The 72,089-nt window shown below is 43.2% G+C and overlaps 1 pseudogene; it reads left to right on the plus strand.

Moving 5' to 3' along the window:
- Positions 1-25,298: 25,298 nt before the first annotated feature.
- LOC124687219 lies at positions 25,299-30,616 on the plus strand (annotated as a pseudogene).
- Positions 30,617-72,089: the final 41,473 nt, after the last annotated feature.

The raw sequence follows: 72,089 nt of genomic DNA on the forward strand, positions 1-72,089 counted from the left end.
AACTAGGGTTTAGTCTCCCTATCCTTAATAAGGTGGTTACTTGCTTAATAGTTTCTGTTCTCCTTTAATTACTAAAGACTTGAGAATTGGTTTTATCTTCCACCAATTGACTTTTATTACTATCCTCAATTTATCATTAAAGTAACTAAAGTGGTTATGGTTCTTTTTATAGTTAAGTTTGGTTATAATGATGAATGGTTTCTCACCATATAAATTATAGGTTTTAACTGTAAGCTTTTCTTATGTGCTTATATCCTCTACTTCAAGTTCTTAGGGTTTATGATCACTACACAATTTATAATGATCAAGGTTTGGCTTCCTAAGTTATCTCTCAAGAATTAGGTTTCTCACTCCCAAGATTAAGTATTGTCTTGATCAATTAAATATAGTTTCTTTCTTATACTATCATGAATGGACATGGCTATTGTTAATTCTAGAGTTTATGGGATACTCACAAGATCTCACTAGGTATGAAAAGGTTAAGTATCTACCTGGATAACTAAATTGAATTAGTCTCTACTTTACTTTATCAATTCATGGATATGATCTTATTTCATTTGATATTAGGTTATCTCACCACTCTAAATGGAAATGGTTTACAACCTAATACTTTGGTTCAATGGTTGTCCTTTATTCATTAATAGGTAAAGCTAGAATTGATATGAATGGTCTCTCTCATTTGGGAAGGACTTCAATGCTGACCTAAGGTTATTCTCCAAAATAATGATGTGGTCACCAATATCTATGGTTAACATAAATGGGTTCTCTCTCTAGGGAATGTCTTGAATAATATCCTAGGGTTCCTCTTAAAGATGATGATTTGAATACTTGGATGTATATCCAGGGTTTATCTCAAGGTTTGTCATTGCTTCTCTAATAATTAATATAGAACTCTCATCTCTCTAGGTTTGATGTATGATAATTTGGAATAGAGAAGGATATATATTTCTAGAGTTGATCTCCTTGTTATGTTTCCAAGAATGGAGTAAAATGAATACCATGAGGTTCATGGTAGGATCAAGGATTAGTTTAAGACATGGAAAAGATAAGTCAAGAATGGTTTCTCCATTTTATTGTTACTTGATTTACAATTGAATTGGTGTTCATATGTTATGACAAGGATTACCATATTATAATCTTTTATAAGATCAAGCAATGGTTCATTGATTAAAGTGTTGTTGTGTTAGTTTTAATTCCATTTGATCTAACCCCTTAGATCAAATCATTTCTACCCAAAACAAAGTTTTAACAAAGGTCACATTGAGGTTTGTAGCGCTTGACTTGATGAGCTACTTCAATTCCACCAAGGTCAAGTGAAACTTCGCTATCGTGGATCTGCTTTTACTTTAAAGCGCGAAAATTCCCCGGATTTTCTATGCATGAATGCAATGCACACATCTGTTTCCTCTATTTTTGTAACCCCAAATCCTGGGATATTACACCCTCCTCGTGGTCCAATGACACGAGTTCGAGCCCAAGCCCTACACCGAGAGGTGAATTCGCTCCTTTCCACGTATGCATTTGATACCCCCTTGGATGGCATGCTACTTCATGCAAATACCCTATGTTCAATCAGGTACATCGATCAAGACGCAAGCCATGGAGACCACGCCAATGGAAAGGGAGCTGGAAATGAAGAAGATGGAGACCCTGCGCTCCAGCCGGAACTTCCGCCCCCCCAGGACCGGAACTTCCGGCCAGATGCCTCCCAGATGCCATCCAGCGCCCAGGAAAGAGGATCCAGCCGAAACTTCCACCCCGAGCGACCGGAACTTCCGGCCACCGGAACTTCCGCCCAAGTTCCGCCCTAGTTCCGAAAATGCGCCAAAACAACCCTGGATGTTACTGTGAGGAAATTGGCCGTTTCCGGAACTAGATCGGAAGTTAGCTGTAACTTCCGCCCCGACCGGAACTTCCGGCCTCCAGGACCGGAACTTCCGCCCAGATACCTCCAAGATGCTGTTCAGCCCCCAGTGAAGGGAATCCCGCCGGAACTTCCGCCCAGGACGACCGGAACTTCTGCCTGCTCGACTTTCAGCACAAACAACACTTTTCAGCATGTAACTTACCCCTTCGCCCCACCAACTATAAATAGCCTTGTTGGCTCAGATCTGAGATTAGACTTGATGTGAAATTAAACCTGAGCTTTGCTCTTGCCCCTTGAGGGAAACCCTACCATAGATCCTAGATCTTGTACCACGCAACCTCCTTGTCGAACCTTGGTGATCTCTTTAGTGACTTCTACTGATTGTTGGTCTTTTGCTTGCACTTCTACCGTTTGGTCTTTTGCTTGCACTTCTATCAACCTTCCGGTCTTTTCACCCTTCTAGATCTCTCGGGTTCGATTCGTCGATCTCTTTGCGGGACTTCTACCGGAAGGTCTTTTCCTGCAACCTCTATCGAGTTGGTGGTTCGGGCCAACGAGGACAAAACCGATTTGTGTGTGTGTGTGTGTGAGTTTCTATCCCACGATTCCCCTCCGCGTTTTTCGTCTTCATCGCGTTCTTCCACCTTTCCCCACGAATTCCACCCAAATCCATGAAGATCGGGCACACCCTTGGGCTTAGCCCTTATCATTTACTTTGTGATTGTTATCACCAGAATTTGACCGAGTCAGAGGTGGGCCGCGATCAAGATGGACTCGAAGAATATATATATAGAAGAAATACGTGAATCGGCCTTACATGTAAAGTTTGGGCTAGTTTGCCCTTGTATCTGTAACATATTAGATTACGTGTCGGTTAAGAGTTAGAGTTTTACCCGTGCACGGTTAGGTGCACACCCACGTTAGAAAGTCCCTTGGACTATAAATATGTATCTAGGGTTTATGGAATAAACAACAACCAACGTTCAACACAAACAAATCTCAGCGCATCGCCAACTCCTTCGTCTCGAGGGTTTCTCCGGTAAGCACCATGCTGCCTAGATCGCATCTTGCGATCTAGGCAGCACAGCCCGCCCACGTTGTTCATGCGTTGCTCGTGCTCGAAGCCTTTTGATGGCGAGCAACGTAGTTATCTTAGATGTGTTAGGGTTAGCATTGTTCTTCGAATTACATGCTTTCGTTATGCAACCCTTGCACATCTAGCCGCCCTTACACCTATCTCAGGTGTAGGGGCGGCACCCCGCTTGATCATAGTTTAGTAGATCTGATCCGTTACGGTTGCTCCTTGTTCATCAAGGATTAGTTTAATATCCGCATTAGTTAGGCCCTACAAAGGGTTGGAGGATCCAGCGGCGTGTAGGGTGACGTTTGCTAGCCCTAGAAAGGATGTTCCGGGGATCAACCTCGTGTTGGTTTTTAGGCCCTGTCTAGGACCGGCTTACGGTCACCGTGCGCGAGCGCGAGGCCCAATCGTGAGTAGGATGATCCGATTATGCGGTGAAAACCCTAAATCATCGTAGATCTCATTAGCTTTATCTTGATCAAGCAGGACCACCATATATTCGGACACCTTGTACGAATCATGGGTGGATCGGCTCTTTGAGCCGATTCACGAGATAACCTGAGAGCCGATCGAGGCTCGTATTTAATGTTTACGTGTATGCCATGCAGGAAACTAAGCGAGGCATCATCCACACCTTCCTGGCCAGGTATAGGTCAGGTGGCACGCCCTTGCGATAGCATCGGACGTGTGACCAGGAGGCTTTGCGGGCCGTCGCTCTGAGAGACTGGGGCCAGCCGCAGCCCTAGTTGTTCCCGGCTCTACTGTGTTGCCCGTCTCTGCCCGCCAGGGGGTTTCTGACGTCAACACATTCTGGCACGCCCGGTGGGACAACCTTCGACATCCACCACATCGCCATCTGCATCCGAGATGGCGGAAGGCACTCCGGTCAAGTACGAGGATCTGCCTGATGAGCTCAAGAAGAAACATGACGAGATCAAGGCAACCCTCGAAGCCGAACTCATCGGCTCATTCCACCGAACCCGCTCCCATGGCGTCAGGTGGAAGGGGTTCACACCTGAAGGCGCACTCGATGGAGTGGACCTGTCCGCCCCGTCAGAAGAACGCACCAGGTCGCTGCGGCAGGAAATCAACTACATGGTGGCTCATTCGCTGCACCGCCACTCTGAGAGCCTCGGTGAACACTTTGGAGCGTGTCGCTCGCGCGTGGTCCAGGAAATCATGAGCCACCGGTATTCTCCGTCGGGACCAGCTCCGGGGACTTTCAAAGGAGAGATGTCACTCCGGCCCCATCCGTTCGCATGGGCAGCACCGGAACTGCCGAACTCATCGGCATACGTCGTCTACAAGATTGGTGGTGATCCTGGTGACTACCAATTCCTACCTGAGGCACCCAAGGAGATCCCGCACGGATACGCGTGCGCATACGTACCGGACCGCAACACCTGGGCACTCTCGAACCGAGGCTGCAACGAGCAGGGGCCTCCGGAACGGCGGGAGGAACGTCGGGAGCCGATCCCGAGAAGCAAACGTGGCTAGCTAAGTACGCCACTCCGACAAACCTCCGCAGCCCAGCTCCTGCAGGTTGGCTTAGAACCGGAAAAGCAAGCATGGCTGGTTAAGTATGCCACCCCGGCGAATCTTCGGGGTTCGACACCTTCAGCCATCACCGCGGATCAGATTTGTGCAATCTCGAAAGATCAGTTCGGCATGATGCCGAAAAGGAAGACGTTCGGCTACACCAAGCCGTACCCCAACGACTACGAACTGATCCCGCTACCACCCAAATATCGGCTCCCGGACTTCACAAAGTTTAGTGGATCAGATGGTTCTAGCTCCATCGAGCATGTGAGCCGATATTTGGCACAGCTGGGCACGATCTCAGCATCAGACGAGTTGCGTGTGAGGTTCTTCGCACAGTCCCTCACAGGATCGGCTTTCGGGTGGTACACATCGCTGCCACCGAACTCCATCCGGACTTGGAAGCAGCTTGGAAGAGCGGTTCCATGAGCGGTATCACTCGGAGGCTTCCGATGTTGGTATTGCCGATCTAGCACAAGTACGACAGAAGCGCGGGGAGACAAGTGTCGAGATACGTCCAGCGCTTCGGGACCATTAGGAACCGATGCTTTTCGGCTCATGTAAGTGAAAAAGAAGCGATCGAGTTGGCGGTGGTGGGTCTCTCATCATCGATTAAGGACGTGGCCTCCCAAGCGGACTACCCTTCATTGGCGCACATGGTGCGTAAGCTGTCGACATATGAGCGGCGCCACCCAGATGTTTACCAGGACAAATTCAAGCGTGCGGTGACCCTGGTTGAGGCAGACGAGGATGAAGGTGCTGCGGGAGATCGGGAGGTAGCAGTGGCTGAATGGACTCGAGCGACAGGCCCCGTTTCCTGCAAATGGGTGAAACCACAAGGCCCTCCAAAAGGGTTCGACTTCGACGTGACCAAGACTGAGCAGATTTTTGATCTCTTACTCACGGAGAAGCATATAAAGGTACCCGAAGGCCACAAGATCCCCACGGTGCAAGAGCTGAACGGAAAGCCATACTGCAAGTGGCATAACACGTTCACCCACACCACCAACGACTGCAGGGTGTGGCGGCAGCAGATCCAAATGGCGATAGAAAACGGACGGTTGATTTTCAACCAATACGCCATGAAGGTCGACACACACCCCTTCCCCGCCGTAAACATGGTGGAGTATACTTACCATGGAGGGTGCCAGCCGGATTTCTCGTGCAATATCAACATGGTAGGACCGGGACACCACTCTGGTAAGGACGGAGATGAGGGCAGCTGCTCTCATAGCAAAGATACAGAGGAAGCCGCTCCACGCGATCGGCTCCGCCAAGACGGCAAGCGCTACGTCACAGAGGGAGAGGTGAAAAACATAAGGTATCAACGACCTCTCTCCGATCACCTCCTCAACAAGTATGTGAGTCGGTATGACCAACGCCGGCGATACAACGACGATGATGAAGAAGATCGTCCGGCTAGGGACGACGGGAGACGTCGTCGGCATGATCGTGATGAGGAGGAGCACGAGCGCCGTGCCAAGGAAAAGTTGGGGGAGCGAGTCGACGAGGATAGGCACTGGGACTGTCCCTTCTTCAGACACTGCTGGGATTCAGGAATGAGCCGATTGCCCACAATCGGCAATTGCTCAGAATGCAACCAGAAGAAAAAGGAGGCAGCCAACGTGTCCGTATTCAAGCGCCTAGGGCCTCTCCCGCCACAAAGCAAACGAGCCGAGTCCCCTCGGTTGAAAGATCTCGAAGATTCGGAAGACGAGGGAGAAGAAGAAGACAGGTACCACCGGCCAAGGTGGTGCCCTGATGGACTCAGCCGTTCCCAGAAGCGCAGGGTTCAGCGATTGCGCGGCCTGGAGGAAGCCGAAAGGTTATACTTGCATACATTGAGGAAGGCAAGGCCTGATCTGGCTGCGAAGGTTCGGCGAACCCTGGATGAAGAGGGTCGTCCACGGAAAATGGAGTGGCGCCCCAAGCAAAGGAAAGCCGATGATGAAACATCGGCTGGCACAAACATGGTGCTCGTTCTTCCGACGAAGCTTAGTGCTCCACGATTACACGATGCACTCAAGGTGGACGACAGCAAGCGCACCAACATGATAAAGTCAGAGATTGGGCTGGTTTTATCTACCGGCCTGAACGAGTAGCAAGAGCACGTCAATGAGCAAACGTGGCGAGGCTGATCCTTGTGATCGGCCCCAAAAAAAATTTGAAGGGACATCACAAAACCTTCACCGAGCACGCAACGTGGAGGCCGATTCCAGCAATCGGCCAAAATTATCCTCACCATCCATTCTGCCTGGGTTCAACATGTTATCCAACAGAGCCGATACCATCAATTCTCTTGACAGAATCGGCTCGGGGGGGCACCCAGGTGGATAAAACACGAGGATATGCAGTAGAAGTGTCTCATCCTTTGGTGATGAGTATTAAAGTATGGGGGCCGATGCATAAATCGGCCGTAAAAATTCAAAAAATTCGAAAAATTTTGAGCACAGCCGATGCAGCAGACATCGACTTAAGGATATAAAAGCCGATGCATGGCCATCGACTCAAGAGGTATAACTGTCAGAGGGTCAATGGAGCACGAAGAGAGACTATGATGGAAGAACTCCTCAATGGAGTGGTTTAGGGGCTCGGATCCTCTCTTCAAGAAACAAGTGCCAAGAGCAGCCTGGACGTGCAGATCAGGTCAAGGATGGATTGCATTAGATCCGCCAAAGGAAAGGAGCCGATCTGACCGGCAAGGTGCAGGAAGGACTGAAGAAGCTCGGGGGGCAGCTCACCCTGAAGGTTCTCTGCTCTGGAGAGCCGATTTTGCTGGGAATCGGCTGGCTCTGCATGATAGTTCTCTCAGACATGGTCTAGCCCAAGTCCATCTGTCTGAATGGCATGCCCTCGTCTCTGTTCGCCTTGACTGGGACTCGGGGGGCAGCTGGCCTGATGGATGCTCCGCTTTTGAAAGTCGATTGGGTGGCCATCGGCTAGTCCTGCGCCGCGATTTTCGTCAAGGGTGGTGATCTGGCGGAACTCAAGTTCATTATTCGAAAGGATGAAGGATAATTCATGAAGACTTGATGTGTTGACATCGGCTTATTGAGTTTTGACCAAGATTCCAGTCACCCTGTGGTCGAAGAGATAAAGGGCGGATTACGAGAGACCGATGCGTTGCCATCGGCTCATTGAGAATCGGTTCAAAAGAAATCGGCAATGCCAAATTGGGGAAATTTCTTCATTAATAAACAGGATTTCTTACAAAGGAAGAACCGATTACTCAAAGAAGGAAGAACAAAAGAAGGGTCTATTGACCAATCTACTACTTGCTAGGCCTATACTAGTAGATCCTAATCTACGGGCCATCACCGCCCTCGTCGTCATCCTCGGAACTCTCATCGGCACTGCCGCCGATGGGCTCCTCGTCGCTACTCCCGTAGCCCTCTACGGGAGCTTCATCCCCGTCTTCATCATCGCTGCTGTCGTCGTCCCACCACATGCGGAGGCGTTTCGCCGGCGGGTAGCCCTCGAGGGAGTCGTCGTCGTCGTCTTCCTCTTCCTCTTCTTCAGAGGTGGGGCAGCCGTCCCAGGGGAACCGGTCGTCCTCGCTTTCTGACTCCAGTTCCCCGTCGGCGAGGAACTGAAGATCTTCATCCCCGCTGGTCAAGGACTTGTCGTCCTCGGACCAAATGGAGGAGGCGTGGCTCTCCTCGTCCCATTCTTCTGGGGCACGGATTTCCGGCGGCGTCTCGCGGGAGGAGGAGGACCCGTAGGAAAGTTCGGAGGAGGAGGAAGAAGACATGGTGGCACAGAGGGTTTTTTGGTGCTAAGGCGAGGAGGACGAAGGAGGCGCAAGCTGTTGAGAATGGTTAAATAAAAGGGATATGAGGAAGATTCAATGCCACAGCAGTTTCCGAGGAGATGTTTCCCAACAGGAAAGTTTTGCGGCCACGTGGAGAAGTGGAGGGGGCAAGGCATCATGATGAGGATTCTGCGGCGGTTTTTTGCTCTGCCACGACATGACCCGACGAAAGAAGAGCATAATGATTTTGGAAATGTCATTTCCAAAACCAGGGGGGCATGTGTTATCACCAGAATTTGACCGAGTCGGAGGTGGGCCGCGATCAAGATGGACTCGAAGAATATATATATAGAAGAAATACGTGAATCGGCCTTACATGTAAAGTTTGGGCTAGTTTGCCCTTGTATCTGTAACATATTAGATTACGTGTCGGTTAAGAGTTAGAGTTTTACCCGTGCACGGTTAGGTGCACACCCACGTTAGAAAGTCCCTTGGACTATAAATATGTATCTAGGGTTTATGGAATAAACAACAACCAACGTTCAACACAAACAAATCTCGGCGCATCGCCAACTCCTTCGTCTCGAGGGTTTCTCCGGTAAGCACCATGCTGCCTAGATCGCATCTTGCGATCTAGGCAGCACGAGCCTGCCCACGTTGTTCATGCGTTGCTCGTGCTGAAGCCTTTTTGATGGCGAGCAACGTAGTTATCTTAGATGTGTTAGGGTTAGCATTGTTCTTCGAATTACATGCTTTCGTTATGCAACCCTTGCACATCTAGCCGCCCTTACACCTATCTCGGGTGTAGGGGCGGCACCCCGCTTGATCATAGTTTAGTAGATCTGATCCGTTACGGTTGCTCCTTGTTCATCAAGGATTAGTTTAATATCCGCATTAGTTAGGCCCTACAAAGGGTTGGAGGATCCAGCGGCGTGTAGGGTGACGTTTTCTAGCCCTAGAAAGGATGTTCCGGGGATCAACCTCGTGTTGGTTTTTAGGCCCTGTCTAGGACCGGCTTACGGTCACCGTGCGCGAGCGCGAGGCCCAATCGTGAGTAGGATGATCCGATTATGCGGTGAAAACCCTAAATCGTCGTAGATCTCATTAGCTTTATCTTGATCAAGCAGGACCACCATATATTCGGACACCTTGTACGAATCATGGGTGGATCGGCTCTTTGAGCCGATTCACGGGATAACCCGAGAGCCGATCGAGGCTCGTATTTAATGTTTACGTGTATGCCATGCGAGAAACTAAGCGAGGCATCATCCACACCTTCCCGACCAGGTATAGGTCAGGTGGCACGCCCTTGCGATAGCATCGGACGTGTGACCAGGAGGCTTTGCGGGCCGTCGCTCTGAGGGACTGGGGCCAGCCGCAGCCCTAGTTGTTCCCGGCTCTACTGTGTTGCCCGTCTCTGCCCGCCAGGGGGTTTCTGACGTCAACAGTGATCAAATATATGATTTGTGAACAAAGGATTGATTTTGAACAATGATAAACCAACTACATGCAAAGAAGTTATGATGGGCCCTGACTCCGTTAAAATGGCTATGCGCCATTGATGGCGTGTATTTCACACGTTCGTTGGGGAACCCCAAGAGGAAGGTATGATGCGCACAGCAGCAAGTTTTCCCTCAGAAAGAAACCAAGGTTTATCGAACCAGGAGGAGCCAAGAAGCACGTTGAAGGTTGATGGCGGCGGGATGTAGTGCGGCGCAACACCGGGGATTCCGGCGCCAACGTGGAACCCGCACAACACAACCAAAGTACTTTGCCCCAACGAAACAGGTGAGGTTGTCAATCTCACCGGCTTGCTCGTAACAAAGGATTAACCGTATTGTGTGGAAGATGATTGTTTGCGAGAGAAAATAGTAAAAACAAGTATTGCAGCAGATTTGTATTTCGAGTATAAAATAATGGACCGGGGTCCACAGTTCACTAGAGGTGTCTCTCCCATAAGATAAAAGCATGTTGGGTGAACAAATTACAGTCGGGCAATTGACAAATAGAGAGGGCATAACAATGCACATACATGTCATGATAAGTACGAGTGAGATTTAATTGGGCATTACGACAAAGTACATAGACCGCCATCCAACTGCATCTATGCCTAAAAAGTCCACCTTCGGATTATCATCCGAACCCCTTCCGGTATTAAGTTGCAAAGCAACGGACAATTGCATTAAGTATGGTGCGTAATGTAATCAATAACTACATCCTCGGACATAGCATCAATGTTTTATCCCTAGTGGCAACGAGCAGAACACAACCTTAGAACTTTCCGTCATCTGTCCCGGTGTCAATGCGGGCATGAACCCACTATCGAGCATAAATACTCCCTCTTGGAGTTACTAGCATCAACTTGGCCGAGCCTCTACTAATAACGGAGAGCATGCAAGATCATAAACAACACATATGCAATAACTTGATAATTAACATAACATGGTATTCTCTATCCATCGGATCCCGACAAACACAACATAGAGTATTACGGATAGATGATCTTGATCATGTTAGGAAGCTCACAAGATCCAACAATGAAGCACAATGAGGAGAAGACAACCATCTAGCTACTGCTATGGACCCATAGTCCGGGGGTGAACTACTCACTCATCACTCCGGAGGCGACCATGGCGGTGTAGAGTCCTCCGGGAGATGAATCCCCTCTCCGGCAGGGCGCCGGAGGAGATCTCCAGAATCCCCCGAGATGGGATTGGCGGCGGCGGCGTCTCTGGAAGGTTTTCCGTATCGTGGTTTTTTCGCATCAGAGGTTTCGCGACGGAGGCTTTAAGTAGGCGGAAGGGCAGAGTCGAAGGGCTGACGAGGGGCCCACACCATAGGGCGGCGCGGGCCCCTCCTTGGCCGCGCCGCCTTGTGGTCTGGCCACCTCGTGGCCCCACTTCGTATGCTCTTCGGTCTTCTGGAAGGTTCGTGGCAAAATAGGCCCCTGGGTCTTTATTTCCTCCAATTCCGAGAATATTTCGTTACTAGGATTTCTGAAACCAAAAACAGCAGAAAACAGCAACTGGCACTTCGGCATCTTGTTAATAGGTTAGTTCCAGAAAATGCACGAATATGACATAAAGTGTGCATAAAACATGTAGGTATCATCAATAATATGGCATGGATCATAAGAAATTGTCGATACGTTGGAGACGTATCCCCAAGCTTAGTTCTGCTCGTCCCGAGCAGGTAAAACGATAACAAAGATAATTTCTGAAGTGACATGCCATCATAAACTTGATCATACTATTTGTAAACATATGTAGTGAATGCAGTGATCATAACAATGGTAATGACATGAGTAAACAAGTGAATCATAAAGCAAAGACTTTTCATGAATAGTACTTCAAGACAAGCATCAATAAGTCTTGCATAAGAGTTAACTCATAAAGCAATAAATCAAAGTAAAGGTATTGAAGCAACACAAAGGAAGATTAAGTTTCAGCGGTTGCTTTCAACTTGTAACATGTATATCAAATAGATAATTGTCAACATAGAGTAATATAACAAGTACAATATGCAAGTATGTAGGAATCAATGCAAAGTTCACACAAGTGTTTGCTTCTTGAGGTGAAGAGAGATAGGTGAACTGACTCAACATAAAAGTAAAAGAATGGTCCTTCAAAGAGGAAAGCATCGATTGCTATATTTGTGCTAGAGCTTTTATTTTGAAAACATGAAACAATTTTGTCAACGGTAGTAATAAAGCATATGAGTTATGAAAATTATATCTTACAAGTTGCAAGTCTCATGCATAGTATACTAATAGTGCCCGCACCTTGTCCTAATTAGCTTGGACTACCGGATCTTTGCAATGCACATGTTTTAACCAAGTGTCACAATGGGGTACCTCCATGCCGCACGTACAAAGGTCTAAGGAGAAAGCTCGCATTTTGGATTTCTCGCTTTTGATTATTCTCAACTTAGACATCCATACCGGGACAACATGGACAACAGATAATGGACTCCTCTTTAATGCATAAGCATGTGGCAACAATTATTATTCTCATATGAGATTGAGGATATGTGTCCAAAACTGAAACTTCCACCATGATTCATGGCTTTGGTTAGCGGCCCAATGTTCTTCTCTAACAATATGCATGCTCCAACCATTAAGGTGGTAGATCTCTCTTACTTCAGACAAGACGGACATGCATAGCAACTCACATGATATTCAACAAAGAATAGTTGATGGCGTCCCCGAAGCATGGTTATCGCACAACAAGCAACTTAATAAGAGATAAAGTGCATAAGTACATATTCAATACCACAATAGTTTTTAAGCTATTTGTCCCATGAGCTATATATTGCAAAGGTGAATGATGGAATTTTAAAGGTAGCACTCAAGCAATTTACTTTGGAATGGCGGATAAATACCATGTAGTAGGTAGGTATGGTGGACACAAATGGCATAGTGGTTGGCTCAAGTATTTTGGATGCATGAGAAGTATTCCCTCTCGATACAAGGTTTAGGCTAGCAAGGTTATTTGAAACAAACACAAGGATGAACGGTGCAACAAAACTCACATAAAAGACATATTGTAAACATTATAAGACTCTACACCGTCTTCCTTGTTGTTCAAAACTCAATACTAGATGTTATCTAGACTCTAGAGAAACCAAATATGCAAACCAAATTAGCAAGCTCTAAGTGTTTCTTCATTAATGGGTGCAAAGTATATGATGCAAGAGCTTAAACATGAGCACAACAATTTCCAAGTATCAAATTATCCAAGACATTGTAGAATTACTACATGTAGCATTTTCCAATTCCAACCATATAACAATTTAACGAAGAAGAAACTTCGCCATGAATACTATGAGTAGAGCCTAAGGACATACTTGTCCATATGCTACAGCGGAGCGTGTCTCTCTCCCACAAAGTGAATGCTAGGATCCATTTTATTCAAACAAAACAAAAAAAAAACCGACGCTCCAAGCAAAGTGCATAAGATGTGACGGAATAAAAATATAGTTTCAGGGGAGGAACCTGATAATGTTGTCGATGAAGAAGGGGATGCCTTGGGCATCCCCAAGCTTAGACGCTTGAGTCTTCTTATAATATGCAGGGGTGAACCACCGGGGCATCCCCAAGCTTAGAGTTTTCACTCTCCTTGATCATATTGCATCATACTCCTCTCTTGATCCTTGAAAACTTCCTCCACACCAAACTCGAAACAACTCATTAGAGGGTTAGTGCACAATAAAAATTAACATGTTCAGAGGTGACACAATCATTCTTAACACTTCTGGACATTGCATAAAGCTACTGGACATTAATGGATCAAAGAAATTCATCCAACATAGCAAAAGAGGCAATGTGAAATAAAAGACAGAATCTGTCAAAACAGAACAGTCCGTAAAGATGGATTTTATTAGGCCACCAGACTTGCTCAAATGAAAATGCTCAAATTGAATGAAAGTTGCGTACATATCTGAGGATCATGCACGTAAATCGGCTTAATTTTCTGATCTACCTACAGGGAGGTAGACCCAGATTAGTGACAGCAAAAAAATCTGGAACTGCGCAGTAATCCAAATCTAGTACTTACTTTACTATCAAAGACTTTATTTGGCACAACAAAACTCAAAACTAAGATAAGGAGAGGTTGCTACAGTAGTAAACAACTTCCAAGGCTCAAATATAAAACAAAAATACTGTAGTAAAAACATGGGTTGTCTCCCATAAGCGCTTTTCTTTAACGCCTTTCAGCTAGGCGCAGAAAGTGTATATCAAGTAACATCGAGAGATGAAGCATCAACATCATAATTTGTTCTAATAATAGAATCATAAGGTAACTTCATTCTCTTTATAGGGAAGTGTTTCATACCTTTCTTGAGAGGAAATTGATATTTAATATTACCTTCCTTCATATCAATAGTAGCACCAACGGTTCGAAGAAAAGGTCTTCCCAATATAATGGGGCAAGATGCATTGCATTCAATATCCAAGACAACAAAATCAACGGGGACAAGGTTATTGTTAACCATAATATGAACATTATAAACTTTCCCCAAAGGTTTCTTTTTAGCATTATCGGCGAGATTAACATCCAAATAACAATTTTTCAATGGTGGCAAGTCAAGCATATCATAGACTTTTTTAGGCATAACAGAAATACTTGCACCAAGATCACATAAAGCATTACAATCAAAATCTTTGACTCTCATTTTAATGATGGGCTCCCAATCATCCTCTAGCTTTCTAGGAATAGAAGTTTCAAGTTTTAGTTTCTCTTCTCTAGCTTTTATGAGAGCATTTGTAATATGTTTTGTGAAAGCCAAATTTACAGCGCTAGCATTGGGATTCTTAGCAAGTTTTTGCAAGAACTTTATAACTTCAGAGATGTGGCAATCATCAAAATCTAAATCATTACAATCTAAAGCAATGGGATTATCATCCCCAAGGTTGGAAAAAATTTCAGCGAGTTTTATCACAAGCGGTTTCGAGCGTTTTAGCGATTTCGAGTAATTTTGCGCGCTTTGCACTAGGAGTAGAAACATTGCCAACACCAATTATTTTACCATTAATAGTAGGAGGTGCAGCAACATGTGAATCATTAGCATTGCTAGTGGTGGTAATAGTCCAAACTTTAGCTACATTTTCCTCTTTAGCTAGTTTTTCATTTTCTTCTCTATCCCACCTAGCACGCAGTTCAGCCATTAATCTTATATTCTCATTAATTCTAACTTGGATGACATTTGCTGTAGTAATAATTTTATTTTCAATATCCCTATTAGGCATAACCTTCGATTTCAAAATATCAACATCAGAGGCAAGACTATCAACTCTAGAAGCAAGAATATCAATTTTATTGAGCTTTTCCTCAACAGATTTGTTAAAGGCAGTTTGTGTACTAATAAATTCTTTAAGCATAGCTTCAAGTCCAGGGGTGTATTCCTATTATTGTTTTAAGAATTCCCATAAGAATTAGCATAACCGTTACCATTATTATAAGGATATGGCCTATAGTTATTACTAGAAGTGTTAGATAAGCATTGTTGTTGAAATTATTATTTTTAATGAAGTTTACATCAACATGTTCTTCTTGGGCAACCAATGAAACTAATGGAACATTATTAGGATCAACATTAGTCCTATCATTCACAAGCATAGACATAATAGCATCAACCTTATCATTCAAGGAAGAGGATTCTTCAACAGAATTTACCTTCTTACCTTGTGGAGCTCTTTCCTTGTGCCATTCAGAGTAATTAATCATCATATTATCAAGTAGCTTTGTTGCTTCACCAAGAGTGATGGACATAAAGGTACCTCCAGCAGCTGAATCCAATAAATTCCGTGAAGAAAAATTTAGTCCTGCATAGAAGGTTTGGATGATCATCCAAGTAGTCGATCCATGGGTTGGGCAATTTTTAACCAGAAATTTCATTCTTTCCCAAGCTTGAGCAACATGTTCATTATCCAATTGTTTAAAATTCATTATGCTACTCCTCAAAGATATAATTTTAGCAGGGGGATAATATCTACCAATAAAAGCATCCTTGCATTTAGTCCAGGAATCAATACTATTCTTAGGCGAGAGATAGCAACCAATCTTTAGCTCTTCCTCTTAATGAGAAAGGGAACAATTTCAATTTAATAATATCACCATCTACATCTTTATACTTTTGCATTTCACATAGTTCAACAAAATTATTGAGATGGGCAGCAGCATCATCAGAACTAACACCAGAAAATTGCTCTCGCATAACAAGATTAAGTAAAGCAAGTTTAATTTCAAAGAATTCTGCTGTAGTAGCAGGTGGAGCAATAGGTGTGCATAGGAAATCATTATTATTTGTGCTAGTGAAGTCACACAACTTAGTATTTTCAGGGGTGGCCATTTTAGCAGTAGTAAATAAAACTAGATAAAGTAAATGCAAGTAAACTAATTTTTTTGTGTTTTTGATATAGCAAACAAGATAGTAAATGAAGTAAAGCTAGCAACTAATTTTTTTGTGTTTTGATATAATGCAGCAAACAAAGTAGTAAATAAAATAAAGCAAGACAAAAACAAAGTGAAGAGATTGAGAAGTGGAGACTCCCCTTGCAGCGTGTCTTGATCTCCCCGACAACGGCGCCAGAAAATATGCTTGATGGCGTGTATTTCACACGTTCGTTGGGGAACCCCAAGAGGAAGGTATGATGCGCACAGCAGCAAGTTTTCCCTCAGAAAGAAACCAAGGTTTATCGAACCAGGAGGAGCCAAGAAGCACGTTGAAGGTTGATGGCGGCGGGATGTAGTGCGGCGCAACACCGGGGATTCCGGCGCCAACGTGGAACACTGCACAACACAACCAAAGTACTTTGCCCCAACGAAACGGTGAGGTTATCAATCTCACCGTCTTGCTGTAACAAAGGATTAACCGTATTGTGTGGAAGATGATTGTTTGCGAGAGAAAATAGTAAAAACAAGTATTGCAGCAGATTTGTATTTCGGTATAAAAGAATGGACCGGGGTCCACGAGTTCACTAGAGGTGTCTCTCCCATAAGATAAAAGCATGTTGGGTGAACAAATTACGGTCGGGCAATTGACAAATAGAGAGGGCATAACAATGCACATACATGTCATGATAAGTACGAGTGAGATTTAATTGGGCATTACGACAAAGTACATAGACCGCCATCCAACTGCATCTATGCCTAAAAGTCCACCTTCAGGTTATCATCCGAACCCCTTCCAGTATTAAGTTGCAAAGCAACAGACAATTACATTAAGTATGGTGCGTAATGTAATCAATAACTACATCCTCGGACATAGCATCAATGTTTTATCTCTAGTGGCAACAACACAACACAACCTTAGAACTTTCTGTCACTGTCCCAGGTGTCAATGCGGGCATGAACCCACTATCGAGCATAAATACTCCCTCTTGGAGTTACTAGCATCAACTTGGCCAGAGCCTCTACTAATAACGGAGAGCATGCAAGATCATAAACAACACATATGCAATAACTTGATAATTAACATAACATGGTATTCTCTATCCATCGGATCCCGACAAACACAACATAGAGTATTACGGATAGATGATCTTGATCATGTTAGGCAGCTCATAAGATCCAACAATGAAGCACAATGAGGAGAAGACAACCATCTAGCTACTGCTATGGACCCATAGTCCGGGGGTGAACTACTCACTCATCACTCCGGAGGCGACCATGGTGGTGTAGAGTCCTCCGGGAGATGAATCCCCTCTCCGGCGGGGCGCCGGAGGAGATCTCCAGAATCCCCCGAGATGGGATTGGCGGCGGCGGCGTCTGCGGAAGGTTTTCCGTATCGTGGTTTTTCGCATCAGGGGTTTCGCGACGGAGGCTTTAAGTAGGCGGAAGGGCAGAGTCGGAGGGCTGACGAGGGGCCCACACCATAGGGTGGCGCGGGCCCCTCCTTGGCCGCGCCGCCTTGTGGTCTGGCCACCTCGTGGCCCCACTTCGTATGCTCTTCGGTCTTCTGGAAGGTTCGTGGCAAAATAGGCCCCTGGGTCTTTATTTCGTCCAATTCCGAGAATATTTCGTTACTAGGATTTACTGAAACCAAAAACAGCAGAAAATAGCAACTGGCACTTCGGCATCTTGTTAATAGGTTAGTTCCAGAAAATGCACGAATATGACATAAAGTGTGCATAAAACATGTAGGTATCATCAATAATATGGCATGGATCATAAGAAATTATCGATACGTCGGAGACGTATCAGCCATGAAATCCAAGATAGGTGAATACTTTTTGAAAGTAAATGGATCTATTAAATTGATGGACTTGGATGCAATATCCTTGAAGAAGCTCGACTTGTCTAAAAGTTGTTTACGATAAAGTTCAAAGAGTTGACTACGATAAGATTAGATTTTCCGTAGCAATGCTTATAGTCTATATGGATTATTCTAGTAGCCACTACATATTTTTTTTATGAGATATGTTAGTAGGATGGTAGAAATACATACCTTCCAGAAGTTTGTATTAAGGATGTATACTAGATACAACCAAGAGTTTTGCTGGTCCGTGGAATACTAGATAGGTATACAAACTTCAATTGGATGAAGTGAGTATCGCGGAGTTGGAATCTTCACCGGATGAAATAGTCAAAGAGTTTTTGATTTCATCAGAAACGATGAAGATGCTTGCATTTGCAAGAAATTAAGTGGGAGCGCTGAGACATAACTATAATATTATATGTGGATGACATATTATTAATTATAAATGATGTAATTATATACTTGATTAAAAAGGTTTCATTGAGAATTAACTTCAATGAAAGGATATGGACTGAAACATATTTAGTGTCAAGATCTATGAAGACAGGTTGAAACACATAATAAGTTTAAGTTAAAGTACATAGAATGGATATAGAAGTAGTTCAATATAAAAATATTAAGAAGGTGTTCTTTTCATGTGAAGGTTTAACAGGACTTGAGTGTATCTGACACTCAATGAGTAAAAATACATGAGTGATTTTAGATCACGAATAAAATGTACACAATCAAATGTCCTGTGCTCTAAAGAGTTAGGAGCATATATCAGAATGATTCATGTGATGATCATTAGACAACAGTAAGAATATCCCTGGGTGCTTTAGAAGAACCAAGGATATTAATTTTGTATGGGGTAATGATAAACAAATCGTTGTAAGGTGTTGCACCGATATTAGTTTGTTCACATATAAAAATAAAATTTCAATCTCAGTTAGGCTAAGTGTGGTTTAAAAGGTAGCACAATGAGCTAGAAGAAATCTATGCTATATTTAGATGAGTTCTAAATATTGTGATGGATTCTACAAACGAAGGCAGAATATGTCATTGTTTGACAATGACTGAGGATGTTTAAGTCGAGAAGTTCTTTGAGAACTTGGTGTAGTTCCGATAGTGTCAGAACTTTGAAGCTATATTGTGTGTGACAATATTAGTGACATATTTCAGACCGCGGAATTAAGGTTCCACCAGAAGACCAAACATATATGATTAATGCCGACTCATTTGGAAAATGAGTGATGCGTTGAGACGCAAATGAATTGCAAAATACATACGTTTCTGAGCATGTCAGATCCGTTGACTGAAACCTCTCACTTGAGAAAAACATGATAAGCACCAGAAGGCCAAGGTGTTATATCTTTACAAATGTAAGCGACATTATTGACTCTAGTGCAAGTGGGAGACTGTTGGAGATATGCCCGAGAGGCAATAATAAAGTAGTTATTGTTATATCTTAGTGTTCATGATAAATGTTTACACCCCATGCTATAATTGTATTAACCGGAAACATTAATACATGTGTGTTGTGTGAACAACCAGAGTCCCTAGTAAGCCTCTCGTTTAACTAGCTTGTTGATTAATAGATGATCATGGTTTCCTGATCATGAACATTGGATGTTATTAATAACAAGGTCATATAATTAGGTGAATGATGTGATGGACATACACCCATAGTAAGCATAGCATATGATCAAGTCATTTAGTTCTTTATGCTTCAAGCTTTAATATGCATAGTAACTTAATCCTTTGACCATGAGATCATATAAATCACTTATACCGGAAGGGTACTTTAATTACATCAAACGCCACTGTGTAAATGGGTGGTTATAAAGATGGGATTAAATATTCGGAAAGTATGAGTTGAGGCATATGGATCAATAGTGGGATTTGTCCATCCTAATGACGGATAGATATACTCTGGGCCCTCTCGGTGGAATGACATCCAATTAGCTTGCAAGCATGTGATCGGTTCACAAGGGATATCATATCATGGTACGAGTAAAGAGTACTTATCGGTAACGAGGTTGAACTAGGTATGGAGATACCGACGATCAAACTTCGGATAAGTAAAATATCGCGAGACAAAGGGAATTGTTATTTTATGTGTATGGTTCTTTCGATCACGAAATCATCGCTGAATATGTGGGAGCTATTATGGATCTCCAGGTCCCGCTATTAGTTATTGATCGGAGAGGAATCTCGATCATGTCCGCATAGTTCTCGAACCGTACGGTGACACACTTAACGTTTGATGTCGTTTTAAGTAGATATGGAATATGGAATGGAGTTCGAATATTTGTTCGGAGTCTCGGATGGGATCCAGGACATCACGAGGAGGTCCGGAATGGTCCGAAGAATAAGATTCATATATAGGAAGTCACTTTCCAAGTTTGGAAATGATCCGATGTATTTATGGAAGGCGCTAGAATGTTCTAGAACTTTCCGAAAGAAATCACCATGGAAGGTGGAGTCCAGGTTGGACTCCACCAACCCTAACCAACCAACCAAGTGGGAGGGTGGAGTCCATGGTGGACTCCACCTCCTTGGCCGGCCAACAAGGGGGAAAAGGGAGGAGTCCCTGTCCCCCTAGGTTTCGTCCATATGGAAGGTTTTGAATTGGGGTCTTATTCGAACGACCTTTGGGTAAACCTTAGGGATTCCACCTATATAATGAGGAGGAGAGAGAGGGGGCTGCCTACACCTGGCCGCACCACCAAAGGGGCCCCCTGGCCGGCGCCCCTAGCCACCCCTCTCTCCCAAACCCTAGCTTCTCCCTCCTCCCGCTACTCCCGCAGCGCTTAGGCGAAGCCCTGCCAGAGATCTCCACCACCACCGACACCATGTCGTCGTGCTGTCGGGATTCCGAGGAGGATCTACTACATCCGCTGCCAGCTGGAATGGGGAGAAGGACGTCGTCATCAACACCGAACGTGTGACCGAGTACGGAGGTGCTGCCCTATTGTGGCACCGTCAAGATCTTCTACGCGCTTTTGAAAGCGGCAAGTGATCGACTACATCAACAACGAGATTGAATCTCGTAGGCTTTAGAAATCTTCGAGGGTTAGTCTCATGATCTTCTCCTTGCTACCATCTACTAGATTAGATCTTGGCTTGTTATTCGTTCTTGCGGTAGGATTTTTTTTGTTTTCTATGCTACGAATCCCATCACTTTCATCCCCCCACCACCACCGCATGCATCTCGGTACCCATGGTTGGTGGCATAGGCTCGAGGGGAGGGCATCTAGAACGGCCACCTGGACATGGTCATGGCGGAGGATGAGGAAGGTGTGGTTGGAGAGGCTAGAGTCAGGCGCCACCACCGGGTCACCATCGTCGCCCGAGCCCATCGCCATCGACCTCGCCGGTTTTGAGTTCGTTGCATCTCCATCCACGTGGGCATGGATTGGGGCGGGAGCAGAAGTTCACGTTGATCGTCGATGGGCAAGAGCCCCACGACATCGTACCACTTGTGGTCACCGGTGCGATCGACCTGTGGTCCGGGGAGGTGTTGTTCGACGGTCAAGTTACATGTACCTCCACGAACGGTAGGAGGCAGTTCGCCCGCGCGCATTCCATTGAAGTCGGGCACTTTGTCGTCTTCAAATACGACGACCACTACATGCTCACCGTCAAGGTCTTCAACGTAACCATGTGCCGCCAACAATACCAAACCGACGAGATGGTTAGAAGAGGGCAAGATGAAGAAGCTGGAATCTTCTACTATGTTTTTATCATTTTATAGTTTATTGTACCAATTTGGTTTAAGCAAATTTATCTCTAAATATGTATATAATTTCTATGCAATTGCCTAACATCAGACCGAATGAGTCAGCCGCTGGTGCACTGGCCTAACCGGCGAGATCGACAACCGCAATATGTCCGCGAGGCGAACCAAATGGTTCAAAACGGATTGAAAGGGTGGCCGTTTTAGGTCGCCCTGTGAAGATTCCCTTAGAAAGGAACACATGGGGCCGTTTGATAGCATGGAGGCTCCTTTTTTGTATGGGCTGAGAAGCGAAACGGTTCGTTTGGTTGCCCGGAAGGGCTCTATGTTGTGGCCCAACCGGTTCTGAAAGCACCTGGGGATAGGCTTGAGAGCAACGCTCGAATCAGGCGTTTCCAGCCGGCCTATCCCATTGTCGCCACTCCTCAGCTTGATGGATGCAACATCTGCACGTGAACTTGCTTACGCTCACTCTCCCTTACACTACTCCACACACTTCTTCAAATCAACACAACCATACTCTGAATAAAAATAAGTTGTACATGAAAAATATGCGTGTCGATGATATGAATCTATTTCAACAATCGGTTTCGAGTTTCGTCAGTCGTAAATCGTCAATTTCGTGTATGAAATTTTAAGCGAAAATTTTGCCAAATTCTTCACACACGCTCAACCGTTTGAAATTTTCTTTGAGGAGTAGGTTCAACTCACCATTCCACATGATTTTCATGTTGACAGGTTTTTATTTTGATGTACATACACATATAGATAAATGACTCGCTAGTATACTATAATTTGTACGTATCTGTGAGTATAGTTTGGAATACTTTTGGAGAGTGGTGTTTTGGCACCCAGGAGCATATGCTCCTGGTTTTTAAATTTTATTTTAAATACACTTTTTAAATGTTGAAAAGTTCGGACATAAAATTTAATAGGTACATCGCGAAGTTCTACACGTTCACAAAGTGGTTCTACGGAAAACCAACATTTTACTGTCGTGTGTAAAAAAGACAAGTTTTGGTGCAAAAAAGGATTTTTTCTTTTTCAAACAAGTCATACAAAATGTTGGTTTTTTGCAAAACTTGATGTACGTGCGTAGAATGTCGATACGCGCGGAAATTTTTGTTCGAATTTTTTACATTTCAAAATGTTTTTCCGGTGGCAAGGGCATATGCTCCCATGTGCCGAATTGAGTTTCTGATATTTTTGCTCAACTTCTCGCTTGCCATCTTCATGGACGGCGATATGGTGATGATAAGTGTTAAGTGAGAGGTGATAATCCATGGTGGTGGTGGCCTGGTGATGTTCGTCTTCGTGGTCGGCGACGTCGTGATGCTTGTGATCGGCATGACCGACGGTGTCATGCATGGTGGTGTTCTTCTTCGTGGTCGATGATATGGTGATACTTCTGATGGGCGTGAACAACAGTGTCATGGTGGTGTTCGTCTTCGTGGTCGGCGATGTGGTGATGCTTGTGACGGGCGTGACCAGTAGTGTCATGGTGGTGTTCGTCTTCGTGGTCAATGACATGGTGATGCTTGTGACAGGCGTGAACGGCGGTGTCATGGTGGCGTTCGTCTTCGTGGTCGGCGACGCCGCGATGCTTGTGACCGGTGTGACCGGTGGTGTCATAGTGGTCTTCGTCGTCGTGGTCGGTGACGTAGTGATGCTTGTGACCGGTGTGAACGACGGTGTCGTGGTGGTCTTCGTCTTCGTGGTCGGCGACCTGACCATGCTTGTGACCGGCGATGCCATGGTGATCTTCGTCTTTGTGCTCGGCGACGTGGTGATGCTTGTGACTGGCATGACCGGCGGTGCCATGGTGGTTGCTTGCTTTTGACGTGCCCATGCTTGTGATGGGTGTGGTAAAATCACCATGTTGCCATATAGGTGAGGTTAGAAGAAGTATGCGAGGGACCAGATAATAGAGGCTCGTTTTCCTATCCGATGTAGAAATAAGCGGCCTGTGCAGAAATGAGCGGCCTAGGCGACCAAACAAAATGGTTTTGGTGGTCATGACCCGTAGCCCGTCTCAAACACGTAAATGCTTTCTTCCCACTGAGGTGAAAGAAATCGGCCCATGTAACAAACGGGCCATGCAGTTTTCCCTTTTCCAGCTTTGAGAACAAGATCAATAACGCATCCCGCTCCCCTCGGTCGCCTCCTCCAGGCGACAGGGGAGCCAAACCCTAGCCCCCCGCCGCCGCCACCTAGCCTCTTGCCCGCTCCCTCGTCGTCTCCCGAGGCCGTCGGCGGCTAAGCCGTCCGCCGCCGATGAAGGGGGCGGCGAGGCTCTATGCCTCTCGGGATCTCGCACGACTGTCTCGGAGGGAAGACGCCATACCGGACCCCGGAGGTCGTCGCCGTCCTCCGCCCCTCCTGCGCCCCTCGCCGTGGCGTCGTGCCTCTCGGCCTCACTGCAGCCTCGTGCTGCTCGCCGTCCAACGACGCCCGGCCATGGCGCGGTCTGGCTAGGAAGGGCCCGATCTGGGCCCGTCTGGGCTCGATCTGGGCCTGGAGGGCCGAGGCCTGTGCGCCTCTCCCCGGCTCTCCCGGTGCGCGCCCTGTCCTGCCTTCTTCCCCGGGGCCTCCCGCGGTTCTTCGCTGCCGCGTGCCCTGGTGGAGGCGTTCCTGCCCGCGTCGCCCTAGCCTTGGCGCGGTTTGCCGTCGTCCCTGCCGTAGCGCATCTCCGGCCACTCCTCGCGTTGGTGCCCCTGCGCGTCGGCCCTGCCGGCGGGTCTGCGAGGCGGCTTCGGCCTTCGACTGCTCTCCGCAGCTCGACGTCCGTCCTGCTTCTAGCCCCGTGCAACCATGGCGCGGCTTTGGTCTGGCTTGTGGTGGACGCGGTTAGCCTGGCGTGGCGCTGCTCGGCTTCCCGGTGACTGCCTTGTGCATCGCTGGCGCTAGCGCGCGCGGGCTCGTTGGGTGGTGACAAGCTTCATGCCCTCTTAGTTGGCTCGACGGTGGAGAGGATGCCGGACGAAAGTTCTGCACTGTGCCTGGCCGGTGCCGATGGCGGCGGTGCCTTTTTGGTGTAGTTCCCCTTCTTGTAGGCGTCATCGTGTGCGGAATCTCCTGCCGTTGTGTGTGTCGTGTGGTCTCCGGGTGAAAACCCAAGCTCCTTCGGAGCGGGCGACGGCGTCAACTATGCCGCTACCTTCTTGAAGGCGCCGCCTGTGGAGGCATCGACATTGTGACGTGTTAGGGTGTGTGTTAGTCTTGTTCCACTTTTCAGATTTTCGACTCGGTTTCCTTTATAAACTGGATCATTTTGTGCGGTTTTTGGGCCCGGTTTTTCTTATTAATTGAGCCAATCTTCCTCTATCAATATATCGAGCAGCTCACCCACCAAATTCTAAAAAAAAAGAAAACAAGATCAATCTAGAAAAATTGGAGAGTGGATGATACAGCCGGCGGTTTCATCCCAGCGCATCCAACAGCTCGGAGCGCCTTTCCCCCACATCTCTCCCCCTGCTTGGTGCGCTCCCCGAAGAGCGCCAGTCGCGACGCACCTAGCATCTGCATGAGAGCGGGCGGCAGGCGACGTGTCGCGGGGGCAGGCAGGCGAGGGCACACCTGGAGCCCAGCGGCGGTGACACCCAAACTCCCCACTTCTACCGCGGTCGCCTCGGCGCCTATTTAGGTCCCGGGATAAGGATGGATCGGGACCCTAATGCTTCTTGCTGCTTCCATCTCCTCGTAATCCGGCCACCATGGTACTTGCTCTCCTGCCTCAGCTCATCCTGTTATCCGGTCCATATCTGTAATCTGCGATTGACATTGTCATCATGTTACTTATTGATGTTGCTAAGACAGTAATTTCGTCGCATCTTTTTTCGTTCATCCTTAGTTGTTCGTGTTTGGGAAGTTATCAATGCAGTACACGGATAAGTTCTTGCCGTTTTGTTGCAAGAAGTACTTAGTTAGGAGTAGTGAGCTTAGCTAGTACGATGATACGTCTTGCTTAATTTGGTTGATGTCACCAAGAATGGTTTGCCTATTGTTGACTACTATCTAGAGTTTTGTCAGTCTTTTTGTAGTTAACTTGCCGTTGGCTCTGATTCTGAAATATCTTCATAGTGATAGATTTCAGCTGTTTACCATCGTTTTTTGAATCTTGATGCCTTGATGGTCTCTTGTTTCACCTATTGCGACTGTGGTGTGGTCTGACGTATTTCTCAGTTTTATCCGTGAAAAAGTAGCATTATTTGCAACTGACGTGTATATTTATAATGATGTAAATGTCATGACAGTATCTGGTCATTTTATATGTATAAACTGTATGTACTGGTGTCCTTTATTGGAACCAATTTTTGTATATTTTATTCGAGAGATGAAACAATTAATTATTTCCTTTCTGATATATGCATCATGCATCAAGTTGCTACTTTTTTTTTGTTGCTCCATGTAGGATCATCCCTAAGATGGGTCGCTTATCTGGCTGTTGAATACATTCTGGCTTCTGCTATTGCTTAGTTCTGATTGTTTTCGGATGGATTCTTAATGCCGCTCACCAAATTGTGAAATGTCTTTGTCCTTGGAGGTACACGAGACAAGATCACGAACGCATGCGACTGAAGAAGGGAAGGCTGCCCCCAAAAGGCAGAAGGCAGAAAACAAAGAGCAGGAAGGGGGCAGCAGGGGCCCTCCAAGAACAAGTCAGATGAGCCAGAGGTTCCGGCAAAAAACAAGAAGCTCAAAGGTGAGGAATCTGAGCTAAATGGGAAGGAAAATGCCACGAAAGAGTTCACAGACTTCTGCAAGGCCATAAGGGAACACCTCTCTGTTGAGGACATGCGCAAGATCCTTGAAGCTAATGAGCAAGATGCTTCTGGATCAGAAGATGCCGTTGTTCCAAGCTGGTATCTTCTATTTGAGATTCTGAATGACAGCTTTTAATACTAAAATCGCAACTACTTCGTCATATACTAATTTTTCTTCTAATTTCTGACGAACTCGTTGTGGCCTCAGTGAGGATATGATATTTTATGGACCTTTGGAGAAGTGCCCAATATGTAGTGGTCAGCTTGAGTGTAAAGGGTGGAAATACAAGTGCAAAGGGAAATACAGTGAGTGGGCAAGCTGCATTTTCAGCACCAATAAACCTCCAAGGAAAAGTGGTTCTATAAAGGTCCCGGATAACATTAGCAATGATTTCGTAAACAAGGTATGCTATCACTTTTTGAGTATTTAATAGTGCTGCATCTAGCTTCACGAGGGGTATGTAATTTGCATTTCATTTGTTTCCTTGCAGTGGCTGAAGCAACAGGAAGGGAAGGGGTACCCAAAACGTGATATGGATGAGAATGCCCATATCTTCTCGGGAATGATGATTGCGTTGTCTGGGCGGATGTCACGCTCCCACGTATTGTGTTTGAACGTTGCTCGCTTCTATATTAGGCTAAAAGTGTTGCATGATCTGAATATGTTGGTTAAAAAACTGCAGGCTTACTTCAAGGAGCAGATTCTGAAGCATGGAGGAAAAGTGAATAATTCTGTGCTTGGTGGGTATCACGTAGTATAATCTTGTTTGTTATATCATGTACACATATGGTAGTGCAGGGTAAGCCACTCCTAATGCTGGTACTGTTGCCTCCGCAGGTGTCACATGCGTAGTCGCTTCTGCAGCCGAAAGAGATAGAGGTGGCTCAGGAGGATTTGCTGAAGCACTGTAATCCCTTACTTCCCACTGTCTTGTCTTCCTATATGTGCTTTATGATGATGTATCCATATGAGAATTGAACCGTGCATGCACAGGGAGCGTGGTACCCCTATTGTTAGTGAGAACTGGATAGTTGATAGCATCCAGAAGAAGGAAGCTCAGCCTTTGGATGCTTATGATATTGTATCTGATGTTGTCCCAGAAGGCAAAGGACTGCCACTTAACAAGCTTGATCCAAGCGAGGAGGCCATTGAGACTTTGGCAGCAGAGGTTATTGCCTTCGCCATGAGCTTTTTTCATGATCGCAGTTTCTTTTTGGTTCTCAACGACTTCTCTTGAATTGAGCAGCTGAAACTTGCTGGCAAAAGATCAGTGCATAAGGACTCTAAACTGGACAAAGATGGTGGGTGTATCTTTGAGAAAGATGGCGTCATCTACAATTGTGCCTTTTCGGTGTGCGATCTGGGATCCGAGATGAACCAGTATGTTTTTGTGTTATCATATCTATTGATGCTCGGGGACGAGTCAAGTGCTTACAAACCGTTTCTATGCAGCTTTTGCATTCTGCAGCTGATCATGGTACCTGAAAAACACTTACACCTTTACTACAAGAAGGGTCCAATTGGCCATGACCAGATGGCAGAGGAACGTGTTGAAGATTTTGGTAGCCGCGTCAATGATGCAGTTAAGGAATTTGTTCGTCTATTTGAGGAGGAGACTGGAAATGAGTTTGAGCCATGGGAGAGAGAAAAGAAGTTTGCGAAGAAAAGTATGAAGATGTACCCTTTGGACATGGTACTTTCCAGCTTCTTTTTTATTTCATCCTTTCTAGAAGAACCCTGGACGCTATTGTAAATATTTATTTTCTCTTGGCAGGATATAGGATTTGACGTGCGTCATGGAGGTGCAGCACTTCGTCAATTGGGATCTGCAGCAGCACACTGCAAGTTGGACCCTGCCGTCTCTTTTCTTATAAAGCAGTTGTGCAGCCAAGAAATATACAGGTATCAGCTAATTTTACTTCTGCATTGCTAGTTGAAAGTGCTGTTTAAGATTTCTGATGGGAAAATTATCTGCATTGTGGTCTTTGGTAAAATAACTGAAAAAAACGCATGACTGTGATTCTTGGGAAATCATTGAAATGGATGTAGTCGTTCAGTCACGTAACATTTAGGCGCCTTCTGTTAGCTGGGAGATCATCAGAACTGATACCTTGTGTCACAGGTATGCACTGACAGAGATGGCTCAGGATCTGCCTGATCTTCCAATCGGGATGCTTACAGATGTCCATTTGAGGAGAGGTTTGTTTGCTCTTCGAATACTTCTTTTTACCATACTTGGCAGTCTATCTCAGACTAATCGAATTTGGCAGGAGAGGAAGTGCTACTTCAGTGGATCCGAGATGCGGAGCCGGCACCGGAATCTCCCCCTGCTGCTGATGCATTCTGGATAGAAATAAGCAACAAGTGGTTCACCCTGTTCCCCACAACTCGTCCGTATACAATGAGGGGATTTGAACAGATTGCTGACAATGTATGGTCGTTAACTTTTATCTGACATAATCTTCTTTTGGATGACCTACTTGTGATCTTCTTGCAACTTGTGACAAGCAGGTGGCATCTGGCTTCGAGACGATACGTGATATAAATGTTGCTTCTCATCTTATAGGAGATATTTCTGGCTCAACCTTAGATGATCCACTGTCTGAATGCTACAAGAAACTCGGTTGTTCAATCAACTGTGTTCCTGAAGATTCAGAGGATTACAAGATGATTGTCAAGTATCTCCAGAAAACATATGAACCTGTGAAGGTTGATGATGTGGTAGGGTGACATGTTACTGTGCTTTTAATTTTCATTACCCATGGGTCTGCCTCAAGTTCCGACCTGTTGCAGGTTTATGGTGTGTCTGTTGATCGTATATATGCTGTTGAGTCTAGTGCATTTCCTTCCTATAGTGAAATGAAGAAATTACCAAACAAAGTTCTTCTTTGGTGTGGTATGTATCTGTACTCAGTCCTCCAGACAGTCAGTGCACAATACAATTAACGTATTGTTGATATTGCCACCTCTGTTTAACTGGCAGTAGTCTCTTATCTTCCGCAGGAACTAGAAGCTCAAACTTGCTTAGGCATCTGCATAAAGGTTTCCTCCCTGCTGTTTGCCATCTACCTGTCCCTGGATACATGGTAATATTTTGGTTACTTTACCTGATTGATTCCCCCTGGCTGATACACTGAGCATTGTGCATTTGTGCTGAAAACTTGTATGCCGTTGATGTAGTTTGGTAAAGCTATAGTCTGTTCGGATGCGGCAGCGGAAGCTGCTCGTTATGGCTTCACGGCAGTCGACCGTCCAGAAGGATACCTGGTCTTGGCAGTGGCTTCTCTGGGGGAAGAGATCGAGGAATTTACAGGCATACCAGGGGAAAAGGTACTTACTCAAGTCTATACCATATACTCGTGTATCTAACACATGTTGCTGCTTATTTGATGCTGATGCCGCCTTTCTGTTTTGGAAACGAAGGATGTGAAATCTCTGGAAGAGAAGAAGCCTGGCGTGAAGGGGGTAGGGAGGAAGGCCACAGACGAGTCGGAGCACTTCACCTGGAGGGATGACGTTAAGGTGCCGTGCGGCAAGCTGGTGCCTTCGGGGAACAAGGATGGCCCGCTCGAGTACAATGAGTATGCTGTATACGACCCAAAGCAGGTAGATCGTTCGTACCGAACTAGGTGTACTGGCTACTTGACGTCTCTGCTGATCCGTTTGGCGATCAGCCTGGAATCCTGGTTACACACTCACGATGCTGTTTCCTGGTTGTTGTGCAGGTGTGCATACAGTTCCTGGTCGCAGTGAGGTACGAAGAGCAGAACATGGAAATGGTTCCGGATGAGTGAAGGATCTAGAGTCAGCCTTCAGTGATGGTGATGTCCGGTTGCCGGAAGGTTGATAGTTCCGTCTAGTCTGCTAGCATTGTGGTAGTTACCGTTGCTAGCGGTGCATTTTGTGGTCCGTGCGGCGATGCTATGGGTGATGGAGGTGGCCCGTGTTCCGTTTTGGGCTGCCTTGCGATTTCGTTGTCGCCTGTTGGATGGAACATGCCAGTAGGAGAAATGTCTGTAGTAGCTCGTTTGGTGATGGAAGAACAGCAGAATGTATGTGTCTGCCTAGGGTCTTAGTGTGACCTCAGGCACGCATCACGTTTGTGTATATCTGTTGTTATAGCAGTGCACTTTTTAAGTCCTTTCCCTGTCCGTGTGTATCTTGGTTGGTGCATTTTGCCGTGCCTGTCACTAAATCCCTGGATTTTGCTCATCTCGTAGCAAATTACATGTCTTAGTTCATACGTGATTTGACTTGCATCACCAGGCAGCCGTGCGTGCGCCCGTACAGCTAGCTACATAGTGTTGCATTCTCAAAAAAGAAAAGAAAAAGCTACATGAGTTGCAGTATTTCACGGGGTGCTTGGCTACGTCTCGACCCAGGAGCAGGGGCACGTGCCAAGAAAGATTTGTTACTTTCCCTATGGTTTTCGAACGTTTTCAATAAAACCTTCTGGTACGGAAATTTAATTCGGCTCCCGGGTGCGTATGCATCCTCTACCAAAAATCATATTTTGAAATGTCAAAAAATTTAAACAAAAAATTTTACATGTACATCTATGTTCGTTTGTCAAGTTTCACGAAAAAATCAATATTTTTATGGTTTATATAAAAATGAGAAAATTTATCTTGTGAAAAGCATTATTTTTAGCATTGAGTCTTGTCTTTTTTACACACCTCACATGATAAGCCGAATTTTTATGAAATAACTTTGTAAGCGTGTAGCACGAGAAGATTTACATGCGAATTTTTGGTTTCAATTTTTTTGAAATTCAAAATATATGTAAAATGCATTTCAAAATAAAGGGAGCATATGCTCCCATGTTCCGAAACACCACTCCCCTTCTCGTAGAAGTATTTTCACAAAGTTTTCGGTAATATTAGTAGATGCTATTCGAACCCTTCCTTTTATTAAGATGAATGGACCGCACGATCGAAAGATATACTGACCCACCTGCATTTACACCTAGCACGGATGGGCCGCTCTCGACCCAAACGGATGGACCGCACGATCGAAAAATATACTGACTCGCCTGCATTTACACCCAACAGACGCATAGTAACTGAGCTTTTCCTTCGCGCTGGTTGTATTTGAACCCTCTAGGTCGCACGGCCTACTATGGACGGGGTTATCCGCAATTGCGCAGCTGACAGATGGACGTTGTTATCCGCAGTTACGCGGCCTACTGTTAGCTGCGGGCGTCGGTAGTGTTCGATACCTTGGCCAGAGTGGAGTCCCATTGGACTCTGTGGGCTGCCACGCTCGCCTCCCTGGCCGCCACCACCGCCGCCTTCACGCTCACCAGCTCCTCCTCCGCCGCCACGGACGACTGCTCCTCCGGCACCTCCGCGCCGGCCACCTCCTCCTCTATCCCGCCGCCATGTCGTTGTGGTAGCGGGCCCTGTCCCTCGCCGCTGCCTCCACCGCCTCGTTCCTCGCTACGATGGCTTCCTCCAACTCGCGGTTCTCCTAGTCAAGCGCGTGGTCCGGTCCCATCCACTTGATCGCCGCCAGGTCGAAGCGCACATACGCCCGCCTCATGTCGAACGTGACACCACAAGCTTGCCTCTCCGCCTCCAGTGCCTGACAGCGGCCGACGCCCTTTGGGAGGGTCTCGAACGACGCAAGAAGCGCCCGCTGCTCGGCGCTCGCACCCTCGCCCACCTCATCGTCGGGGAGGAATCCCATCATGTCCTCATCGTCGACCGCGTGGATGACGGTGTCGGTGGACAAGGCCACCACCAGGTCGGCTTTGGCCGCAGCCATCACCATCCTCATCGCCGCGAGTTCAACCGTGGCCTCCGCGAGCTCTGGCTGGAGGTGGGACATGGTCACCGCCAACTCCGTCGCGTCCGCTGCCTTTTTACCTGGCCAGCGCAACCTTCACCACCGCTGCTGCCTCTGCCTCCGCCGCTTCTTCCGCCTCTAACTGGTCGGCCTGGCGGCCGTACAAGGCCATCTACTCCGTCGCGAACGTCTCCGCCGCGTGGATGGCGGTGAGGTCCGGATCATCCAGACAAGCGTGTGCCAGAGAAAGTCATTGCTTTCAAAGGGACGAACACATACATGTGGTTCTATGCCTATTCACATCACACTGAAATTAGTGTGATATGTTTCTATGCAATTCATTTGTATTTATTTTCTTAATTATAATGATTAAGAGTTGTTAAAACAAAAAAACTCACACTTTATATTCGTATAAGTTGTCATAAATTGTGGCTTTGTAATGTTAAATTGATCTTGAGTGACCTATAACACTGCAGAATGCACTATCTAGTTTGTGGGCATGATAACACAACACTGCTAGAATTAAAGAGAGAGAACCCAGAATGCTTAGTTGGTTAAGAATTTATTTGAAGAAAATAATAAATTGGATAAGAAATACACCAGTTTATTAAGTGATGTGAACAAGTCCGCGGCGGGCTATCTCAACAAGGCTAGCCCATGTGCGGCCGTGCTTGTCCATGCATAATTTCTACTAGATTTAGATGTGCGCCTTGGCGCACGATCCCGTGAAATCCGCGCCGGTTTACAACTTTTATAATGACATAGAAATGAGGTGGAAAATTGCATGCGTATATGTAGTCTTCTTCTATTTCATAATTGACAAACCTTCATAATATTTGGATTGGATTTGAAACATCCACATGTACACGAGAACACGTTCAAGCGGCTATATAGAGGCGTTAAAAAGAAGTCACACAAATTTTACACTGTCGCATTATTCAAGTTGGCACTCAGCCTTACAAACAAGCTTTTTTAGCATAAGGTCGAGTAATATTTTATCAACAATGCCCACTATGTTTGGAGTATCCTACAATAGTAAATATTGGCATAAGTGTTAGAATTGATTCTATTTACACAAGTTTGTACATGCTTGACGGCTTGTCGCATACCAGAAGAACTACCGCAACCTGCACAAAGAGAAAAAAACATTGACCGCACCCTATCCTAGCCGAAGCACCCAACCCAAACTGAGCCGAAATCGCTGAAATTCCCGTCGATTGAGTGAAGCTTCTAATTGGTTCCTCTAGACTAACTTTCAAAGCACACACAAATATGTGAGGAACTCTTTTTTACCAGAAAATTGTATTAAAGCACACGCTGGTAAATAAGCAGGCATCGCAACAGCATAACATCAACATTCGGTAATAAAAGAATCTGATTCAGCTTGACACCTAGAATAACAATAAAATAAGCAGTAGTTCTCATTAACTATTCTCCAAATATCTATCTTCCGCTAAAACCTAGAAAATCAACTGCATTTTGAAATAAAACCTTCAAGTTGAAATATTATCCAACTGAAGTCAAACAACCAGGTGTAATACATAGATCTACTACAGTTTGAAATAAAGCCAGCCATACATGAGAGTATAAATTATATGAAAGCTAGAACCTTAGAACTATTATGTGGTAATCAACTCATACACTGTCATACATGTTGGCAATCAAATTATATAAAGTATACAGCTTCATGTAAATTAAACAGACATGTCATAAAAAAAACACCTCACATTCCATATCACTGAAATCAACACAACAGAAAGCATTTGTTGTGAAAATCACATCAATCAACGGACCACTATCATTGTAGAAAGCATATTCGCGGACTTTTCCTTTGCTAAAGTAAGAGATGTGAGGAGGAATGGGAAAATACGATAGCGGAAGAAAAAGAGAGGAGTCAATTATCCTGTGATACAGTAACCTGCCTAGCACACAGTAAAACAATTGTGCCATATGTGCTGATTTCAGCCAAAAATAATATTGAATTCACATGATAAAGCATCTAAACCATACGAATAGGTAAAACAGTACGCAAGGCCTTACGAAATTTCACCATAAGTGCGCAAACAAATGGGTGCAGTCTGAACTGCTGGCATGATAGAACATCAATGCTTCAAGTTACATCTATAAGTAGCAAAAATGAAGGGAAAACGTTAAATAGAATGCTTCAAGTTACATCTATAAGTATCAAAAATGAAGGCGTGTACTGTATTGCGCAAACAAATGGGTGCAGTCTGAACCGCTGGCATGACAGAACATCAATGCTTGAAGTTACATCTATAAGTACCAAAATGGAAGGCGTGTAATGTATTTGTATATAGCACATGAATACTAATAAATAGAAGTTAAACACCTAAGCAATTAGCTAATTATACTAAGCTATAAAACACAAATACCTGTGGTATATATGCAAAAAATACAAAGGAATAAAGGTATAGAGAAAACAGAGGTGAATTGTATTATTTCTTTTCAGATAAGCAAAATACTCATGTGACTCTGGCTCTTCTGTTTTAGGAACATATAATTATAACACAAACCATAGGAATGCATAGACGGAAAGGGAAATATATCGACTATTTAAAAGTGCTTAATTATATTAAGAATGTGTAGCTCTGAGAATTTGGCAAATTAGCACAATGCAGCCAACAACCATAGGCTCTAGAGATGCAACGAACGACAACACAAATACCTTTGAAAATAAGCTTGAATTGGTGGGGAATGGAGCAGCGCACACAACTGGTGTAAAATTGATCAGCACACGAGATTGAATTGATTACCTTCGCTTTGACCACGACCTCACCACTGGCTTGAGCGTTCCCTTGCCTCTATCGGCCGCAGCTGACCCGCATGTGCTCTACCATCGTATGCACTTCAATGCCCGCTGTCAGCCGGCAGTGCTCTGGCCCGCTTCCTCCATCGTAGAGGATAACGTCCTTGTTCATGAATCATGCACACCTCAAGTAAAATAGCAAGAGCATCAAACAACCTAATATGCAGAAAGCAAGCCAATAGAACATTAGAGCAGTGATACACTGAAATCTAAAAAGGACTCAAAACACAGAGGTACACAGGCAAAACTTCTAGTCATGGTGGTCATGGTGCGTTGAAAAAAAAGTGGTTCACATCTCACATAATGTCATGCATACATGAAATTCAGAGTAAATCCAAGGAATGACAAGTAGTGCACACCATCTACTGAATTGGAACTTCAAATGGAGGGTGCACAACACCGGGTCTGAGCTACTAAAAAATCCAAGCAGTGATGTGACATTGCTGCGTAATCAACAAGAAAAGCAATAAAAAGCTAACCTCATTTAATTGAGATCCACCATACTCTGTTTATTCATCGACCAAGCTCTCAACAAATGAAACCTATAACTGGAAAACCATTTAAGCATCAATAACACAAGTATAGCACAAAATAATATAAAGAGAAAAAACTACAGATGGTCCAAGTAAGAATTCAGCGATCATACCACCCTTGAGAAGAAACCGCCGACTGACGGATGGTTCAAGTAAGAATTCAGCCATCATCTTTTTAACTTGTTCGATACACATGGTACAATATGAATATTTCAGCATTAGCAGTGTCAACACTTGAACTCCAAACTATAAGAGATCAACACAACTTTCAGTAGAGATACGGAAAAGACTATTCGGAGATATATATCATTTGACCATCAACTTTATTAAAAGTAGCATTAGTGTTTAAGCATCTGAACTGAAAAAAAATACAAAATACCTACAGTTTTAATCCTATTTACACCTAAAAAATCCAATGCTTAGTTCTCTGTATCCCTTACTGTTATAGCTATTCTCAGACCAGAATATTAAACAATAATACATATACAATGCTGCTTAGAGTGCCTGAAGACGGCTAAAACCTACTAACTGCAGCTTCCAGTGTTCAAGCTCAAGGACACACATTTTATTTTAGTTTTTATTTATTCTTCCATAGTTTCTCGGTTTTCGCTAGCAATACTGAAACTTTATCAAGATATGGTTCATATCTCAACCTGTCTTAGCTTGTATCAATATCTTATTTGCATTTCAATAAAGCACAAATATTTATTTCGTAAATTTGGGGTATTACACTACAAAGGTCTATGCAAAGCATGTAGCCAGGTTTTGTAGAAACATTAAGGAGCCGTCACTTGATCTCTAATTTTTTTAAGGAACTTCCTTGAGTACATATATACTCCAATCATGCTACCTATATATTCTAGTCACATATTTCTGTTATGAACTTACAATCCACACCATTATTTAAGCACACTTGTATTTTTTGCACTGATCATACAACTCTAAACGAGAACAAAAATTTAATTAGAGAGTAGGGAAGGAATTAGAAAGCGGGGCTCATTATATAGTCTACCTTGCCAGTCAGAGAAACTGCAACCGTGTTAAATAACCTGAAGACGAAGTAATTCACCAGCAAGTTCAAATTTCGTGTAATCATGGCAATCATACTTGTCACATTAAAATATAGCTCATCTCTGTACAAAGCACGCGCATACAAATATTTTTACAGTAACTTGTTGTAAAAAGGCAGCAAGGATCAACTTACAGTGTGCAAGTTCTGGAGCTTCTCATGCAGTCACTGGAAAACCATTTAAGCATCAATAACTGCAGCAAATAGCATACAATTTAACGTGCTGCTCATATTTTCTGCAGATACAATATATGGTACCTGAATCCATCAGATTGAATTGCCTACACGAAGAAAAATTAAAACCAAACTATGATCATCCTATCTAGCACACAATGCTCGGAACCAAGGGGATTGTAATGAAACGGGGCATTAAGAAGATCACTACAGAAAATAAGACCAAAAAAGACCAAAAAAATGTTCTAGGAACCCTGCTGTGATAAAAGTAAGCATGTTCATTTTAAAAAGTGAATCCTTGTTGAGCCTACATAGGAACCCCGTTGTGGTTAACTAAAACCGAGTAAATATAAGCCATACAAAGCTGAATGTTTCATCATTTTCGTGGAACTCTATTTAGTTTCATAGGAACTTCCTATTAGTGTAGCATGCCAATGCAAGTCAACTCATTACCTAAAGATGAATGGGCTCTGCCTTTAGTTGTTCTATTCCTATTAGATTTGAGGTTCAAACTCCTAACCAAGCATAAGGTTCTTGTCCAGAGCTGCAAGAAGACCCACCAGATGCCCTCCTTGAACCTGCATTTCCACAGCTCTGCTAATTAAATCATATGCAAAATATGCGGTATCACTAATTAGAATACCACAGAAAAGCCTATGCAAGTAGAGGGTGCAAACTTACAAAAAGCATAGGCAAACCCCTATCCAAGCCACAACCATCTGATGCGGACAGCTCCAGCACGAAGATAACCTGCAAGCAGGAGAGAGCAACAGACAAACATGTGAGTGAGCAGACAACACTGACAAAAATCATAAGAAAGATGAGCAGAAGAACAAATCACTGAGAGACAGGTGGAAGAACCAAAAGTGGCTAGAAAACAATAACCAGTTCAACACAAGAGACCGAAACGAGAAGAAGTAGATGGGGACAGCAGCCAAAAAAGAATGCCCGGTAGAAGGAGATACCACAGAACCAAGGAATCCGCCAAAGAAAACAAGACCGCATGCGCACCTCAACTGAATCCACGAGAAAGGAGGCGGTGAGTAGTAAAATTGTTTCTAGAGGCAAGAATGTTGGTAGCAATCAGAAGTCCAAAATAAAGTGCAAAAGGAGAAGTACTGAAACCAATTATATTTCAAGAACTTACTATTAGTGTAACATGTTAATGCAAGTAAACTCATTACCTAAAGCTCAATGGACTCTTTGCTTTTAGTTGATGTATCCATATAGGTTTGAGGCTCATCCTTAGATGATAACCAAGCTTGAGGTTCATGTCCAAAGATGCCTTGGACCTGCAATTTCATTGCTAATGAAATCAGACTATATTTTATTGTCTAACCATAAAGCAACATGCAGTCTAAAAAATGAGATGTAACTGTATCCGACTTCTGCAATTAAGCGCTTCATGGAAAATCAAAATGCTCAAGTAACAAAAATGAGCCAAAAAATTGATTATTGTCCAGTAGCCAATATTCAGCGAGCATAATTAATATATGTACATAAGAGAAGACTGCTATTACTGGGATGAACATTAATCCTAGTTACTCGTATACATGAGCATCATTTTGGCATATTAGTAAAACAGTCTTACCGCGATTCCACGGCGCGGAAGAGATTTAAAGGCTCAATCCGATGGCTGAACCGCGCTAAGCTGTGAGGTAACTCCATGGGGGTACAACGTTTATACCTTTAGATGCATCCACATTAATCTTATAAGATCCTAGCACATGGCTCTGGCATTGACAAAGGGAATATTATGAACATGTTGATTAAATCTGAACAAAGTATAAACAGGAGAAATAATCTGAGAAAAGGATATCTATTTAGAAACAGGCTAAATATTATTTTATTTGCACTTGTTACTCAAGTTACAGTTAATTCACCAAGATGGTTGAAGAACCAGGGAAAAGTTTGGAAGAAACACGGGCAGTTGCTTGATCAAAGAAATTATGTGCTCAGGCTCTACATTATCACTGCAACTTGCTAATAATTTTATGTTCACGGTATTAAAACTCCTAAATATTCAAAAGAATGATAAAATGAACCAAAGGATATGTCAATTACAAATCGATAATTCCAGGCTCATCATCCTGGCTGTAGCAGCTAGACCCTCCTAGCCCTCTCTTTCCTGACAAGTAAGCCATAGATATACCTACAAACAGAAGTGGAAAACAATCAATGGAATGTTATATCTCATTGTCAATCCTTGAAACAAAAAGAAATCTCACTATCCGGTACAGAGTGAAATAATCTACCAGCTACAAAATCCTCCTCTGAAAAGAATTAGTTCTGGAGATTATCCAGCGGAGAAGGTGGATGCTGAAAATGTTCTGAAACCAGCAAGATTGGCACGAGTTGTTCCTCCTGGTCTTGATGAGTTTAAGACAAGAGCAATCGCTGAAAGGAGACAGGATGCATCTGGTATGGCGAACAATAATACTCTTGTTAACCAAAGAAGAGAAAGAGAGAGAACCGTGAGATTGAAGAGGCCTCTGCCCGTCTGGGGCATATCTGGATGCCGGCAAGCACGAATCCTCTGGCATCGGCAGCGACCTTCAAGAGAAGACGGGGCTCCGTGGGGCCGTATTCGCCGGTGAAGTAGGCCAGGATGGCCATGCCGGCTCATCCCTCCAGATAGTCCGCCACATCTCGCGGTGGGATGTCTTCCTCAACGGCATCGGGCGAGAAGAACTGGCCCACGCAGAGCAGCGTGTGGAACGGCCCGGTCTCATCGGTTCACCCGGAGCGCACGTGACACGAATGAGAGGAGGACGAGGATAGGGGCGGAGATGCAGGCGGCCGTGGGCGTCGCCGGCGGTACCTCGTCATGGATCTGGCACCTGGCGGCGACCTCCTCTCCAGGCTCGCCTCTCGCGCGACGCGCCTTTCTTCATCTCGCATCCGCGCTCATCTACTGCCTAGCGCCGGCGTCACCCACCGCGATGGCTGCGGGAGCGGGAGAGGCGGCGGCTGCTGGATTGGGGAGGATTGGGATAGGGGACGGCGGCGCTGGGGCAGAGGAGGAGGCGGGGTGCGGCGGCGATGGGGCAGAGGAGGAGGCGGAGCTCGGGTGGCGGCGGGATTTAGCGAGCGAGGGGCGCGAGCAGAGAGGACGACGCGCCAACGCCGGGCCGGATGGGCTTCATCGACCCGTGGATAAAAAGCGGGTCGCGCGAGGGCCTCGGGTCCTGGACTACTCCACCAGTGAAAAATGGACGGACAAGATTGCCAGACGGGAAGATCCAACGGCTACGAGCAGCTAATCTCTGTGAGGACCCCTATGGGGGGCATCATATACAGCGTTAGATAGTATAGTATTGAGGTATTCCCTTCTCACTCGCCGGCATCAACCATATATAGGCACGCCGGGGTGAGAAACACCGATTGCGCGCAAGCCGCTTCCCAGCGCGTGAAACGATGGAGAAAACGTGCCAATCTACTGGACGCACAGGGGAACCACCAGCCCCGCGCGGGAAGCGATAATCGTCAGCGGAAGGTTTCGACTAGACATTAAACCGCCATTACCGACCTTGACGGTGTCAGGGAAAAAATGCGTCATCCCGCTAGGCATACCCCCGACGCAAACGGAGGAGGAGGCCCTATACAACCGATTTGGTGTCTGTGGGCAGACGCAAACGGACGCGCGCGGTCACTTTTGATGTCCGTTTTGTGTCGGCCCGTTGGAGATGCCCTAAATGCATCTCCGTGAGCCCCGCTACTTGCATTCGTACATTTGGCGATTTTGCGAGAAATTTTATTGCACCAATAAAAGAGGAGTTTTAATGAAGTCAACCTCCTTCGTCCACCGTTCTGGCGATGGGACGGGGTGGGGACCCTGGGTTTCGCTTCGTCCTGTAGTTAGGGTTGGCCTAGTGTGTCCCTTGAGGTGTTGTTTTGATGGCGGTGACGGTACCACATTAGAATAATCACCCATGTTTTTCCTCCATCTCGGCGTTGCTACCGGTGGCGTCGGTGTGCAGGTGGTCCGGTTGTCTTGCCGATCTCTTGATTCGGTGAGTAGAGTTAGGCACTCCCGCAGTGTCAGTCGCGTCGGCTGCTTTAGGTTTGTTTGGTATCTTGTAGTTGGGTACGTTGATGACGAAAGGCGACGGTGACGTTCCACTTCTCCAACTGCGTTGGATGAAGTTAACTTCGTCGGGATCTGGTGACCACATGGGAAGATCCCCGGCCGACGTGCCACAAAGTCTCGGTCTCGTCGCTTGCGGTTGTCTGGATCATCGGCTCTAAAAGCATTCTTGTATGCGAATGTGCTCTCCTAAATCTAGGTATGGCGGATGTTCGCCTCTTTTATCGATGCTTCCTTGATAGCGGCGGAGGATGATGGTGGACGACAGTTCGATGAGACACAAGTTCTCCAAGGTCTCATCAAACTGACCCTGGCCTCCGCGAGCTCCAGCTGGAGGTGGGACATGGTCACCGCCAACTCTGCCGCGTTAGCCACCTTAGCCCTGGCATGTGCAACATCCGCCGCCGCCTTTGCCTCCGTCGCCGCGTCCGCCTCCAACTGGTCGGCCTGGCAGCCATACGTGGCCGTATGCTCCCCCACGAATGCCTCTGTCGCGTGGATGGCGGTGAGGTCCGGATCATCCGGGTAGGCGCGATAGGCTATCTCAACAAGGCGAGCGTAGATGCGGTCGTGCTCGGCCATGCATAATTTCTATGGTATTGAGGCGTGCCCTTCTCACACGCCGGTGTTGACCATATATAGGCACGACGGAGCGGGAAACGCCGATTGCTTGCAAGCCACTTCCCGCGCGCGCGAAGCTGCGGCGAAAACGTGCCAATCTACTGGACCCATGCAGGAACCACCAGCCCCGCGCGGGAAGCGGTAATCATCGGTGGAAGGCATCGACGGGACGCAAACGGACGCGGAGGCCCTGTACAACCGATTTGGTGTCCGCGGACCAACGAAAACAGATGCCCGCGGTCACTTTTGATGTCCGTTTTGCGTCGGCCCTGATGTCTACGCATGCTTCTATTCTTGTAGACAGTGTTGGGCCTCCAAGTGCAGAAGTTTGTAGAACAGAAGCAAGTTTCCCTTAAGTGGATCACCCAAGGTTTATCGAACTCAGGGAGGTAGAGGTTAAAGATATCCCTCTCAAGCAACCCTGCAAGTACGATACAAGAAGTCTCTTGTGTCCACAACACGCCCAATACACTTTTCAGATGTATAGGTGCACTAGTTCTGGGAAGAGATAGTAAAATGCAAGTGATATGGATGAACATGAGTGGTAATAACAATCTGAAATAAATATGGCAGCAAGTAAACATGAAGTAAAACAGTAAATATACGGTGATTCGATGCTTGGAAACAATGCCTAGGGATTATACTTTCACTAGTGGTCACTCTCAACAATGATATCATAAAGGAATATAAATATAAGCACTTCACTATGCTACTCTGAACAACTCTCCGGTTAGATAACGAACACTAATTCACCGCGTAGGGCTGCAAAAGCAAACTTTAAAGATGTATTGCCAAGTACTAATGAACACCCCACTCCATCACTTTGAGCAGAGGTACTAACACACCACAATTTCATAGAGACATCCAACTCAAATAGTAATTCAGTGAACAAGTATTCTGTGAAATATAACCTAAGAGACCCACACGGTGAACACACCGTCAGCTTTACACACGTGGGACAACGAGTCTCCGGAGATCACATAAGTAAAATCCACTTGAATAGCATAATGACATCTATATTACAAAACTCATGGTCACATAAATATCACACCATGGGAGAGAGAGAGATAAACCACATAGCTACCGGTAGAGCCCTCAGCCCCGGGGGAGAACTACTCACTCCTCATCGTGGGAGTCAGCAATGGCGATGGAGATGGCGGTGGAGTCGATGGAGATGGCTCCGGGGGCAATTCCCTGTCCCGGCAGGGTGCCGAAACAGAGACTTTTGTCCCCCGAATCTTGTCTGCGACAGCAGCGAAGCTACGGAACTTTTCGTGGGCGGAGGCTAGTATATTTAGGGTTTTTGCATCGGGAGCTTTATATAGGCGGAAGGGCGAGGTCGGTGGAGGCCTGGTGCCCCCAGACCATGCCTAGGCGCGGGCAAGGTCTAGCCACCCTGTGGCCCTTCTCCGTCTCTGCTCTGGACTCCGTCTTCGCTTCGGGAAAAATAGGAACTTTGGCTTTTGTTTCGTCCAATTTCGAGAATATTTCTTGTACAACTTTTATGAAATACAAAAACAGCAGAAAATAGGGAACTGGCATTGTGGCCTCTTATCAATAGGTTAGTGCCCGAAAATGTACAAAAGTGCCACGAAATGTAAACAAAACATATAGCAATTGGTGTAAAACAAGCATGGAGCATCAAAAATCATAGATACGTTTGCGACGTATCAAGCATCCCCAAGCTTAACTCCTGCTCGTCCTCGAGTAGGTAAGTGATAAAAAAGATAATTTTTAAGGTGACATGAAGCCAACACAATCTTGATCAAGCATGTAAAGCATTGTGAGCTAGGATCTAAGTACTCTAACATAGGCATGATAGATATAATTCAATAGAACTTAGCAACTATGTTATAACATGAAGAGTAACTCAAACAAAGGATCATGAATAATAATGCATTGAAAGTAAACATAACAAAGTGGTACTCAACATGTCCTCTGTGAAATAGCAAAACATAAATGCTAGGACACCTTTAAAGTTCAGAGGGTGACTAGATACAATTAATTTGAGAGCAAGCAATAGCACAATCATGAATCAATCAATAATAATTTTGGGACTATGCACATTGCACTAAGAATGACAACTATGCTCTCTTAATTGGTGCGTAAAGTAGAAGGTGAAGACTCAACATAAAAGTAAAAGCGAGACTCTTTGCAGAGTAAGCAAGATAAACAAGTTTTATAAACCTTCCAAAAAAGTATGGCACTTATTAGCTTTGAGCTCTCAGTGCCCCTATCATAAGCACCTTGAATGGTTAAAGTTAATGTGAGTCAAAAATAAGCTATATGCTTGCAAATCACAAGTTGAAAATCTCATGCCCCTTGAATGCGAGTACCTAAACCTCGTGCTACTCAATTTGGGTCCCAAATAAGTTCTTATCATTGTAAGTATACATGTATCATTGAGAACCGCCAACGGGGTACCTCTTGCCCGATGATATGGAGGTACTCTTGTAGGAGCAATCCCATGCCAAAATGACAAAACAAACAAACAATGAGCATCTCAGCAATCTTTTATTTACTATGAGTATAGCTTTTATTTATTGCAAATGCTTCATAGAATGCTCACTACGACTTAGCTATAAATTTCCACCATGAATGATGCATGGCTTAGATTAGCGGCCCAGGTGTTTCCCTAACTCATATACAAACTCCATGGACTTATAAGTTTCCATTTTATTCCGTACCGCTAGGCATCCATAAACAAAAGAACATGACATCAACTAAATATAAGTGCAATGTCGAAAGTGTTCCCCATGAAAGCATGGTTCTACTAACTCCCAACTCGCAATATTAAATAAAAATGCAAACATATAAACTTCATAATATAGACACAATGATCAAATTTATTTAGTGCAAGAAAGTAAATGTACCATCAAGTTCGTGAGAGCTTTACTGACTAGTTTTCTCATGCCAAAATTTAATTTGGAAGATAAATAAAAACATGATGAATTACTTCGAATAGCAATAATGCTACTAGGTGGATATGGTGGACACAATTGGCAAACTTTGTTTATTAGTGGTTGGATGCACGAGTAGAGATCATACTCAGCATAGGCGAAGGCTAGCAAAAGACTGGGAGCGACCAACTAACAGAGCAATAATGGCCATAATCATGCATAGCGACAAAACATTATCAATCAAAGAATAAAGTGATATTACAAGCAGAAACTAAATGATCATAGAGGCTTTAGTTTACTAGTTATAGTCATAACATGGTATAAGCATGCGCCAAGTCAACCCAATAAAGTATGAAAGGACAATACCATAATATTATGCTTTTATGATAGAAACAACACATGATTCTTTCAATGACATATTATGCACTCTCAGACATTTGGGACAAGTCATGCTACAACAATAAATACTAAGCATATGACAAGAATAATATCCATGACATGCTAAAGTCTATGCCGCAGTCCAGACAAGCTTCCTTTTGCATCACTATAGTCATGAAACATTTTACTCGTCTCCAACACCAATCAACTTATTTGAAATAACTCTTAGAGATGAAAAACGATATGGACCAGAGAGCTAATCATACACAAATAAAAAATACTAACAAGCTCTGAACAAAATTCAAGTGAAAGCACAAGAGCTAAATGCAGTACTAGAAAACTAGAACACTCGCAGAACAATAACAGCGAAAACTAGAGTGTTCTATGCAATTAAAACTGAGTGTGTCTCTCTCCCACACAAGAATGTTAGGATCCAACTATATGCTACAGTAAACAAAAAAACAAAACACAAAAATAAAGACGCTCCAAGAACAACACATAGCGTATGAAGCAATAAAAATATACGCATAGAGAGATGACTTGTTGCTTTGTTGATGAAGAGGGGATGCTAAGGCATTCCCAAGCTTTGACACTTGTACCTCTTGAATATTTCTTGGGGTGCAGGGTCATCCCCAAGCTTAAGCTTTTGTCCATTTTTCATCTCATCACATCATTCTTCTCTCCCTACACTTGAAAACTTCCTTCATACAAAACTTCACAAAATTCTCTATTAGCAGCATTAGTACAATCAAAATAAACAAATTCACTTGGGTTCATTTATAACCAAGGTTCAAAAAAGCGTTGAGCGCTAAGAGAGCGGTGAGGCTCCGACTAGAGGAACTTCTACTTAAGCGAGCTTAAGCGCCGCTTAAGAGTACATGGTAAAAGCGTACGGCCAAGAGAAAGGAAGACAAATTGGGCATACACAAGACCATAATATTCTGTAATTTTGTACCATAAGCATGTATCTAGTGCTAACGTCCAACGTCTTGAGCAACGTCCAGTAGCAGCCAGCAACGCATCTAGAGCCTAATATAACTTATTAGCCCAGCAGCAACAGCCCAACAGCAACCGGTAGCAACACACTTAGCCCAAAACGAGATGAGAAAAGAAAAAATGGATTTGCGACGGGCGGCGGCCGGCGTCGAGCAGATCGAGCTCGATCTGGGGCTTTGGTCGCCTGGACAGAGAGGGGACGAAGGGGACACGAAGGCTGCTGCCTGCTGGGAGGAGAAGAGACGACATCCAGCGGCCTGAAGAGCAGAGGCTTCATCGGCAGCGAAGGAGGAGCTTCATCGGCGGAATCGATCCATCCAGATGCGCCACCTCTCTCTCCTCTCCCTCTCTCTCTCGACTGTGCGCGGGAATGGTCGATTTGGGTGCCAGGGAACCCTATCAGGCCCTTTTCCCTCCCACCAATCGCCCCAATTTTTTGTTTGCCGCCCGACAAGCATGGACGCGCAACGACGCTCAGCGGCGCACTTTTCTCCGATTTGCCTCGCTTCCGCGCGCCTAATCGCCGCTCAGTGCTGCCTAATCGTGCTTAGCGCTTAACCGCACGCTCAGCGCTGAAATGAAGCGGTAAGCCACCGCTACGCTCGCTTTTGCGCTTAAGCGCGACTAAGCGTACGCTTTTTTGAACGTTGGTTATAACATATATATCAAACATCTATTAAAGCATTAGCTACTGAAGCAAATCTTCAAAAATCTCTTTGATCACAAGAACTCAAAAAGAAAGAGATTTAAGAGGCAAATGCAAATAGTGCAGAAATCTGTCAAAACACAACAGCAGGTAAATATCGTTTTTTTTAATCCTCTGTTGGTAATATCTAAAAGTGGTCAACTAACGAAAGTTAGATAATAACCTGAGGCATATGCATAAAAAATGACAGCTCAAAATTCCGCTCTGGCTAGCGAATTTTTATGGTAACAACATAGAATCTGTTTTCAGGACAGCAACTTCCCCAAATCTTACATTCTTCCTATTAGAGGCTATTCTTGGCACAAAAACAAAATAAAAATGATAAGGAGAGGTTATTACAGAGGTAAAAACTTCCAAGACTCAACATAAAAGAAAAATTACAGAAATAAAACAATGAGTTGTCTCCCATAAGCGCTTTTCTTTAATGCCTTTCAGCTAGGCGCAGTAGTTTGAGAAGATGCTCACATATGAAATATGCATTGAAGTAAAATAGAACATCAAGAAGTAAATATAAAACAAATTTAAGTCTAATCCATTTCCAATGAAAAATAAGCTTGTAAAGAAACAAGTCATGGAAGCACAAAGCAACAAGCATAGGAAAGCAAAACAAGTGAAACTTCAAAAATTTCAACATAGAGAGGCGAAACTTAATATTGTTGAGATACATAAAACCATGTTTCCCTCCCTCATAATAACCTCCGGTAGCATCATGAATAAAATTAATAATATAACTATCACATAAAATATTCTTATCATGAGCCGCATGCACAAAATAATTATTACTCCCCACATAAGCATAGTCATTCTTATTAATTGTAGTGGGAGAAAATTCAACAAAATAGCTATCATTATTATTCTCATCACCATAATTATCAAATATAGGAGGCATATTGTAATCAATATTAATTTTCTCCTCCTCAATAGTAGGTGGACTGAAAATATCATATTCATCATTGTAATCATCATATATCGGAGGTATAGTATCATCATAAGATTTAGAGTAGTTATCTTCCAAAGTGTGCTCATTTGTAAATATATCATCATTGGAAGGAATATGGATAGTACTAATAGTACATCAATTATTAACATCATCATTTTCAGAATTGGTACCAAAGAGATTTTCAATATCAAAAGTAGTGTGTTTTTCCCAATCATGATCACTACTATAGGCAATAGGCATAGGAACATCATCGAGTTCAGACTCATCAAAAACTATAATAGGAGCAACATATTTAGGAGAAAATACCGTTTCCTCTCTCCTTTTACTCCTCCATCTCTTCTTCTTATTCTCTTTAGGAGGGAGAAGCTTGAAAGGGAGCTTCTCCACATACACTTGTTTATTATCAGAAACAAGAGAAGAAACTTTGGATGATTTCTCCTTTTCATTAATAAGAGCAAAGCACATATTAGTCCTGTCATATTTTGGTAAAGTTTCATATTTTACAATATTTTGTATGTAAGCATTTGCATGGCAATTATCAACACAATAAAGATAACATCCATATTGGACGCTATTCATATCAAGAGCACTCATATCTACCAAAGAAGTTTTCCTTGATAACTCTTCGCACCCCCAAAATAATGTAAGTTCATTATGCTGATTAGGAGTGATCATGTCATCACAATACAAATTTTTAGTACTCATTGGATTCGAAAGGCTAATATCATGGCCTGAGCATTGAAAATTGAAATGACCTACTTCATAGCAAAGTTCATAAACAAAAGGGTAGAGGGCACAAACTTTTTTACCAAGATCATTTAAAGCCCTGTCCCACATTCTAGTTTTTTCATTCTTGCGATGGATACAATATTCTTCTTCGATTTGATTCTTTTCACAAGGTTTAAGTGCTCCACAAAAATTAACATGCTTATAATAAATAGTGCTTGCAGAGGTTTGAGCATGTGTATTGCAATCAATAATAACAGTTTCATTTTCCATGCAAGTGTCTTTATAAGGTTCATGATACATGTCCCAATTTCCTTTAGGAACATTAATATGAGAAGCAAAAGCTCTATAGCAATCAACAATAATTTTAGGATCAAGACCATATTTAGCACTAAGCTCTTGAAAATCAGCAGTTTCAGCGAAAGACTTAGTGCAATCATACTCATAGTTTATACCCGAGTCTTTACCTTTGTCCTTATCCCAATCTTTGGTATTTCTTTGAATTGCTTCAAGAAGATCCCACTTAGCTTCAACCTCCTTACTTGTGAAAGATCCCTCTAAACAAGCATCTAGATAGTCCTTGTATTGTCATGAAAGCCTTGCATAAAACTATTAATAATAATATTAATGGGGAGCTCATGAGTGGGACATTTGAGCATTAGTGACTTCAATCTCCCCCAGGCTTGGGCAATACTTTCTCCATCATGAGGATGAAAATTATAAATATAATTCCTATCTATATGCACTTCATGAGGAGGATACAATTTAAAGTAAAAGAGAGATTCAAACTCCTTCCACTCCAGTTGATGAGGATCATCTACTAGCCGATACCACTCCCTTGCTTTGTCCTTAAGTGACAATGGAAATAATTTCTTCATGGTATTTTCTCTTGATAAACCTGCAACCTTGATGACCCACAAGTATAGGGGGTGTATCGTAGTATCTTCGATAAGTAAGAATGTCGATCCCAACGAGGAGCAGAAGGTGTTGACAAGCAGTTTCGATGAAGGATTCACTGTAAATGCTCACAAACAAGTATTCAGGGGGTTTTGATGTAACAGTTGAATAAAGTACGAGTATGTAAAGTACGAAAGAAATAATTGCAGCGAGTGGCCCAATCCTTTTTAGCACAAAGGACAAGCCGGTTTGTTTACTTATAATGACCAAACGTTCTCGAGGACACATGGGATTTTAGTCTAGTGCTTTCGCTACATACGGCTAAATAATCTTCATTGTTATGATAAGTGTTGCGTGGGTGAACCTATGCTAATGTACCGCCCTTCCTAGGACTAAATACATACTTGTGATTATACCCCTTGCAAGCATCCGCAACTACAAGAAAGTAATTAAGAATAAATCTAACCACAGCCTTAAACTCGAGATCCTCGCGATCCCTCCCGCATCGATATACCAACGGGGGTTTAGGTTTCGTCACTCCGGCAACCCCGCAATTAGCAAACGAATACAAGATGCATTCCCCTAGGCCCATAAATGGTGAAGTGTCATGTAGTCGACGTTCACATGACACCACTAGAAGAATAACACCACAACTTAAATATCACACCATTGAATATTACTCAACCATAGTTCACTACTAACATTTAGACTTCACCCATGTCCTCAAGAACTAAACGAACTACTCACGAGACATCATATGGAACATGATCAGAGGTGATATGATGATGAATAACAATCTGAACATAAACTTGGTTCAATGGTTTCACTCAATAGCATCAACAACAAGTATGAATAGATACCGGGAGAGTTTCCCCTATCAAACAATCAAGATCAAACCCAAATTGCTACGGCGGTGACGAGGTGCTGCGGAGGAGATGGCGGTGATGATGGTGGAGATGATGATGATGGTGATGGCGATGATGTCCAGCTCGATGACGGTGACGATGGCGTCGATTTCCCCTCCCGGAGGGAATTTCCCCGCGGATTCTTGCCCGCCGGAGAGCTCTTTTCTCTCCGGTGTTCTCCGCCCCGCAGAGGCGGCCGTAACTCTCCGTGAGGTACCCTCCGTGGCTTAGGTCTTCGGGACGAAGGGTTTGGCGAAGAAAAGGAGGCGAAAGGGGTCGTGGGCCCCCTGCACCACATGGCGGCGCGGCCGGGGCCCGGGCCGCGCCGCCCTAGGGTGTGGGCCCACCCCGGCTCCTCCTCGGCTCCTCCTTCTCGGCTTCCTTCGTCATCTTGAAAAATAGGATTTTTGGTATAATTTCCTTCCACAGCTTGATCTTCCGAAATATTGCGTTCGACGGTGCTTTTTCCAGCAGAATCCCGGCTCCGGCGTTCGATCCTCCAATAATGATGAAACATGCAAAATAGATGAAATAACATAAGTATTGTGTCCCAATATGAAATATATCGATGAATAACAGCAAATTATGATATAAAATAGTGATGCAATTTGGACGTATCAACTCCCCCCAAGCTTAGACTTCGCTTGTCCCCAAGCGAAACTGAACTCGATAGACATGACCACATGTTTATGGAGTGAAGAGTCAATAAATAAAATACGGACAAGAAGCATCATATTCATTCTCACAAGACATTATAGTAAACAACTTCTTCATATAACTCAATCTTGAAACAAGTATAAGGTAGTCACAAGTAAAGGTGCATAAGGAATCATAATTGGTGATGGCAAACTTTGTTCTTGGTCAAAGAACATTTAACAAATTATATTCATCTATTGAGCAAAGTGCTCTCATATTAACAGCTGATGGTAATCTTGCATACTCAATCATAATGGTCTCTTCATAATCATTGATAACTTGCAAAGCTATATTCATTCAGATAAAACTTGTACTAAACAAGGAAGAATAAAATACATGATGTAGCAAATCACAATATAATGGTTTGATCACAACTACTCAAATGCTTGCTTGAGATGGAGAGAAATAGGTTTACTGACTCAACATAAAGTAAAAGACAGAGCCCTTCGCAGAGGGAAGCGAGAGATTAAATCATGTGCTAGAGCTTTTTCAGTTTTGAAATCATATAAAGAGAGTAAAAGTAAAGTTTGAGAGGTGTTTGTTGTTGTCAACGACGGGTAGCGGGTACTCTAACCCCCTTGCCAAACAAACCTCCAAAGAGCGGCTCCCATGAAGGACGTTATCTCTACCAGCAAGGTAGATCATCCCTCTTCTCTTTTGTTTACACATGTATTTTAGTTTATTTAAGGGTTGACACTCCTCCCAACCTTTGCTTACACAAACCATGGCTAACCGAATCCTCGGGTGCCTTCCAACAATCTCATACCATGGAGGAGTGTCTATTGCAAAATTAAGTTGCTTACTGATGAATCAGGGCAAAACATGTGAAGAGAATTATTAATGAAAGTTAATTAATTGGGGCTGGGAACCCCGTTGCCGGCTCTTATTGCAAAATTATAGGATAAGTGGATGAAACCACTAGTCCATTAGTGGAGGCTGCTTAACAAGACCGAAAGATAAAACACCACATACTTCCTCATGAGCTATAAAACATTGACACAAATAAGAAGTAATAAGTTTTGAATTGTTCAAAGGTAGCACATGAAGTATTTACTTGGAATGGCAGAAAATACCATGCAGTAGGTAGGTATGGTGGACACAGATGGCATAGGTTTGGGTTCGAGGTTTGGATGCACGAGAAGTATTCCCTCTCAAGCAAGGTCTTTAGCTAGCAAGGTTAATTAGCAAGCATAAGAGTCGAGGGAAACAAACAAATATACATATGATAGAAACAATCATGCATCTTCCTTGTAAGCACAAACAATTTTAACTTCAAAATAATGAGCTATGAGCTAACAAGAAAGACAATGAAACATCTACATGTATTTCTCTTTTCTATTTAAACCTCAAAGTGTTGTTGCTATTGACCAATGCTAAGTTTGCCAAAACCAAATAGATTTACTCAATGCTCCCAAAGTGGTACCAATACTAAAATCAAGATCAATCATATAGCAGAAATTGCAAACTAAAATAAAGTGTGCATTATGTAAATGATAAGACTTCTCATTAATATTCCATAACGATAACTCACACCAAGGGATACATAGACAACTAAAGGAGAGATACTCCACACTGCAACCCATCTCATACGATAACTTCCCTACTCATGATATGACACTACTTGACAATAAAAGTAAAAGGTAGTGATAATGTGATACCGCGGCACTCCCCAAAGCTTGGAACAAACCAAGGGGATGCCAATACCGATGATGAATTACTCCTTTGGCGATGGTGGTGATGAATTCCCGACAAGCTTCTCAATAAGCTCCCGAAGCTCGTCAATCCCGTATATGAGATTGCGAATCATCTCCGAATTGTGCTCGACGCGGTTAGAGAGTCTGTCTAATGGCGAGTCCCAGCTCTTGGAGTTATTTCCCCACTCTTCAGCCTCAGGCTCCTTTTCTCCTGCAGTGTTAGAGCGATCTATATCCCACCGGCTAGGCAATGCTGCCTTGGGAGTCCCTTCAATTTGATTATTGAAAATTAGATTGTGGAAGGGGTGATGAGTGCCTGATGGAGATGTTTTCGGAGCTAGATAATGACGTGGTACCGCCCCTCCAGTGCGAATTCTTGCGCTCTTGTTTGCACTAAAAGTGTTGTCCACCACCTTGATGCTTGCAATTGTAGCACGCGGGTGTGCACGCGAATCTTCCTCCACCTCTTCTTCATCCTCTTCCTTGACGTCCTTGTCTTCCTCTTTCCACCCAAGATCTCGATCTTCTTCATCTGGAAACTCCTTGCCCTTGTTCTTGGAGACCATGGTGCTTCTAGACTAAAAACAGATCCTGGCAGAAACAGCTCGAAACAAAACACGTCGAAAACACGATATACGGACCTCCAGGGGTCCGGGGGATTATATAGCAAAAATTTTCTCGACAAAAAGAAAGTACCAGATCGAACCAGAGTCGGAAAGGGGCGACGGGGCGGCCAAACCCTAGGTCGGCGCGGGCCCTGGCTTGGCCGCGCCGGCCTATGGTGGCACGCCCTCGTGCGTCCTTTCCACTCCGTTTCGAACTCGTAATTTCTCATATTTTCCAAAAACAGAGAAAATATTGTTCGGAAAGTAAATTGCGTACTTTTCATTACCAAGATCGTTACCTATTCGAAGTTGAGTTCCGGCGGATTGTCACTTTGTCCTTTGATGAAAGCTTCCGGTGTTTCCCCTCGAATGATATCAACATCAACATTATAAGAATCACCTGAGATATAATGCTTGAGTCTTTGTCCATTCACCACTTGCGTGGCATCGCCCGGGAGAGAGCTAATCTTGATTGCTCCTGAGCGATACACCTCCTCGACAACATATGGTCCTTCCCATTTCGAGAGTAATTTCCCTGCAAAGAATCTGAGACGAGACCGATACAATAGGACTTTATCCCCAATATTAAACTCTCTTTTGATGATCCTTCTATCATGCCATTTTTTAACTTTTTCTTTAAAGAGTTTAGCATTTTCATAAGCTTCACTTCTCCATTCATCTAGGGAACTTAATTGTAACAACCTCTTATCACCTAGCAAGTTTAGGATCTTTATTTAATTCTCTAACAGCCCGATAAGCTTTGTGTTCTAGTTCTAAAGGTAAATGACAAGCTTTTCCGTAAACCATTTTATAAGGTGACATTCCCATGGGGTTTTTATAAGCGCTCTATAAGCCCATAGTGCATCCTTCAATTTACTAGCCCAATTCTTTCTAGATTTATTAACGGTTTTCTGCAAGATAGATTTAATCTCTCTATTTGATAATTCTACATGACCACTAGTTTGAGGATGATAAGCGGAAGCAATTCTATGATTAATACCATACTTAGCAAGAGTTTTTCTAAAACCTCCATGAATAAAGTGAGAACCTCCATCAGTCATAATATATCTAGGTACTCCAAATCTAGGAAAAATAATATCTAAAAGCATTTTTAAAGAGGTCTCACCATCAGCACTTTTTGTAGGTATGGCTTCCACCCATTTAGTAACGTAATCAACAAAGAACAAGTATATGAGTGTTACCTTTTGAAGAGGTAAAAGGTCCCATGAAGTCAAATCCCCAACAATCAAACGGTTCAATAACAAGAGTATAATTCATAGGCATTTCATTGCGTCTGGAGATATTACCAACCCTTTGGCATTCATCACAAGATAAAATAAACTTTCTCGCATCCTTGAAGAGAGTTGGTCAATAAAAACCTGATTGTAGAACTTTTTGCGCGGTTCTATCTCCGCGTGATGTCCTCCATAAGCACCGCCATGACATTTACTCAATATCTCTTGTTGTTCATATTCGGGAACACATCTTCGCATAATACCATCCACTCCTTCTTTATATAAGTGTGGGTCATCCCGTAAATAATGCCTCAAATCATAAAAGAATTTCCTCCTTTGCCGAGCCGAAAAGGTTGGAGGCAAGTACTTGGAAACAATAAAGTTAGCATAATCAAGCATACCAAGGACTCGCCTCGCGAGCTCACCTTTATCACAGCCAATTGTTCATTTGGAAAACTATCATTAACAGTGAACAGGATCATAAGCAATATTTTCCAATCTAGACAAATTATCACGAATCAGGATTATCAAGCACCTTTCCTATCTACAATATGTAAATCAAATTCTTGCAAAAGAAGTACCCATCTAATAAGCCTCGGCTTAGCATCTTTCTTTGTCATTAGGTATCTAATTGCAAGCATGATCAAGTATGAATAGTGACTTTTGAATCAACAATATAAGATCTAAATTTATCACAAGCAAAGACTACAGCCAACAATTCTTTTTCAGCTTGTAGCATAATTTCTTGGAGCAAAGATCAAGAGTTTTACTAGCATAATGAATAACATTCAGTTTTTTATCTACTCGTTGTCCAAGAACAATGCCTACAAGAAAATCACTAGCATCACACATAATTTCAAATGGTAAATTCCAATCAGAGGTTCAACTATAGGAGCAAGCTTGTTAAGGCTTTCTTAAGAGTTTCAAAAGCTTCCTTACAATCATCATCAAAAACAAATGGTACATCTTTTTGAAGAAGATTAGTAAGAGGCTTTGAAATCTTGGAGAAATCTTTAATAAACCTCCTATAAAACCCAAAGATGACCAAGAACACTACGAATACCTTTAACATCCCTTGGATAGGGCATCTTCTCAATTGCTTCAACTTTAGCTCTATCAACTTCAATACCTCTTTCGAAATTTTATGTCCCAATACAATTCCTTCATTAACCATAAAGTGGCATTTCTCCCAATTAAGAACAAGGTTAGTTTCTTCACATCTCTCGCAAAACTTTATCAAGATTTCGCAAGCAACTATCAAAAGAATTCCCATAAACGTAAAAATCATCCATGAATACCTCTACAATACTTTCACAAAAACCATGAAAAATAGCAGACATGCATCTTTGAAAAGTAGCAGGAGCATTACATAAACCAAAAGGCATACGTCTATAAGCATAAGTTCCATAGGGACAAGTAAAGGTGGTTTTCTCTTGATCTTTAGCTTTAACAAAGAATTTGTGAAAATCCGTAATAACCATCAAGAAAGCAAAAATGAGTATTTTTAGACAATCTTTCTAGCATTTGATCAATAAATGGTAAAGGGTAATGATCTTTCTTAGTAACTTTATTAACTTTTCGAAAATCAATGCACATTCTATACCCTACAACTACTCTTTGAGGAATGAGCTCATCATTATCATTAGGCACAACAAGCCATACCTCCTTTCTTGGGAACGCAAAGGCACAGTGACTAACCCATCTACTATCAGCAATAGGATATATAATACCAGCTTCAAGAAGTCGTAATACCTCATTCCTTACCACTTCCTTCATCTTAGGAATTAGACGACGCCGAGGTTCAACAACAAAGCTTCGCATCATCTTCCATATTAATGGCGTGTTGGCAAATAGAGGGAGAAATCCCCTTCAAATCATCAAGAGTGTAGCCAATAGCTCCTCGGTGTTTCTTCAATATTTGCAATAATCTTTCTTCTTCAAACTCGTAAGCTTAGAACTAATAATAACAGGATATATTTTCTTATCATCAATATGAGCATACTTAAGATTATCACGCAAAGGCTTTAAATCAAAAACAGGATCTTCCTTAGGTGGCGGTGTTGTACCCAAATCTTCCACCGGTAAATCGTGCTTGAGAATAGGTTGGCGAAGAAAGATTTCCTCAAGTTCATCTCTTTCTTTCCTAAAAATTTCACTCTCGCTACCCTCCAAATGTTGCTGCAAAGGATTGTTAGGAACAAGAACAATAGATGCACACTCGCTCCATTTTAAAATCATTACTAGGCAAATCAGCTTTATAAGGAGTTTTAGTAAATTTAGAGAAGTTAAACTCATAAGATTCACCAGCAAATTTAGTCAAAATTTTCTCTTTCTTGCAATCTATAATAGCTCCACAAGTATTTAGAAAAGGTCTACCAAAAATGATAGGACAATAATCACTAGCAACAGTAACCAAGTACCAAAAAGTCAGCAGGATATTTAATCTTACCGCATAAAACTTACACATCTCTGACAATACCAATTGGTGAAATAGTTTCTCTATTAGCCAGCTGAATAACCACATCAATATCTTCAAGTTCACAAGAATCAATTTCATGCATAATCTCCGTGTAAAGCTCATACTGAATAGCACTAACACTTGCACCAATATCACATAATCCATAATAGCAATGATCACCAATTTTAACAGATAGCATAGGAACACTAGCTTGCTTGGGTTTATTAGGATGTGAAACAATATTAGAAGCATCTTCACAGTAAAATAATATGACCATCCTCAACATTTTCAATCACAAGATCTTTAACTATTGCAACAAGCAGGTTCAATTTTTATTTGTTCTTCGAGTTCTCTAGGTTTCTTTTCACTTTTATGAACCGCACTATTTATAACAGAGTACTCTTTCATTTTAGCAGAAAAGGAGTTTTTTCAATATAGGCTTCGAGGAATAACACAATCAGCAGCTTCAATTACAACACACTTATTAATAGATGAATCAATTTTATCTTTGTATGGTTCATGATACTTATCAAAATTCTTCTTAGGCAATTCATAATGAGAGGCAAAAGCTTTATAAAGATTTACAACAACTTGAGAATCAAGACCATATGTAGCACTCATATTACGAAATTTATCAAGTATCCATAAAAGCTTCAATGCATTTATAATCATAAATTATACCCGATTCTCTATCTTTGTCGTTCTCCCAACCTTCGCATTTTCTTGGATCCGATCAAGAAGGTCCCTTTTAAACTCTTCTTTGTTGCGTGTAAATGATCCAGAACAAGAAGTATCCAGCGAAGGTCTTGTCTTGAAAAGAAAGTCTTGCATAGAAATTATCAATAATAATATTACCAGGAAGCTCATGAATGGGGCATTTGAGCATTAAAGACTTCAATCTCCCCCAAGCTTGGGCAATACTCTCTCCATCATGAGGCCAAAAATTATATATGCGATTCCGATCCTTATGAATTTCACTTGGAGGATAGAACTTAGAATAAAACCGGGGTACAATATCATTCCATTCAAGAGAATCTCCATTATCCAAGAATTTATACCAATGCGCCGCCTACCGGACAGCGATATAGAGAATAGCTTCTTCCTAACTTCATTCATAGCAATACCTGCACACTTGAATAACCCGCATAATTCATGCAAAAACAAGTAAATGATCACCAGGATGGACAGCTTCCATCCCCTTCATAGCGGTTATCCATAACATGTTCAATAATTTTCGTAGGTATTTTATATCGTATTACTTCCTCACCTCGGCGCCTCATCCACTACCGTTGCAGTAGTAGTAGATTTCCCAAATAGAAAATGAAGAGAAGATCTCTCCATAATGACTTATAGCAGCAGCGTAAATAAAATCAGCACAACAAGAAAGGTTTTCCTTACCAATTCCACTTACCAATAGCGCTTCACTCCCGAGCAACGGCGCCGTAAAATAGTCTTGATGACCCACAAGTATAGGGAGTGTATCGTAGTATCTTCGATAAGTAAGAATGTCGATCCCAACGAGGAGCAGAAGGTGTTGACAAGCAGCTTTCGATGAAGGATTCACTGTAAATGCTCACAAACAAGTATTCGGGGGTTTTGATGTAACAATTGAATAAAGTACGAGTATGTAAAGTACGAAAGAAATAATTGCAGCGAGTGGCCCAATCCTTTTTAGCACAAAGGACAAGCCGGTTTGTTTACTTATAATGACCAAACGTTCTCGAGGACACATGGGATTTTAGTCTAGTGCTTTCGCTACATACGGCTAAATAATCTTCATTGTTATGATAAGTGTTGCGTGGGTGAACCTATGCTAATGTACCGCCCTTCCTAGGACTAAATACATACTTGTGATTATACCCCTTGCAAGCATCCGCAACTACAAGAAAGTAATTAAGAATAAATCTAACCACAGCCTTAAACTCGAGATCCCGCGATCCCTCCCGCATCGATATACCAACGGGGTTTAGGTTTTCGTCACTCCGGCAACCCCGCAATTAGCAAACGAATACAAGATGCATTCCCCTAGGCCCATAAATGGTGAAGTGTCATGTAGTCGACGTTCACATGACACCACTAGAAGAATAACACCACAACTTAAATATCACACCATTGAATATTACTCAACCATAGTTCACTACTAACATTTAGACTTCACCCATGTCCTCAAGAACTAAACGAACTACTCACGAGACATCATATGGAACATGATCAGAGGTGATATGATGATGAATAACAATCTGAACATAAACTTGGTTCAATGGTTTCACTCAATAGCATCAACAACAAGTATGAATAGATACCGGGAGAGTTTCCCTATCAAACAATCAAGATCAAACCCAAATTGCTACGGCGGTGACGAGGTGCTGCGGAGGAGATGGCGGTGATGATGGTGGAGATGATGATGATGGTGATGGCGATGATGTCCAGCTCGATGACGGTGACGATGGCGTCGATTTCCCCTCCCGAGGGAATTTCCCCGGCGGATTCCCGCCCGCCGGAGAGCTCTTTCTCTCTCGGTGTTCTCCGCCCCGCGAGGCGGCTGTAACTCTCCGTGAGGTACCCTCTCGTGGCTTAGGTCTTCGGGACGAAGGGTTTGGCGAAGAAAAGGAGGCGAAAGGGGTCGTGGGCCCCCGGACCACATGGCGGCGCGGCCGTGGCCTGGGCCGCGCCGCCCTAGGGTGTGGGCCCACCCCGGCTCCTCCCGGCTCCTCCTTCCGGCTTCCTTCGTCATCTTGAAAAATAGGATTTTTGGTATAATTTCCTTCCACAGCTTGATCTTCCGAAATATTGCGTTCGACGGTGCTTTTTCCAGTCAGAATCCCGGCTCCGGCGTTCGATCCTCCAATAATGATGAAACATGCAAAATAGATGAAATAACATAAGTATTGTGTCCCAATATGAAATATATCGATGAATAACAGCAAATTATGATATAAAATAGTGATGCAATTTGGACGTATCAAACCTTAAACAACTCACAAAGTTCTTTAAATTTCAACAAGTGATCACTTGGATGGACTGTTCCATCCCCTGAACATTCATCCATGATCTTTTCAACAATTTTCATAGGTATTTTGAAAGAAATACTTTCAGTAGGTTGATTTAAATATCACAAGCATCATTAGAATTACCACATATGGGAGATAAAATATCGTCTCTGCAATTTTTTTCCTCTAAAGCTGGGGAACTAAAAAGATCATTTTCATAAAAACTAGCTTCTCTAAGCTTAGACTTTTCGATATCATTAGAAATATTGGTGTTCAAAGAATTCATACTAATAACATTGCTACCGGCATGCAAGTAAAGTTCCATAGGTTTTTTAATTTTCTCTTCAAACTCCTCATGTCCTAACTCAAGATAAATACTATAAAGCTCTCTAATTTTGTTGTTGTTTTTCATTAAGCCTAACTAGTGAAAATAAAAACAAGAAACAAAAAGATGTAATTGTAGAATCTAAAGGAAATAACTCCGAGCACTCACCAGCAACTAAAAAACTTAGTAGCCAGAGGATGTGAGTACCTTTTACCTTACCTCCCTGGCAACGGCGCCAGAAAAGAGATCGATGTCTACGCATGCTTTTATTCTTGTAGACAGTGTTGGGCCTCCAAGTGCAGAAGTTTGTAGAACAACAGAAAGTTTCCCTTAAGTGGATCACCCAAGGTTTATCGATCTCAGGGAGGTAGATGTCAAAGATATCCCTCTCAAGCAACCCTGCAATTACGATACAAGAAGTCTCTTATGTCCCCAACACACCCAATACACTTGTCAGATGTATAGGTGCACTAGTTCGGCGAAGAGATAGTAAAATGCAATGGATGAATATGAGTGGTAATAATAATCTGAAATAAATATGGCAGCAAGTAAACATGAAGTAAAACAGTAAATAAACGGTGATTCGATGCTTGAAACAAGGCCTAGGGATCATACTTTCACTAGTGGTAACTCTTAACAAGGATATCATAAAGGAATATAAATATAAGCACTTCACTATGCTACTCTGAACTACTCGCTGGTTGGATAACGAACACTAATTCACCGCGTAAGGCTGCAAAAGCAAACCTTAAAGATGTATTCCCAAGTACTAATGAAAATCCCACTCCGTCACTTTGAGAATTTGTAGGAGGTACTAACACACCACAATTTCATAGAGACATCCAACTCAAATCATAATTCAGTGAACAAGTATTCTGTGAAATATAGCCTAAGAGACCCACACGGTGCACACACCATCACCTTTACACACGCGGGACAAGGAGTCTCTGGAGATCACATAATTAAAATCCACTTGAATAACATAACGACATCTAGATTACAAAGCTCATGGTCACATAAAGATCACACCATGGGAGAGAGAGATAAACCACATAGCTACCGGTAGAGCCCTCAGCCCCGGGGGAGAACTACTCACTCCTCATCGTGAGAGTCAGCAATGGCGATGGAGATGGCGGTGGAGTTGATGGAGATGGCTCCAGGGGTAATTACCCGTCCCGGCAGGGTGCCGGAATAGAGACTTCTATCCCCCGAATCTTGTTTGCGACGGCGGCGGAGCTACGGAACTTTTTGTGGGCGGAGGCTGGTATATTTAGGATTTTTGCGTCAGAGCTTTATATAGGTGGAAGGGCAAGGTCGGTGGAGGTCTGTGATACGTCCAAAACGTATCTACTTTCCTGAACACTTTTGCTATTGTTTTGCCTCTAATTTGTGTATTTTGGATACAACTAACACGGACTAACGCTATTTTCAGCAGAATTTCCCTGGTGTCTTATTTTTGTGCAGAAAATCAACTTTCAGGAAAATCCCCGGAAATAATTGCAATGGGCCTATTTTCACAGAAGACCTACGGAGCCAGAAGACGAGACGGAGGGAGGCCACGAGGTGCGCACACCACATGGCGGCGCGGTGGGCCCCCGGGCCGCACCACCATATGGGGACACCGCCTCGGCCAGCCCCCGACGCTCCCCTCTGGACTACTTAAAGCCCTTGACCTAAAAACGCACGGGGGTTCGACCAATTTGCCAGAAGACATCCAGAACTCCGCCGCCATCGAAAACTCTATTTCGGGATCAGAAACTCCGTTCTGGCACCCGGCCGGGACGGGGAGTTGGAGGAGATCATCGCCATCATCGCCACCGACGCCTCTCCATCGACCATCCATGCTTCCCCCATCCATGTGTGAGTAAATCCCCGCTGTAGGCTGAAGGGGATGGTAGGGATTGGATGAGATTGTTCATGTAATAGCCATAAGATTGTTAGGGCATGGTGCCTAGTACCCGTTGTTGGTACTTTTATGATATTGTTGCAACTTGTTATGCTTAATGCTTGTCACTAGGGCCCGAGTGCCATGATTTCAGATCTGAACATGTTAATGATTCATGATGATATTCATTGTTTTATGATCTTACCTGCAAGTTGTATACACATATTGCTGTCCGGAACCCGAGGCCCCAAAGTGACGTAAATTGGGACAACCGGAGGGAAGGCTGTGATATGAGGATCACATATGTTCATGGAGTGTTAATGCTTTGCTCCGGTACTCTATTAAAAGGAGTACCTTAATTACCGATAGTTTCCCTAGAGGCCCGGCTGCCACCGGCTGGTAGGACAAAAGATGTTGTGCAAGTTTCTCATTGCGAGCACGTACGACTATATACGGAACACATGCCTATGGTTATTTAGTACTTGGATACTCGTTTTATTATTATCCGCAAATGCCTAGTCTTGATTATTACATGAGTTATCTTATCCATGCAGCGCCCGTTCATCCATCCATATGCCTACGATATTTTAATCCCGTTGTTTACTATAATCACTACCGTTGTCTTTATTACACTCGTCGCTTATATTTCACTACTGCTACTGCTATAAAACTGTTGCTATTGATATACTATTGCGAGCAAGTCTGTTTCCAGGTGCAGCTGAATTGACAACTCCGATGTTAAGGCTTATAAATATTCTTTGGCTCCCCTTGTGTTGAATCAATAAATTGGATTTTACTTTCCTCGAAGACTGTTGCGATCCCCTATACTTGTGGGTCATCAAGACTATTTTCTGGCGCCGTTGCCGGGGAGCATAGCTTTATTTGCAAGTTCACCTGAATTGATATTGTTCGCTGCAAATCCTCCATCATGGGTAAACCTCGCGATGCTAAAGTCGCCATATTACCATGCACTACAAGAAAAGGTACAACTCTGAGTACCTCTGCTGCTCTTGATTCACCATCTGTGATAAGTCAACTTGTTTCACCACCACAAGCTTCACATGCGGGTACTTCTGCTGAATCTGAAAATTCCTCTTATAATCTTGATGGTGCTTCTACTGTTCTTGATGATAATGGTTCATTACGTCCTTTTCTAGATGCTACAATTGCTAGGTCTAGACAAATTGAAAATACTGAAATTCCTAATGAAAATACTGTTACACCTGTTAATTCACTTGAGTCTGTTGAACACTCTAGTGACGATTTTGATGAAGATTATGTGGAACTTGATGATGATTTTATTGATAAATGTAATGCTACTACTGGTGCAAGTAACATTAAAAATCTTCTTGCACAACATGCTCGTTAGATATAAAGCTGTCTCCCGATCCTAAATTTGCCACATCTCCTATAAACATTAAGGATAAGGATTATGATTTTTCTCTTGATTTATCTCATATATCTATTGTTGAGAAAACACCTTTTTGTGGTACTGAAAAAGAAAGTCTCTGTAGAGCACATGAATGAGCTTTCTACTTTGATTAGCTTGTTTTCTGATGATATCAAGAAGCGTACTTATTTTGTTGCTAGAATTTTTCCTTTCTCATTAAAGGATGATGCTAAAACTTGGTATAATAGTTTGCCTCTTGATTCTATTGATAGTCCAAATGGTTTGCTTGATGTTTTCTTTCGAAAATATTTTCCTGCTAGTGCTCAACATATTGCTTTGCAGAAAATTTATAGTTTTGACCAGGAAGATGGAGAGAAATTGCCTGAGGCTTGGGCAAGGTTTTGCTCTCTTCTTAGAGCTCGGCCTGGACATGATTTGGAAAAGCATGACTTACTTGATATATTTTATAGTGGACTAACCATTGAGTCTAGGGCATACCTGGATAGTTGTGCTTGGTTGTGTTTTCGAGAAAAGAACTCCGCACGAAGCAGAAGAATTAATGGCTAGAATAAGCCAAAATCATGATGATTGGACTACACCTGAACCAACCCGAACACCAATATTGAAGAAGAGGGGTATGATTGAATTAAATGATGAAGATATGAAGGAAGCCAAGAAATCTCTTAAAGAGAAAGGTATTAAATCTGAAGATGTGAAGAATTTACCTCCCATAGAAGATTTATGTAAGATAACTCCCCCTTCATCCACGATTGAGGTACATTCTCTTCAACGCTTTGATAAAGAAGATATTCCTTACTCAAAACCTCCTGATCAATGTTTAGATGAATTTGATAATTATGTTGTTAAGAAAGATAACTTTAATATGAGAGTAGAGAATCATTTGATGGAAAATTCTCAAGCTATTAGTAAATTGCATGATATTGTGGAGAGAACCTCCAATGATGTTAAGATGCTTGTTAAACATTTTCATATGGTTCAAACTCAAATTGATCAACTCACTAAAGTGCAAAATGACTTGTTAAAAAATACTTCTAAAGAAAAACATGCTTATGAAGTAACAACTAGAGGTGGTGTTTCTACTCTGGATCCTCTATATCCCGAGGGGCATCCCAAAAGAGTTGAACAAGATTCTCGACGAACTAAAGAAACTAGTGCTCCTTCTAAGAAAAAGAAGAAGAAACATAAAACTGTTGTAGAATCTTCTGAACCTGTTAACGATCCTAATAGTATTTCTATTTCTGATGCTGAAACTGAAAGTGGTAATAAACATGATAAAGATAATGATAAGAATGATGTTTCTGATAAAGAAGAGGTTGAATATGAACCTGAAAAGCATGCTAAAAATAAAAAGTACACTAAAGAAGATTTCATTGCTAAGAAACATGGTAATGAAATAGAACTTTGGGTTCAAAAGCAAATGCCTTTTCCTGTTAAGAAATTTAAATCAAAGGAGGAAGAACACTATAATAAATTTTGTGATTGGATGAAACCTTTGTTTTTGCAAATTCCTTTGACTGATGCTATTAAATTGCCTCCTTATTCAAAGTATATGAAAGACATTGTCTCTAACAAAAGGAAAATTCCTAATGAGGAGATTTCCACTATGCTTGCTAATTACTCTTTCAATGGCAAGGTTCCAAAGAAGCTGGGAGACCCAGGTATACCAACTATCCCTTGTTCCATCAAGAATAATTATGTTAGAACTGCTCTATGCGATTTAGGAGCAGGAGTTAGTGTTATGCCTTTTTCTCTTTACAAGAGACTTTATTTAGATTAGTTGATACCAACTGATATATATTTGCAAATGGCTGATAAATCTATTGTTTTCCTGTTGGTATATGTGAGGATGTTCCTGTTCAAGTTGCTAATAATTGCTTAATATTAACTGACTTTGTTGTGTTGGAAATGCCTGAAGATGATAATATGTCTATTATTCTTGGAAGACCTTTTCTTAACACTGCAGGGGCTGTTATTGATTGCAATAAAGGAAAAGTTACTTTCAATATTGATGACAAGGAGCATACTGTTTATTTTCCCAAGAAGATTGATAAAGTATATGAGGTTAATACAATTTCTAATTTGAGAACTATCAAAGTGGGAGTTATTGATTGTCCTATATATGAGCCTAAAGGAGGATATCAAAATATTATGATTGGATCCATATCAATACAATATAAGGTAACATGATTGATTTGAGGTTTATTTCTTCTGATGTCATGTAAAATTTATTTGGTGGCAAGACTTGATCAACCTTGTCAACAAGTACATTTTAAATGCATGGAAGAGCTAAACAACATTTCTTTCTTTCTCCACACTTGTTTTACTTTCTGTAATACTACTTGTTTTGCAAGATACTTTAGTTGTTTAAAACTTTGAAAATCTTTGTCTGCCCTGAAACAGTTATTTTAACACCCAGAAATGTGCATTTTTTGAAGTTTTCAAAAATTTACAAAAATTATACCACTGGTCCTATTTTTAAATTTGCAACCTGGGAGTGCCTGGGGCTGACTAGTGGGGCACCCCAGGGTTGCACCCCATGTGACGGCGCGGCCAGCATGGGGGGCGCGCCACCCTGTGGGGAGGGCCTCACCTGGCCCTCCACTCACTCATCCACCTACCACTCCACTCTCTTTCACGGGTAAACACACCACCAGTGTTCAAACCCGAGTTTCTTTCTGTTCTTGCTCGAGATTTTCGATCTCCTTGCTCAGCCCATCTTTGCTGCTGAGATTTGGGGCATTTGTTCTCCGGTATGTGACTCCTCCGATTATCCAAATAGAATTTTGTTTAGTTGAGTATATCTTGAGTATTTTGCTGCTGTAGGTGACATGTTAAGTGAGTTTGCATTCTTGTTCTAAGTTGTAGAAATTAGTTTTGATGCATGTTTAGTACTCTATCAAGTTCCTATAGTAGTCTCCCTCATTTATATGTCTCAAAATCAACTTTTATAATGATTGTTGAAAAATTTCAGAAAAGGAAAATGCATAACCACACCTTTGGAGAAGTGTTCGAGAGCGATACGACAAGAGTGGAAAGGCCTTCAAGGGCAGCCACTCGAGTTAGGCGATCCTATGATGAGGATGTCATTGCACCTAGCTTTGAAGATGAACAGGACAATGGGATTCCTAATGCTTCATCCTTTCCGTGCATTGACTTTTTGCGTAATGCAGGGCTACTTGATGACTTCTTGTTTCTCATTAATAGTGTGGGCTTATCTACCTATTGAAGGAGATATGCCCTAGAGGCAATAATAAAAGTAGTTATTATTTATATCTCTATGTTTATGATAAATGTTTATATGTCATGCTATAATTGTATTAACCGAAACATTAGTACATGTGTGATATGTAGACAACAAGAAGTCCCTAGTATGCCTCTTAAACTAGCTTGTTGATTAATGGATGATTAGTTTCATAATCATGAACATTGGATGTTATTAATAACAAGGTTATATCATTATATGAATGATGTAATGGACACACCCAATTAAGCGTAGCATAAGATCTCGTCATTAAGTTATTTGCTATAAGCTTTCAATACATAGTTACCTAGTCCTTATGACCATGAGATCATGTAAATCACTTATACCGGAAAGGTACTTTGATTACACCAAACACCACTGCGTAAATGGGTGGTTATAAAGGTGGGATTAAGTATCTGGAAAGTATGAGTTGAGGCATATGGATCAACAATGGGATTTGTCCATCCCGATGACGGATAGATATACTCTGGGCCCTCTCGGTGGAATGTCGTCTAATGTCTTGCAAGCATATGAATGAGTTCATAAGAGACCACATACCACGGTACGAGTAAAGAGTACTTGTCGGAGACGAGGTTGAACAAGGTATAGAGTGATACCGAAGATCAAACCTCGGACAAGTAAAATATCGCGAGACAAAGGGAATTGGTAATGTTTGTGAATGGTTCATTCGATCACTAAAGTCATCGTTGAATATGTGGGAGCCATTATGGATCTCCGGATCCCGCTATTGGTTATTGGTCGGAGTGAGTACTCAACCATGTCCGCATAGTTCTCGAACCGTAGGGTGACACACTTAAAGTTGGATGTTGAAATGGTAGTTCTTGAATATGGAATGAAGTTGGAATATTTGTTCGGAGTCCCGGATGTGATCCCGGACATCACGAGGAGTTCCGGAATGGTCCGGAGAATAAGATTCATATATAGGATGTCATTTTATGTGAATAAAATGTCGCGGAAGGTTCTATGGAAGGTTCTAGAAGGTTCTAGAAAAGTCCGGAAGAAACCACCAAGGAAGGTGGAGTCCACAAGGGACTCCACCTCCATGGCCGGCCAGCCCTAGTGGGGGTGGAGTCCCAAGTGGACTCCACCATAGGGGCCGGCCACCCCCACATGGGAGGTGGGAATCCCACCTTTGGGTGGGAGTCCTAGTTGGGCTAGGTTTGCCCCTCCTATGGAAGGTTTTGGTTTCGGGTCTTATTCGAAGACTTGGACACCAACACTTGGGATCCACCTATATAATGAGGGGCCAAGGGAGGGGGCCGGCCACCCCTAAGACCATAGCTTGGCCGCCCCTTGAGTGGCCGGCCACCCCCTCCCAAACCCTAGCTTTGCTCCTCCACTTCATATTGCCCGGTTTGCTTAGCGAAGCTCCGCCGAACTTCTACACCGCCACCGACACCACGCCGTCGTGCCGTCGGATTCAAGAGGAGCTACTACTTCCGCTGCCCGCTGGAACGGGGAGGTGGACGTCGTCTTCATCAACAACCGAACGTGTGACCGAGTACGGAGGTGCTGCCCGTTCGTGGCGCCGGAACCGATCGTGATCAAGATCTTCTACGCGCTTTTGCAAGCGGCAAGTGAACGTCTACCGCAGCAACAAGAGCCTCATCTTGTAGGCTTTGGAATCTCTTCAAGGGTGAGACTCGATACCCCCTCGTTGCTACCGTCTTCTAGATTGCATCTTGGCTTGGATTGCGTGTTCGCGGTAGGAAAATTTTTGTTTTCTATGCAACGTTATCCTACAAGTGGTATCGAGCCGTGTCTATGCATAGATGGTTGCACGAGTAGAACACAATGGTTTGTGGGCGTTGATGCTCTTGTTATCTTTAGTTGAGTACTTTGCATCTTTATGGCATAGTGGGATGAAGCGGCTCGGACTAACTTTACATGACCGCGTTCATGAGACTTGTTCCTCGTTCGACATGCAACTTGTATTGCATAAGAGGCTTTGCGGGTGTCTCGTCTCTCCTACTATAGTAAAGATTCAATTTACTCTTCTATTGACAACATTAGTATCAACGTTGTGGTTCATGTTCGTAGGTAGATTAGATCTATATCGAAAACCCTAAACCACGTAAAATATGCAAACCAAATTAGAGAGCGTCTAACTTGTTTTTGCAGGGTTTGGTGATGTGATATGGCCATAATGTGATGATGAATATGTATGAGATGATCATTATTGTATTGTGGCAACCGGCAGGAGCCTTATGGTTGTCTTTAAATTTCATGTTGAGTAGTATTTCAAAGTAGTTGTAATAGTTGCTACATGGAGGACAATCATGAAGACGGCGCCATTGACCTTGGTGCTTCGCCGACGATGATGGAGATCATGCCCGAAGATGATGGAGATCATATCCGTGCTTTGGAGATGAAGATCAAAGGCGCAAAGACAAAAGGGCCATATCATATCACATATGAACCGCATGTGATGTTAATCCTTTTATGCATCTTATTTTGCTTAGATCGCGACGGTAGCATTATAAGATGATCCCTCACTAAAATCTCAAGATAATAAAGTGTTCATCCTTAGTAGCACCGTTGCCAAGACTTGTCGTTTCGAAGCATCTCGTGATGATCGGGTGTGATAGAATCAACAAGTGCATACAACGGGTGCAAGCCAGCTTTGCACATGCGGATACTAAGGTGGCCTTGACGAGCCTAGCATGTACAGACATGGTCTCGGAACACGTGATACCGAAAGGTAGAGCATGAATCATATGATTGATATGATGAACACTTTGAGTGTTCGCCATTGAAATTACACCTTGTCTCGTGATGATCGGACTATGGTGTGATGGATTTGGTTCGTGTGATCACTAAGACAATGCGAGGGATATTGTTTTGAGTGGGAGTTCACCTAGATTTTTAATTATATTGAATTAAAATTTGAACTCAATTTGTCATAAACTTAGTCTAAACTATTGCAAATATATGTTGTAGAGATGGCGTCCCCAATCAATTTTAACCAGTTCCTAGAGAAAGAAAAGCTTAAGAGCAACGGTAGCAACTTCACCGATCTGGTTCCGTCATGTGAGGATCTTCCTCTCTGGCGGAAATCTGCAATATGTGCTTGATGCACCGCTAGGTGACCCTCCTGCGAAACCGAAACCGATGAAGTAAAAGCTGTTTACGAGACTCGGAAAACTCGGTACTCTCAAGTTCAGTGTGCCATCCCGTGCGGTCCGGAATCCGATCTTCAAAAACGTTTTGAGCACCACGATCCTCATGAGTTGATGAAAGAGTTAAAGACTATTTTCGAGACTCATGCGGCCGTGGAATGCTATGAAGCATCGAAACATTTCTTCAGCTGTATGATGGAAGAAGGCAGCTCCATTAGTGAGCACATGCTCGCCATGACCGGGCATGCAAAGAAACTCAGTGACTTGGGAATAGTGATTCCTAACAGATCGGGGATTAATCGTGTCCTTCAATCACCGCCACCAAGTTACAAGAACTTTGTGATGAACTACAATATGCGAGAACATGAACAAGGAGTTACCTGAACTCTTTGGCATGCTAAAAGCTGCTGAGATTGAGATCAAGAAAGAGCACCAAGTGTTGATGGTCAACAAGACCACTAGTTTCAAGAAACAGGGCAAGTCTAAGGGAAAATTCAAGAAGGGTGGCAAGAAAGCTGCCACGCCTCCTATGAAACCTAAGAACGGCCCTAAGCCTGATGCTGAGTGCTATTACTGCAAGGAGAAGGGACACCGGAAGCGTAATTGCTCCAAGTATCTGGCTGATCCGAAGAGCGGCCTTGTCAAGAAGAAGAAAGAAGGTATATCTCGATATACATGTTATAGATGTTTATCTCACTCGGTTCTCGTTCTAGTACCTGGGTATTTGATACCGGTTCGGTTGCTCATATTTGTAACTCGAAACAGGAACTAAAGAATAAACGAAGACTACTGAAAGATGAAGTGACAATGCGCGTTGGAAATGGATCCAAAGTCGATGTGATCGCTGTCGGCACACTTCCTCTACATCTACCTTCGGGATTAGTTTTAAGCCTAAATAATTGTTATTTTGTACCCGCGTTGAGCATGAACATTATATCTGGATCTTGTTTAATGCAAGACGGTTATTCATTCAAGTCTGAGAATAATGGTTGTTCTATTTTTATGAATAATATCTTTTATGGTCAAGCACCACAAAAGAATGGCTTATTTCTGTTAGATCTCGATAGTAGTGATACGCATATACATAACATTGATGCTAAGCGAATTAAATTGAATGATAATTCTACTTATATGTGGCACTGTCGTCTTGGTCATATTGGAGTGAAGCGCATGAAAAAACTCCATACTGATGGATTACTTGAATCACTTGACTTTGAGTCACTTGATAGATGCGAAGCATGTCTAATGGGAAAAATGACTAAGACTCCATTTTCTGGTATGATGGAGCGAGCTACCGACTTATTGGAAATCATACATACCGATGTGTGCGGACCAATGAGTGTAGCATCGCGCGGTGGTTATCGTTATGTTCTAACCTTCACAGATGATCTGAGTAGATATGGGTATATCTATTTCATGAAACATAAATCCGAAACTTTCGAGAAGTTTAAGGAATTTCAAAGTGAAGTAGAAAATCAACGTAACAAGAAGATAAAATTTCTACGATCTGATCGTGGAGGTGAATATCTGAGTTATGAGTTTGGCATGCATTTAAAGAAATGCGGAATACTTTCACAATTGACACCGCCGGGAACACCACAACGAAACGGTGTATCCGAACGTCGTAATCGAACTCTCTTAGATATGGTTCGTTCTATGATGTCTCTTACTGATTTGCCATTATCATTTTGGAGTTATGCATTAGAGACAGCCGCATTCATTTTAAATAGAGCACCATCAAAATCCGTAGAAACGACACCGTATGAATTATGGTTTAATAAGAAACCTAAGCTGTCGTTCTCGAAAGTTTGGGGTTGCGAAGCCTATGTAAAGAAGTTACAACCGGACAAGCTAGAACCCAAAGCGGAGAAATGCGTCTTCATAGGATACCCTAAGGAAACTATAGGGTATACTTTCTATCACAAATCCGAAGGCAAAATATTTGTTGCAAAGAACGGAACCTTTCTTGAGAAAGAATTTCTCACTAAAGAAGTGACTCGGAAGAAAAGTAGAACTCGATGAGATTAATGAATCTATACTCGTTGATCGAGTAGCGCAGTACCGGAAGTTGTACCTGTACCGCCTACACCGGCAACAGAGGAAGCTAATGATAATGATCATGAAACTTCGAACGAGGAAACTACTGAACCTCGCGGATCGACAAGGGAACGTGCCACTCCCGATTGGTATGATCCTTGTCTAAATGTCATGATTGTGGATAACAATGATGAGGACCCTGCGACGTATGAAGAAGCAATGATGAGCCCAGATTCCAACAAATGGCAAGAAGCCATGAAATCCGAAATGGGATCCATGTATGATAACAAAGTATGGACTTTGGTAGACTTACCCGATAGCCGAAAGGTCATCGAGAATAAATGGAT

Source organism: Lolium rigidum, chromosome 2 (assembly GCF_022539505.1).
Source record: "Lolium rigidum isolate FL_2022 chromosome 2, APGP_CSIRO_Lrig_0.1, whole genome shotgun sequence".
Lineage (NCBI taxonomy): Eukaryota > Viridiplantae > Streptophyta > Magnoliopsida > Poales > Poaceae > Lolium > Lolium rigidum.